We start from the raw sequence: 72089 nt of genomic DNA on the forward strand, positions 1-72089 counted from the left end.
GCATTGAGAACCGCCTACAAGACACCCCTTGGCACCACCCCCTATAAGCTTGTGTACGGGAAGGCTTGTCATTTGCCGGTAGGGATGTCAATTTCACCTGCATCAATCAAAACCCGATCCACCCGATCCTAAAAGATGGATGAAAACCCGATTTAAATGGATGACGGATGGATGACGGATGAAACGGATGATGGATGACGGATGGGTTGGATGAATAAATTCCACCCGCCATCCATCCATCACCCGATTTTATTATTTTTTATTTAATTTTTTTTACATATAACACATTATTCTAATATAAAATATTTAAATTTTCATATTTTTCTACTCTCAATATAAATATTTTGTGAACCTAACCACTAGAAAGTTAAACTAAAATAATTATCTAACTTTATTTTTGTAGAGAAAAAAAAATCATCATTTTTTTTAACTTGAAATGTATAAATACACAACACCCGTTTATCACCCGATCCACCCGTTTCATCCATGGATGATGGATGGATAGATGATGGATGATATGTTTCACGGATGACGGACGGGTTGGATGAGATTGTAAAAGGACGGATGAATGACGGATGAGGTTTCACCCGACCCGAACCCGATCCATTGACATCCCTATTTGCCGGTTGAGCTTGAACACAAAGCTTGGTGGGCTCTTAAAGAGATGAATTTTGACTTTGATGCCGCCGGTGAAGTGCGCTTTCTCCAAGTGAATGAGCTTGAGGAATTGAGATTGGAGGCTTATGAGAGCTCCAAAATTTACAAGGACCAAACGAAGAAATGGCATGATGGGAAAATCATGAAGAAAGAGATAAGTGTTGGGGACCTTGTTCTCCTTTTTAACTCCAAGATCAAGGTGTTTCCGGGCAAGCTCAAATCAAGATGGTCGGGACCCTTTAAAGTGATGAAAATATTTCCTTATGGTGCTTTCGAGCTTTGGAGTGAAGAAGGAGGAACTTTCAGGGTCAGTGGTTAAAGAATCAAGCGCTACTATGACGGAGATAACAAAGGTCCGATTGAAATGCTCTATCTCGGGGAACCCCTCCCCGAGGAGAGGGCAAATTGAAACTCTTGAAAGTGATTTGGTTTGGTGGAGTTCCACAAGAACCACCATTTTTATATAGCATGCATATTAGGTAGATAATGAGAGATTTGGAACCATACTTTGTCAAACTTTGGATTGGTGATGGAGGTCACATTTGAAGAAAACAAGAATTATTTTCGTTGACCCGAAATCCCGACATGATGCGTCGGAGTAGATGTGGAAAACACGAATCCCGAGGTCAACGAAAAAGCTCGAATTTCGAGTTAAAGAAAATTTAGCAAGTGGAAGGAAATCAAGTGAAAGAGAGCTGAGTGTAGTGCCCTGCCGGTAGGCCGGCAGCCGGTTCCCTTACCGGCAGCGAGGCCAAATTATTTTGTTGAAAATTGAAGGAGTGTTGTGTTCTGCCGATAGGCCGGCAGCCGGTTCCCTTACCGGCAGGACACACTTGAGTTAGCTGAAATTTGAAGAATTGAAGATTGGGTGTGTGTTCTGCCGGCAGGCCGGCAGCCGGCCCACCGGCTGGACACACGTGAAGACTTGAAGAAAAATTGAAAACTTGGTGAAGAGGAGTACTCTGCCGGTAGGCCGGCAGCCGGCTCATCGGCAGAGCACTCATAGCAAAATGTTGAGGAGTTGATTTTCTGAGTGGAGTGGTGTTCTGCCGGTAGGCCGGCAGCCGGCTCACCGGCAGGACACACCTGGTAAAGGGGAATTCGTTTTAAGAGGAGTGTTCTACCGGTGGACCGGCAGCCGGTCCTGTAACACCCCAAGTTATTGAGAGTAAGGTTGTCCCACATCGGGGAATTGAGGAGGTTGTGATATGTTTATAAGGGATTCCACCCACCACTTAGTAACAAGGCCTTGTGCTTTTGGGCTTAAGTGAGGACAAGTAATGGGCCCAAAGGTACATATCCCATCTTATTGGGTTGTGTTACGACCGTGGTGGGTCGGGTTGTTATAGGTCCGTCCACCGGTAGCGAGGTCAAAATTCTTGAGGAAAATTTTGCAAAAAATGAAAAAATGAAGGGGTGCTCAGCCGGCAGACCGGCTGCCGGTTCACCAACCGGCACAACGCACCCATCAGACCAAATTAAAACCGCACGACACTTTATTTTCCTCATTCTTTCTTCTTTCTTCCTCCTTCATTCCTCCATTATTTTTCCCCCTTTCTAACCCTAACTCCATCAAATCTCCATCAAACTTCAATCAACCTTCACCAATCACCTCCAATCTTCACCATGGTCGGACGAAGGACAAGAGCGGATGTTGCAAGGGCACAAGCCGAGTTGATTGAGCACGCCGCTAATGATACAAACCCCGACCCGGATTTTCCTTCGATGTAATTTGCCACCCCGACTCAAAAGGGTAAGTTTATTCTATTCAAAAATCGTCCCCTAACCCCCACTAAGTTCTTACATCATCCATCCTTGTCGGCCCAAGGGTTAGCTAGGGAAACGGAGGCTCTCTTTACGGGGTGTGGCATGAGGGGAATATTTACAATGCATGAATATACTTACCCCCGTATCACTTGGGAATTTTTGAGTAGTTTGAAGATTACTAAACACCGGAAAACAAATTTGGTGGCTACCCTTAGTTTCCGCCTTATGAACCGGGAGCACAATATTACATTGGGTCGGTTGGCTCATATGTTTGGGTTGGAAAATGCCCCATCACATAACCCACCCGCTGATTTTCATTATTCCCGAGTGTGGAAGGCAATATCCGGTGTAGAGGATAAGGTTGGAGTGAAAAGGCCCGCAATGGCTTGCCACAACCCCGTCATTCGCGTTTGGCATAGATGTATGGGATGCACCATTCTTGCGGTGGATGAGCCGTGGGTTTTTCGGACCAATGAACTTGAAATTTTGGGGTCCTACTTGTTTACAAAACCCACCGCTTTCAAAATTAATGTGGCTCACCACCTTGCCATTCATTTGTCAAAGATTTCATGTTCTCCGGGGCAAAAAGTCCCAATACATGTGGGTGGCATCATCACCCGAATTGCCCGAAATTTAGACCGTCCGGTAGACCTTTCTTCCATGGATTGGATACCCGGGGACACTCATTTAACCAAGCATTACTTGACCACCAAGCTTGAGTGGCTCAAAGTGACCCCCCTTGACGGCCATGAATATTGGCAAATCAATTACAAGAACTCAATCCGGCTTCCGAATGTCACCGCCATCAAGATTGAAAAGGACAAGGATTACTACCTCCTTGATATTGAAGAAGAACCACCCACCGACCAACCTCCTCCTAATATTCCTCGTGTATATACAAGAGACCGTAGAAGCGACACTCCCTCCTCCCTACAATACTCCGCGCCTCAAACCCACCAACCCCCACCTTGGCAATTCCAACAAGGTGAGGGGTCCTCCTCGAGCCAACCTTCTTATCCTCCCTTACCACCTTCTCTCACCGAGTGGATGGAGAGGATGGATATTGCCACGGCCAAGGCCGCTAGCGAGAGGGATATTTTGGGGCGGAAATTGGACCGTATTTACTATGATCAAGCCACCGGTACGTACCCAATCTACGACGACTTTTGTCGACGGGATTACGTGCCCTTTGATGCCCCTCACCCATCCTACTTTGCTTGGCCCGATGGTAACTACCCGAGAGCGGATGGGTCGATGGTCCACGGAGGTCTTAACCTCCAACCGGACTACTTTTCCGCCCCTATCTTTCCACCGGAGGGGCATAACGCCCATTGGGTAGGGGGCATTCGGCCCTACTTTGCTAGTGATGCGGGTGCTTCGAGGTTCGGTGGGGCCTTCATGGAAAATGCTTCTACGGGAGGTGATGGCGGTGTGATGAACATGAGTGGAGACTTCACGGAAGGTCTCATGAGCGGCGGTAGTGGAGGTGTTTTCACCTTCAACCCCGAGGACTTTATTCAAGGCTCCGAGTTTACTACCGGAGAAAATGATGATGATGAGATGGACTCCTAAGTCCCGAGGGCCGAGTCGGTGGCCAATTTCCTCCCTTTTCAATCCAAAATGACAAGTATGACCGCTCCCTTAATCCAAATTCTCTCATTCACGTTTAATTTTTCGCATGCATTTAGTTAGAAATTCACTTAGTTGCATTCATATAGGATTGCATTAGATTTCAAATTTGTAATATATTGTCACATTTAATTATTGCATTCATATAGTATAGCTTACATCGTATTTAAATATTGCATATAGGCTAGATCATGCATTGCATGCTTATTTGAAAAAACCACTAAAAACTTGAAAAATCAAAAATCACCAAAAACACGTATTTCATTTTCGAATCTCCTCCACATATTTATTTCCAACGGAAATATGTAAATAAATAAGTGTGGGGAGGAAATTCCACCCATTTAAAAATACAAAAACATGTTATTTCGTTTCAAATATAAAAAAAAATCCAAAAACAAGTTCTTTTATTTCTCCAACTTGCCCTCCCATGTAAATGAATAAGTGTGGGGAGGTCCTAAAAAAAAACCAAGAACATGCATTTAATTTCCAAAAACAAAAATACCAAAAATGTGTTATTTTTATTTTCTTAAAAACTCAAAAATACAAAAATATGTTCCTTTCTTTTACCTATTCTCTCCCTAGACTTGTTCCCTTGGAGACTTACTCGGGGACGAGTAATGTTTAAGTGTGGGGAGGAAAATATCCACCTTGTGAATATTTGTTTATATTTGTAAATACCGTTAAATTCGATAAAAATTCAAGAAAATGCCTAAAAATCGAAAAAAATTCAAAAATTACAAAAATATTGCATTGTATATATATGTTTGTCTAACAAGTGGCACAGGCACATACGGGACATCTGAGGCATTAGGAGACTAGAAGACCGCTCGGTTAAATCTTTCCTATCTCTTTCTCCTTTACTATTCTTTTCCTTTATATTGTTGGATATATGGAGGAGGATGAGCTATGTTGATGAGGATGTTCTATTTTGGAACTTGGTGTGTGTTGCTTACGTGCTGCTAGGTTTAGATAATTGTTGCATGTTTACCTTATGTTCATTTCAATTTCTTGCATTGATAAGTGCATATTTTATACATATTAACCCCTTATATTAGTTTGATTTTATATATCATTTAGCACTTATCAAAGTGTTTTTAAGCTAATATTGTGTTTCTAGTGCAATTGTGTGTTCAACTGTGTTTTGTAGGAAAATGAGCTAAATGAGCTAAAGTACTATAAAATGTGCTAACACTAGAAGCAAGATTGGACTAAGTGTTGGAAGTACATGGATTTTGCATGAAAAAAGTGTTGGATCAAAATGAAAATGCAAGCAAAGTCAATATCCAAGTCAAGCCCAAATTCAAAGTCCAAATTATGGTGGAAAATATTGGATGCTAAGAAAAGTTTTGGATGCTAATATCACATTTAACCATGTGATTAAAGAGGCATTAAGAATTTGCATGGGATTCCTTTTGGCAATTACTCAAGAATTGAAGGAAAATTAAGAGTGTGTTTAGGATGACATTTTGGGATTCCTCTACAAAGTTTACTCCCTTATTTCCTATATAAGAGATGCTAATCTCACACACTACACACCATCTTTCTACACACTTTTACATAGAAATTCTCTCTAAATTTAGTAGTTAGTCTAGGTTAGCTCTTAGTTTAGATTTAATTTATGTTATTTACATTTCCTATTTACATTACAAGTTATAAAACAATTTACATTTACAAGTTATTTATATTACAAGTATTGTTCTTTATTTCCATTTCCAATAAGCACTACTACAAAAATCATCATAGACATCAGACATTTTCATCAATAGGCATCAGATTTTCTACTGATGCACAGTTGACACATGTATATTCTATATGCTTATACATCAGTCTTAAGTCTGATGTCTATTCGAAAATAGGCATCAGACTTTCATGAAATCCGATGTCTATAGGTTTTATAGACATCAGATGTTTATAAAAATCCGATGTCTATTTGAGACCATAAACATCAGATATCTAAAAAAACCGATGTCTATACTTTTTTTTTCATAAAAAAAATAAATTACGCTATTGTTATACATTAATCCTACACATGATCACAAATGCAAGATAATTCGATAATCAATAACAAATATCTTTATACAATTAACCGATTATTCCAAGTCAATTACCAAAAGATCTTTAACCAACTAACCTATCAACAAAAATACCGCTTCATCAACAACTCATTTTCAAATTCATACTTAAGCCGTAAGAGTATCCATATGCCACTCTCAAACTCATACTTAGCAGTAGGATGTTACAACTCCAACTCCTCTTCCTTTCTGAAGATGGAACATGCTAGGAATAAAATTCAAAAGATCCTAGGATAACCCTGTCACTCAATCTCGGGATACCGTTCCAAACCATTTGGATTAATGGCGGGTTAGGCACGGCCGGGTGATCGTCTTATCTCTCCTACATGCCTGATAAGAAGTGAAATATTTGCAAAATTTAGAGTTTACCCGATTTATCCACTAATCCAGCATACACAGCTTTATCCTTTAACAATACATGGCAATATGGCATAAACAATAAACACAGTCAATCAAATAAGGAGTATTTACAACAACAAAAAAGGAGATTTGTCATGTGCGTAGTGGAATATAAGAATGGGAGTGAAAGAAGTCTTTGAAATTTACAATAAGAGATGTGTGTAAGAAGTCAGTTTCAATACTTATCAGAATATATTTGTAACCTTCTGATATGAACCATCACATTAATGACCTCTATGTTACTCAGACGTCATAAGTGTCATTTCCGAGTCCAAGTAGCACAGGCAAAAGCATAATTGTGTGATAGAGCTATCTCCAGCTAGGTCAAGATAGGTTTTTTTTTAGTTACATGGATAGAATTGTGCTCTTGGTTGTCACCATTGTCGTCAACCATTGAAAAGCTTGGAATGAAAGCATGTTATCAGGTAACCCAGAGAGAACATTCATGTTAATTTAAAAAGACTCTTGCTTCTAGCAATAGACGAGGATGGATGATACAAGAACAACGGCTATTACCTGGCCTGACAAAATCAGAAAGACCAAAATCTATCATCTTCAAGAGAGAATCGTCGTCCTTTGCAGCGAACAAAAAATTCTGCCAATAGATAAGACAGTCTGATGGTTAAAACTTTATAAAGTTTACAGGCCAGGCTGTATTAACTAAGAATAGTGAACTATGCAATAACTAAATACTCAACGATGGCATACCTCTGGTTTTAAATCCCGGTGCACAACACCTTGAAGATGGCAAAATGCCACCGCAGATAAAATCTGCACTATGATTCCTTTAGCATCGTGCTCATCATATCTTCCACCTCTGAACCAAATGAAAAAGTAAACTGAATGACGTTTTATCTAGCATTTGCATAGGGAGAAGACATCCAAAAAATTATATGGAGAACAATCTAAACTGAAATCATTGCAATTTGGAACTAAAAAGTGTAATAAAAAATCGAGAAATTACAGCTAGTGACCATCCAACTCATTCCAAACCACCTTTCTAAAATTTTATTGTCAGGTTACAAGTACGGTGGAACTAAGCATGTTATCAGGTAACGTGACCAATATAACAATAATAATTATTGTAGCTCAGTCAGTTACAAGTACGGTGGAACGCCAGTGAATCAACAATATGACACACTCTAGATAATCAGACAATACTGACATCTAATTCCCTACGGTAGGACGACGATCATAATACGGTCCTAGTCTAAGTTTGGCCAAACTCTCGAGTACCAATTATACCCGATTCAACAACTGGTAACCTAAAAGGTAAACCAATCCCATAGTCTCAAATCAAGTAACCGCAGCTACTCGACGGAGCGACCTCGTGGACCCAGCACCAACAATATGGCACAAGGATCTACCCACTCAGTGGTAAAACCCGTCAACGGGTGGCACATGTTCCAAAACAAGGGGGGTCAAAACACCCGTCTTGCTACCTCTCAACTAGACCCACTATAACTACTATAATTATAAAGACAAGATGAGTGGCAAATTCACCAAAGACCGTCATTCACAATCAGTCCACAACTCTTATGTGAACTCAACATCATTTTCAATTCATAATAACAAATGGTACATGTGATAGAGCAATATGGCAACCAAATTAGTTAATTGACAATAAATTCTATAAACCTATAAACCTACCAATAACCCGACTTTTACGGTTGACTTGTAGCATGTATAAATTCATAAAACATTGTCCATCAGCTATGTTCCGTATAAGTTATAGGTACACGATTAAAATGCAGAAGAAATATATATCCTTGTTAGTCCAAATTTACATCACAAGCATGCGATAGAACTAAGAATTCACCCAACTACACTAACTTAAAGCTATCACATATATGGCCACTGCAACTTCATTCTTTTAGTGTCTAATTATGATTTCAAGCATTAAATCTAATATTATTTGGTAATGCTTAGTAAGCAAATAAAAATCAAAACATGGGTTGATAGAATTCAGTAGTTATCCAACCATCTAGTACCGAATACCACGCACAATCGACCAATATTACGCCAACAATTAACATGAACCAACAGGCAATGAAGTAATAGATTAATCAAGTATTCACCCAAAGTTAAACATTACATATCACAAATTAATGACAAAGCTCATGTATGCTGACAAATGGAAAACTAATCAGCATATTAATTGACGGCATGAATTAGGGTAGTACAGAACATGAGTTCCCAGATCAAAGTCCACATAAATACCAATTTGTAACCAAAAGTGACGCCCAACAGAGATATCAACATAGAATAGCATGTATTATGAAATTAAGCAAACAAGAGGCATCTAGATCACCTTATATGAGTAGCCCTAAATATCGTCGTCGATTATGTAGGAATCAGCCTCCGGATCGTCACCACCTTCACCTATACAATTAAGGTAAAGAACCAAACTTTACTAATCAAATCGAACCCAAACGATTATATTTTGCTACTAAATCGAGTCTCGGAGTTATTTACCTAGAACGATTGAAGAGCAATAGCGGAGTAGAAGATGAAGATTGAACAGGAAGCAATTGAGATGGGAAAAATTTGGAAAAGGAGGGGAAAATAAGGAGGCAGCTAGTTTTGTGTATGTGAATACATCAGTGTTTGGGAAAAATAAGGAATTAGGGTTGGTTAGAAATTTGGGGGAAATATGAAGGAGAGAGAGAGGACTTACTTAAGATAAGGTGAGCAACGTGAATGTGCTGGTGCTTTGAAATCTATTTTTGGGAATTAATAGACATCAGTCTTTAGATGTCTGATGTGCTTTAAATGTGCGTTTAATAGACATCGGTTTTTTAAAACACAGATGTATACTTACATGTATAGGCATCAGTTTTTTTAAAATCTCTGATGTCTATCATTATACATCAGTTTTTTTAAAATATTTGATGTCTATTAAGTGATGTCTATATTACTTTTTGTAGTAGTGAAGGTAATTTCTTATTCATATTTTCATTATGTTTTCCATTTTATTTATCATTAGTTTAATTTATATTTCCCCCATGTTAGAGTAGTTGCATTTGTCTAAGGAGTAAGGGAAACCATGCATGACTAAGTAAATTGTAAATGTTAAAATGAGGCTAAGTTAAATTGATAAATTGTTTCTATCACATGTTTGCATCGTCACGTTTAATCTATGTTTAAAGGCCTTATTTATTGATTAAGTTTGTTCATTCATTCTAAAAGTCGAGAGGCACGGAATTGAATTAGACAAAGCATGTGTAGTAGGACGACCTAGTCATGGACGAGAGTTTCTCTAGGACCCGATCTATGGTTGACACTAATATCGTAAGGTGGGTGTCTTTTAGCCTAAACATTTATCGTAAAATCAACTTCCTAACTTGACATGAGCATTTACATAATTAGCATGTGTGACCCGACCTCCCTAGACATTTCATTTATTATTGTTTTATCACTTCAACCCAAACCAATTCAAACGTTAATCTACCAAGGTAAAATTCAATCCATAACAATTAATTAATAACTCCCGTCTCCTTTGGGTTCGACCCCTAAGTACTACATTCATTTGTTGTCTAGGGTATAAATATTATCTTTGCATAGGTGTGCGATAGCCTATCAAATTTTGGGGCCGTTGCCGGGGAGCACGGTTTTGTTTGTTATTTAGTTGTTGAGTTTTATCTTATCTTGTCCTAGGGAACACTTGTTCCTTAGGATTTATCTCACCGTTTTCTTGTAGTTTTAGTACTTATTTTGTAGGTATTAAAGCTTGGCCTATTTCATAATGACGGATCAATGTATGATGGATCGATTTGTCCCGCAACAAGCGAATGAGCTTATCCATGACTATCTTGATCGATTTTATGCCTACGTTCGTGTTCTCTATTCTCTTAGATACACTTATGACAATCTCTACATGGGTGTTGTTGTACTTCAAGGCATGAACTTCGAGACACGTCACATGGCTCTTCGTTTGAATAATGAGAACTACTACAACTTGCTTGGGAAGGAGGATCTATGGAATTTCTTGAATTATATGGCCTTTGAATGTCGAGAAAGAGAGAGAATCAGAGATAAGATTGAAGTGCTTCAAGCTCAAATAGAACAACTTTCTCAAAAGGGAGTAAGTCCATGTGAGCCTATTCAAGTAAGTGAGTCTATTATCTCTCCTCTTGTCTCTCCACCTCCCCAATTTGAGTCTTCCGTTACTAATGATTTTGAACTTTTGGGTGATGACAATGATGATGGTCCAATTTTATCTTTAAAAGTCTCATCTAGTGTCATTCCAAAAGAAGATGCAGAGACTCATATTGATGACATTGAACCCCTTGTTGTAGATGAGTTATCTCCCACAAATGAATTTGTCGAGCTTCATTGTGATTCTCATGAGGTTTCTCCCAAGTCTTTTGACTCCCTTGACGATTCATTTGTAGAAGATAATGTTGATCCAACCGAGGTAGATAAAGGACTTAGTGATATTAATTTAGAAAATGAATGGGATACGCCTCTCATTATTGATGAGTCCTAGCTCCTAGATTCTTCTTATCACCCATTTGAGACCATTAAGAATGATATTTTGTACACTAACGATTTATTTTATGGTCTTAAACATGATGCTCCACCTCTTGCCGATGAGAGGAGTGACTGGGTGGTATTGTTTGAAGTCTTACATATGAGCATTGATGAGATTTACACCTATGCAAAAATACCCTTTGGTACAACAAATGAATGTAATATTTAAGGGGTCGAATTCCACAGAGAGCTCGGTGGTTATTATTTAGTTGTTATGAAATGAGTTTTATCCTAGTAGAAAAATGGTTGGTAGGATTGAGTTGGTTATAAATAATGATGTAAAAACTGTGAATAAAACAATATATGAAAATATGCAAAAACAATATGATTAAAAGATTGTCTAGGGAAATCGGGTCACACATGCAAATTTATAAATGTTTCATGTTAAACTCGGATTAGGTAACGTTAACTAATTGTTTAGGTCATTAGACACCCACCTCTCGGCATTAGTGTCCCAACCATAGAACGGGCCCTAAAGAAACTCTCGTCCATGACTAGGTCGTCCTACTACACATGCTTAGTCTAATTCAATTCCATGCCTCTCGACTTTTAGAACGAATGAACAAACTTAATCGATGAATAAGGCCTTTAAACATAGATTAAACATTATGGTGCAAACATGTGATAGAAACAACTATACAATATTAACTTATCCTTATTTTAACATTTACATATTACTTAATCATGCATGGCTTCCTTTATTCCCTAGACAAAGGAAATTACTCTAACATGTTGGAGTTGTAAACTAAACTAATGTTAATTAGAATGATAGATAACATAGTGCAAATAAGAAATAGAATTACCTTGAAGTAGGAAATGGAAATGAAGAACAAATGCAAATGGAAATAACTTGAAATGAAGCTTGAATATAACTTGAACTTGATAATAGAAATGTTGTAACAAACTAATATAAACTAAAACTAAACTAAACTAAACTAAACTACCTACTAATATTTAGAGAGAATTTAGGAAGAAAAATATGTGTGAGAGGTGTCCAAGAAGTGTCGACCAAAGCTTCTATTTATAGGAGTGAAGGGAGTAACGGAAATAAGCTACAGGGGACTAACCCCGATCGGGGCCACCCAACCCCGATCGGGGTCGTGGTATTTCTCAAATTTCTCTTAATTCCGTCTTAACTTTGCACTTAATGTTGATGCGGAATCCGATGCTTATGTCTTAATACGCCCGTCTAAGGTATCTTAAGCATCATTTGGCATCCAATGCAAACTCTTATCATGGGCTTTCATTTGGATTTCATTTCTTTACATATCCACCAACTAAGATTGGTTTCCTCTTGCTCGGGTTATCCAATTTCTTCCCAAAATGCCCCTATGCTTCCCGAAACTCCTTTGCATGATCAAGACTTGCTCTCATTAGCCTCGTGAACTCTTGTACTTGCTACTTTGATGGGAAAAAGCTACTAAAAGCTTAATTTCCTACAAAACACAATAGAAAACAAGCAAGCACAACTAGAACACGGAATTAGCTCACAAACACTAACATTAGTGCAAATGACATGTAAAATAGAGGTAAATTAGGGGGTTAAAATGTATATAAAATGGACCTATCATGCATGCATTTGTCTCACATGTTTATATGTGTTGTATTTCCTTCTTGTTGCATTGAGTTTGTATATAAATTTTTGAACAAAATTTGGTCTAGGAAGGGAGTATGATACCCTCTATGATGATATTGTCTAGGTCGTGTCGTTCCCCTCTTAGTGGCTTGCACCTTGTGACCTCCTTGTTAGGGTGTTTGCTTGCAAATACCCGGGAAATGAGGCTAAACCGGAGAGTTTTGACCACCATGTGAGACCAAGACCGTAGACTAGGCCTAGATTTCGACATAGCTACTCAAATGTGAGGATAGATCCTCCTTGGGATTGGTACATCCATACCCGGTCCCCCTTAGGTGTGAGTAGGCTCCTTGCGTGGCATGTTACATCACGACGCATAAGCATGGCGTCCTTTCCTTTTAGACCATGAGATGTTCATTTATATGCATATTTTGAAACAACAAGTTGCATTTCATTTTTTGAGCCTCACATTGCCAAATAAGCCTAATTTTTCGACCCTTTAGACTAGGACCGATTTTGTTCACCCCTTTTGAGCCTTGACCTTTAATTTGATACCTACAATACTAACTACAACCCAAAAACAACCGACCCTGATCAGGAAAGTTGTCTATGAGTTTTGGTAGTATGAAGCAAAAGGGATTTGAATCTTGGTTTAGTGGATGTGCACAATCCACTTGAGTCGGAATGATGGCTTAGTTTGGTTTGCTTTGAATAAAGAGGTTTTGAAAAGAAAAAGAAAACGAAAAAAATAGAAACGAAAAAAAAAATGAAAAAGAAAAAAAAAATGTTGCACTTATATACTTTGTTTGTTGAGAAAAAGCCAAGCAACACTCCTTCATCAATGGCGTAGATACTGGAACGACACTGGAATAGAGTCTTTGAACGTCCGCAATGTTCAATTTTACTCTACCATGCCACGGGTTGTTTATTGACCACAAGAATGGAATGGCAAAAGATTGGATGACGCAAAATTGGCGTGCAACAAGTTGAGGATTATAAACCTCCGCACCAAAATCAGTAGTAAGGAATGGGGAATACGGGAACTCCCTAGGACACAGAAAGCTGTCTCAAATTTCCTGAGTTGGTTCTTAAAGAACCGGGAATTCCATGGTGATCATCCATGGAGGCAGATACAACTTAAAAGAAGAAATTGGAGACTCAGAGAAAAGGTGCTCCTGCATATAGCACTGAGTAACAGTGCAAAAAGAATTCCTTTGACAAAGGAAGGAGTTGACAATGTCGCTAACGGACATCAGTAACGTCGATGAGAAATTCGGCAAGACTATAATGTTTAAGGCTAGCATTGCCTTTCTAGATGTGTTTGGGGTCGATAGCACTATGGTAAGAAAAATAAAGAGTTGGCCAACAGGACAAAATCTAGAGAGGACCACTTACGCCACTACAAGTAGGGATAAGACCTGGTTCTTTGGGTTCTTTACCATCAGTCTCGGGAAAGTTACGAGCAACCTGGTGGCAGCAACGAAGCATCATGTAGACGGAGTCTAACATCAAAGGCCCTAGAGGAATTGGTCTGGTGCATGATTGAATTTCGGCGGCAAGTGGAATGAATCCGTGTAGGCATACACCGCTCTTGGGCATTAAGAGCCTAGAAAATACATAAGCAAGGAAGATGACGTCCTCGAATTCGACTGGGGGGGTCGCTTCTGAACTTTTTATTGATCTCTAAGAAACCTTTTTTGGGTGCTGCAATGCGTTTATCCTATAAAGTATACGCTCCTTTGCAGAGGCGTTTGCCTTCATTTGAGAGATTATTCTTGTCTAAAGAGATAATTTATGGCAGGACCAACTGGTGATAAACCAGTTAGGTAGCTAATATCAGCCAAGGTAATAGTCATGGCGCCATGCGGTAAAAAGAAGCAATTGAGTGCAGGATTCCACAATGACACAAGTACTTAACAGAGGGTACTGTCAAAGGGGAGAATATTATAATGTGCTAGACGGATGAATGGATCGATTCGATTCTATTTTCTATCCATTTATCATGGAACCTGGATAGGCGATTGTACCAAGCGCTGATTCCAAAAGTTTTGTTCTTATCCTTACCATTACACCATCCTTTGGTTGGGTTGGAGACTCCAACCCAATTAATTTAGAAAGGGTCTGGGTGAAAGGCAAGTGGACGGATGTCACAGGTATCCGGGTAGTGAGAGCCAGACCTTTTTGGACCTCGAGTACGATTTTATCACCACCGGCATATCGAAAAGGTTGGATTAAAGGGCCTAGGGTTGCGTCAGGAAATTTGAGATCCAGAACCAACCCTGGAGGGTGGTAAATCGCGTTGTGTGTGTTTACAATCGAATAGATTGTAGGGAGATCTTTTTCGTACAAGGAAGTGTACCGGATGGGTCCAACTATGATGGTAGGCGAAGAAGATGCCATGGTAGTTTTTGAAAAGTGATTTGAGGATTTTCTTGTAGAATAAGATATTCTAGAAGACGTTTTCACTATAAAATAAAGGAGACTTAATAAAAGAATCCAAGAAAATCTAGTGCGTATTACGAAGAGATGTCGCTCATATTACTGTGTTTTTTAAGTGGTGCGATGAAGGACATGTGTTAGGAGACGTGTAACAAGTGGATACGAATAATGCTTAACAATAAGTAGAGTGAGGCGAGGCATTTCCCTAATTTAGCCTATTTATATGTGGTCATTCTTCTCAATCAAAAGATTATCCAAAGTAATTCTTTCAAAAAGGAGGTGTTACACTTTTAGGAAAAGAAAAGAGGTTATTTATTCTCTTTACAAAGGTCTCCTTCTAAAACTTTTTCTTTAACAAAGAAAAGTTTTTTCATCCAAATGGCACCAGTCCCATGGTACGCTAATGATTGTTTCTTAACTAACACTAGCCCATTACTGGCGTTGGTCGGTTTTGAGACTAAGGAAGCAGTTGATCGGTTCTACCAGGACCAGATGGATTTTGCCGTTGGGCATCTCGTGGCTTTTAAGGAGTCATCTTTTTATAGTGAACTATCTAAAAGGGTGATAATGTTGATTTGTTACGGGCGATAATGAGACTGGCTGATCCTCGGACGAAGGGGAATATGATCATGGTGTGCCAAGCATGGGCCATGTGGTTGATAGTGTCTGGGCCAGGAAGATTGGCGTATACCCATTTGGAAACCTTAAGATGGGGGTTATTGCAAACCCTAGAGGGTTTATGGATGACTATTACAAGGATCATATTCCCATTGCATGTTCCAGGATGGGAAAAAGATGTTGCTCCTTCCTTCAATGGTCCCACCTGGTTATGACTGGGATACTGCCAACCCTGCAGATTTTCTGGATGATGGAGATACCGAATACAATGATGAAGAAAAGGAAGAGGGGTATCTTGAGGGTTTGGCAGGTCCGGATGTCGTGCAATTTGATCTTGATGATCAGGAGGCCACAATGCCCTAGGGTTTGTTTAAAACAACTTAGTTGTCTTTTCCTTTTTGGAAGCGTGGTGAGAGTATGTTCTCATTACGTTTTGTAGGCTTTATGTGAAAAGTATATTTTGTCACATTTTATTTTATCTTCATGCTGCAATTATAAGTTGTAGCATTATTTTGTAAATGTTAAAGTATTAACGAATGATAATAATAAGTTATCAGTTTCCTTTAAATCGTTTCACATTATTTAGAATGAAAGTTCAACATATTAGATATAATTCTAGTAAGTCTTCTGTCGAATAGATTTTCCTAAAATTCACAGAATAAATTCATAAATCTATAAAAGGATTGAGAATAGTGAATGAAATAATCAAGCATTGAACAAGTAAGTGAATAATATGGATAAGCGTTGTACGCTTCGGAAGTCCTTAACATAAAAAGGCGAAATTTGGATTTAATCCGTGGAAATTAATGTTGTCCCCTTGCCCACTTGCGTGTCTCTTCGAATATGGTGAGATAGTTGGGGATTGATTTGACCCATTGGTGAACGTGGCAGACTGGACATGTAAACCACCGCCGAAGGATAATCATTACCCTTGAAATGGGGGGAAGAGGGTTAAGTATTTTAACCTCTTTGCAAGGATAATTTGTGGAAACGAAACGTTTCTTATTTTCTTTTAATATTTAATGGGGACTGTTCCTTTTTCTTCCTTATTTCGTATTTCAAACACAAAAATTGTGGGAAATCTTTAAAAAAAAATCTTTTTGCTTATCAAAGATGAGATTTGCGTTCATAAGTGTTGATATTGAATCTCAATGTCAATACAATGATGGAATTGAGGCCTTGAATAGGGCTGGACTTGCCAGAGACCTTTTAAAATAGAGGCTACCGTTTCTCAGTGCTTCGTGCAAAATTGAGAGAACAACACCTGGACCTTGTTTGAATGAGGTTTTAGGGCAGAGAAGATTCATGAAGGGATTCTTTAAAAGGCTCTCGCTTCAATCAAAAGGGGTAGTAATCAAAACATGCCGACGTTAGGCTTGGCTATTTACCTATGACCTTGACAGTCCGGGGATTAAGTGGGCATATGAGTTGAGTTTAACTCATAAACCACATCTTGTACAACCATGGAGGATGGTAACCACGAGGAATGGAGTGGAAGTAACTGTGAATTGCGGTTGTCTGAGTTTTTCAAATTTTGAGGAAGGGAAGCTATTTTACGAAGAATTCCGAGATAAGGCACCAGTAGGAGACAGTGAGTCATCTCCAATTGTAATTGAGAGTTTTGAAGAAGATGATGATGAAGTGCAGCAATCAATTTCAGGAGATTGGTCGACTTCAGAGAGTCAAGAACTATAAAACCCTAGCGCTGAGGGCGCCTATGGGAGTTAATTAATATAGCCTAGACGGAATAAATGTAATACCCTATAATTTCATAAGTATTTATAAGAATAATTTACGTAATTCGAATAACTAATTAATGGCATTTATAATAGTAATTGCAAATAAGACGGAATAATATAATAAAATAAGAAGTGAGTCGGGAAGTGATGTTGGGTCGTGATGCCTTGGGCTGTGTGCTCTTTATTTACAAGTAATGATAATAATAGTAATCGTTTTTTATAATAATAATAGCAATAAGGTAGATTAATATAAATTTATTTAGTTTCCTAGTTATTTCCATAAGACTCCATCTACCATTATAAATAGAGAAGAGAGGACCTTACCCTAGTTTTATTGACTCATAGACACAAGTCGATTCAAAAGAGGGGAGAGAATTGGGGATCGCCATTCGATATTCACAAGACTAACATCGATATTCGCTATGAGGTAAGACCGTCTCATGTATACCCTTTGCTTTGTTATAACTTGTTAATTAGACTACCATGTGACTAGCTAAGGCCGTGAATTGAACGATGACCACTAGGGGACCACCGTTGACCTCCGTGGACCACTTAAGACTGGCTGGAAGGGGGTGTTTGAAGGGGTTGTTGTCGGGTGGTTAAGATATAAGATTTACTTGTTTTACTCGGCTTTTGAACCCTTAAACGGACTCGAATTGACCTGGGTATGGTGGGGTTGAGACCTGGCGGTTGCGTCGACCATGGTGGAGGGATCTTGGTGGCTGTAGGTAGCGTTTTGTGGTGGTGGTGGCCGGAAATTTGCGAAACAGGGGAGGGACTGCTTGTTGTTGTTGCTGTCGGTGTTGGGTTGTTGTTGGGTCGAAGGAGTGAGGGACCACCCCTGGAACCACCGTGGGTTAGTGGTGACAACGGTGGCGGCCAGTGGTGAGGTTTAAGGTGTTGATGTCGGGACAGGTTGAATTTGAACACGGGTTAAAGGGGTGTGCTGCTGAGTTCAGTTAGGGCGTGGCTATGGCAGTGGTGTGGTGTGGTGCTGCCGGTGATAGGTGGCTTGTGGTTGTTGCTGGCTGCGAATGGCGGTGATATTGGTGTTGTAGCATAGTCATGTTGTAGTTGTTGTGCTCGATGTTGTTGTGGTTATTAGGACTCGAGTCGGGTTGTTGATGCGTGGTTAGGGCGAGAGTTAGGGCTATGTATGGGGGCGGTGGTGGTGGCTGGCCAGGTCCATGGTTGGGCTACTGAGGTGGTGTTTCACGGTGGTGATAGGGGATAGAGTGGGTCATGCGTGTGAGTTTCATGGGGAATGTTTTGGAAGTATTAAACGTGTTTAATTGGGGGTGTGGGGAGTGTTTGGCTAATTTTTAACTAATTATTATACATATCGTCTTATAATTTAACTAGTTAGTAATTATAGTTACGTAATTATTTTATAATTAGTTTAATTATTTATATAATTAGTCAAGTTAGTAATCATAATTATTATATTTGCTAGGTGACGGTTTCGTTGAAGGGTTCTTTTAATTGGATTGCGTTATTTGGAGTACTTGCTTATCAGGTAGGAATATCCTACTCAACCTTGTGTTATGTCCTTATATGACGGAGTTATGTCTGAGATATGTTTTATAGAGAATTGTGGTTAATAGTATTATATTAAATGTTGAGATGGATGTCACTGTTATTTATACTGTTATGATTATTATTGATAAGTCATACGAGTATTGCGATGAGTTGTGCATAGCTGGAGAGACGCTACTGCCGATTGTGCATAACAAGAGAGTTGTTACTGCCAGATGTGCATAGTATGGTGGGTACTACTGCCAGTTGAGCATGGTATGAGAGTACCACTGCCAGTTAAGTTGAGCATGGCACGGTGTTAAGGGGGTTATGCTACTGCCAGTGAAATCGTTGAGTTAGTTACGGTATGGTTGGATGAGTTGGCAATGACTGGATATTGGTTGGCTGTGTTTTATATTGAATAATTATTGTTGTTTAGTTTATTCCTACTCAACCTCGTGGTTTACAGTGTATTCGTGAACACATGTGATGAACCGTAACTGGGGATCAGACTTGGCAGGTACTTGAGACTACTTGGCTAGGAGCTTGGGAGGTGTGTGAAGACATGGACTGCATGATTTAGCTTTAGCTCACTATTTAGTTACTTATTTTTATTAGTTGTCATTAAATTCCGCTGCAAAATTGTATTGTATTTTTTATGAGACGAAAATAAAAATATGTATAAGACATTTGAGTTTAATTTATTTAAATTGCCTTGGTTTGCTAAACTCTTTTATTCACTACCTCGAACATTCCGAGATGGCAAACGTCTCACTTATCTAGGCCTAGTTAAGGCTCTTAGATAAATGGGGTGTTACAATAAATGCGTCTATAAGATAGATTCCTTCATTTAATGTAATGATTGGAAGTCGTTTATTGTTCCAAAGGTTCTTTGGAAACCGAATTACTCGAAGAAATCGAAAAGAACGGGATGTGAATAGGTGGAGCAGTTGTTCACATTTCAAACGTTATAAACGGTTGAGTTCCTCAAAATATTATAAATATGATACTTTTTGGGTGAGAAGTTCATCTTTCCTTTTTTTCTCTTTCAGTATTAACTGATAAAAATTATGATAAATCCTTCAAGAAAGCGTGCAAGAGATCTGTTTGAAAAGGATAGTCCGAGGCCTTTCCAGAATGATGAAGGGCCAAATCCTTTGTTCTTGATAGGGTCTGATGAGTCTATGATGATTCTGCAGATTTTTCCTAAACTAGGATGGAAGAATCTGGTGGTTTTCTCTGGGGTTTGTAGAGCATGGTATCAGTGGATAAAGCAATGAGATTTTTGGCATAATAAGCCTAAGGTAAGGAGCATAACCCGAGAAGCTTTCAGCGTCCGAAGGTTTCCTTTTGAATCAAAACCTTTGAACGTTGGGGGGTATTTGTTGGCACCTAATTTAGTTAGGGTACTAAGTTTATTATTTTAAGGGTATGTGAGTCTGAGAACTAAAGAATAAAGTTATTGGGGCTAAGTCAAGTCAGTCCAAGATCAAAGACAAACGGAGTCCAAGAAGTCCAAAAGGAAGAACGCTGGGCTAAGGGGCATGATAGGAGCTCATATGAAGCTTAAAGAAGACTCGGCGGTTTACTAACCGCTGCCCACTAAGGAGTAGTTTCCAAGAAGTCGGATGACGCCTATATAAGGAGGCATATCATCCGGAAAACGACAACTCAAACAACAACAACAACTACAACTTAGTCTATCTTTAGATTAGTCTCTTAGGCGTAGCATAGATTAGCATTAGAAGTAGAAGTAGAAGTAGCATGGCGAGCCCATCCGATCATGGAGGTAATCAACCATATATCCCTTAGTTTGTAATTTAGTATCCACAAGTACTCTTGTGAGGATTCTAGTTGATGTTGTGTTATTGGAATCTTCTTGATATATAAGTATCGTTGGGAATTCCTGTGTTTAAGTTTTAGAATTATATCATTCATTGTTGGACGCTAAATTGTTATAAGTAATTTAGCGCTGTTTATTAGATTACGCATCTACAACCGTGGCTCGAACCCTTTCACTCAAGGGTAGATCACAAAGTGTAGGAGCGTAGTTACGACCTCTAAGGTACCTTAAGGTACTAATCTTGTTTTCACACAAACACATGTGTATCAATTCTACAACATCATCAAAGGCACGTGAATGTAGATATGGTAGAGCATCGTGCAAGTAGTTTGAAGAAGGAAGATAGTTAAAAGGCATAAGACTAAGTGAAAACTAAAGGTTAAAACTGAAGATAGTCAAAAGGCATAAAACTAAAGTGAAAACTAATGGTTAAAACTGATAAATTATTGACGTATCGTTTTATTAATAGATAAAGACAAAAAAATGTATATGTGTCACATGTCAATGGGTTGTAAATTTTGTAGAACATATTTTGGATAACTATTTTGTTCATATTAAGATTTTTTTTCTTCACTTTCTCGTATCTATATATCATATATAATAATAAAAACACAAACTAAGCATTTAACTTTTTACCACATCAACATTTACCACTAATTCACCCATTTACCCTCCACCTCATCAACAATACATTTCCTTTAAAAAAAGAAAAAGAAAAAAAAACCTTCGAGCAACAACGCTTCATCATCCCTCATATTCATTACCCAATTTATAAAGAAAAGGCCACCAAGCAACAACTCTTGACCATTTACTTGTGTACGACGACCTTCAACAAGTCTATTATAAAACGGTCATTTTAATAAACATCTTTATTCATTACCCTTTTTATGTTTCAATCGGTTTTATACTTTTTTTTATGTAAAATCATCTTATACAAGTGACAAGACTATCAAATTTTTTTAGAAGCAATCAAATCAAAACATTTCGCGAAAACTTACCCTTTCATATAGAGTTCTTTTTTCCAACAGCTTTAGTCAATAATTTTTTTTTTATTATAGTGGTTAAATAAGATGTCTTTGAAATAAAATGCATAATGACAAAAATATGAAAATCCCATGCATTTCACAGGTAGCAAAACTAGTTTTTTTTTTTTCGTAAATCAAACTATTTATGTTTCAAACACAATCTGTAATTATTGTTTTGTACTAATATATCTTGATTTGTGCAAGAATTTGTTGTACATCAAGTTTAATTAATCATTATCGTTCACTTTTGACAATTAAAAAGCATGTCTAAATTTTAGTAATAACACTTATATCTGTCATGTGCATTGCACGAGTAACAAAACTAGTATATTATTATTATTATTATTATTATTATTATTATTATTATTATTATTATTATTATTATTATTATTATTATTATTATTATTATTATTATGACCATTATTATTATTATGATCATTATTATTATCATTATCATGATCATGATCATGATCATGATAATTATTATTATTATCATTATTATTATTATTATTATTATTATTATTATTATTATTATTATTATTATTATTATTATTATTATTATTATTATTATTATTATTATTATTATTATTATTATTATGATCATGATAATTATTATTATGATCATGATAATTATTATTATCATTATCATGATAATTGTTCAATTTAAGGTCTTAAGTTTAGTTCAGCTTCATTAAGTTCAGTTATTAATTCACTTTAATTCAGTTCAGAACAGTTCAATTCAAGGTCTTAATTTAGTCCAGCTCCATTAAATTCAGTTCAGTTCAAACAATTTTAGTCCAAAAGAACGGGGCTTATAGGGTTAAAGAGACCAAGTGTATATTCCATGTTTTAGACTTTGGAGTTGTATCATTTTAGAAGCAGAAGCAGCAGCAGCAGCAGCTAAAGTTAAGAGAAAAATGGCGCAGCATCTGCTATCCTCTTCACCTCTAAATATTTGGATGGGCATGAACAATAAAGTTGGAAGGCACATAGAAGCTACTTCCCATATTTCTTGTTTCAACAATTTCTCTTTCAAAAATCTTATCTCAAACTGTTCTTCTCTTCATAAACCCAATTTCTCTGTAAAATGTCGCCAGTCCTCAGATTACTTTGACCAAACTACACCCCGCTTTTCTCCAACTAATTCTACTCCTTCTTCAGGTTATTTCCCATTGGATTTTGCTTTATTTCTTCAATGGGTATTGCTCACAATTTAATCTCTTTGTGTCTTTTGTTGTAATGTCATTCATTTATTTATTTGTCATTTGTTCTTTGTTATGTTGCTATTTTTTTGTTGGGATTTGTGCAAAATGTAATATTTTGGAAAGTTTGCTGTCAAATTTAGGTTATTACCTTAAGGCACACCTTAGAAAAACATATTTGCAAAATCATGTTTGGTTATCTTTTTTAAGGTGTTTGTTTTGGGCTAGTAACTGATATGGGTAATGCTTAAGGTGAAATTTTCATATAAGTTGATTGCAGATTCTTTGTTTTTGTTGGATTTATTTATAGTGAGGTCTGCTTATTTCCAGTGTTATGCTACTTTGATTCATAGTTGCTTGAAAATTCACTACCAATAGATTGTATGTAGTTATTGTCGCTTCTAATTCTAACTGTTGGTACTTTTATATTGGATTGAAGGTTCATCGCCCAAGGTTTTTGTGGGTCACTCCATATACAAGGGGAAAGCGGCTCTCACCGTAGACCCTAGAGCGCCCGAGTTTATTTCATTAGATGTATGTTATTTCTATAAGTTTGGAGGCTAATCTTTTTGCTACTTCTTGTTTTTGTCCATTCTTCATAACAAGAGTACTAAGTTATAATACAAAGTTCATGTGTTCTAACTACAGTCAGGTGCATTGAAAATATCTAGGGAGGGTTACGTTTTACTTCAGTTTGCCCCAGCCGCTAGTGTTCGTCAGTATGATTGGAGCAGAAAGCAGGTGATAGTTCTAAAATAGCCTCTCTATTGTGAATCTGTTCCAGTAATCAACTCCTTGATAAAGTTGTTTGGCACTTTGGCTAACCTGGATTGAGAGACACTACTAATACTACCATCTTATGATAGTTCATATGCTTTGAGTATTATATTAATCATTTTGGTCAATGTTACTTCAAACTCACTTTGGTGGTATGTTGTGCCTTGGGACGACATTCCTTCCGACACAACACTCAAACATAAAAGTATAAAACTCTTTAAGCCTTGTCCAATATGCCCTCGTCTGACACTTGCAACGGTCAAGTAACACAAATTTTGGTTATGACTTCGACCTCAATAAATGTGATGGACGATGATAGTAGTTCGATGCTTGGATTATCATCTGCAACATGCGAATCTTTTTCCTCAGTTGATATAAAGGCACAATATTGTAACGTGATAGCAAAATTTAAAAGCAGTTGGGATCTGTTCTTTTATAGTTTATATGACTTGTATTTAGTCGATTACATGTAATTGGAATATATAATATTACTGGGGTCTACTGACTTAGACTATATTTCCAGGTATTTTCCCTTTCAGTGACTGAAATTGGGACTTTGATCAGTCTTGGTGCAAGGAATTCATGTGAATTTTTTCATGATCCAAACAAAGGAAAAAGGTAAGGAGTTTGAGTCCCCTTTCCCTTCTCTACTTGAAGGACTGTGAATTTATCACTACCAACGAAGGAAGAAGATTATTTGGACAAAATAAATATGTGTGTATTTTGTTTTACCTGTTGCCAAGGAGTACTCTAATCAATCAAAATTATCTGATGGAATGCCGCTTAAGTGTGAACCTAATATGTTCCCTTTTTCCTCATTTTATTGCTGCCTCCTATATGTCTCTCATATCTACCCCAATTGAGTAATTAAAAAACCAATAATTCCTGCATATTGACAGCCCTTAGCGGTATAACTTAGGCTAGTTTGGTAGCTGGAAGTGTCAAATGTCGGAGGAGGCAATTTACACCATGTAAGCACTTGCTCTATGTGACTCCAACCCGGCTACAAGTGTTGGACATGACACTATGTCGGAGTGGCGGATATAGTTATTTTCCACGAAGTTTTCAATTTGCTGGTCTAAAATAAAATGTCGGACACATAAAGTATCTGACACGCGACAAGTCACCTACATGAAGAGTCGACTTTACACAGCACTTGTTATGGACTTATGGTATATCGATCTTAAGGGGACCTTGTCTATATTAGACTAGGTTGTACCTGGTTACACTAAATCGGAAAGGAAGAGATGCACATATATTTGTTTTAATATGATTAAGAATGGGCAACATATCATAAATGGTTACCTCTCCGGACATATTTTTTTTGCTGTTTGAACTAAGAGTTGGGTGGAGCACTTGATGAGTGGAAGGGCCCTAGCTGACTCGATATAGTTTACCTTTGCTCATTGGAAAATTATGAGACTGTGTGGAAGATCCTTACTTACCTTAGCCCCTGCAGTGTTTAATTCATTAATTAAATTGTGTTAAATGTTGACGGCCACAGTTTATTGCCTAATAAGTACGGAGTAATAACTAGGTGAACTCAAACTAAGTACTGCTGTCACTTTTAGTTAAGAGGTTCTTGCTGATATTCCTTCATTATTTCAATTGATATTAGTTATCACTCTAAAATAGCAGAATCCAACTGGACCTTCCTTGAATTTTAGAGGGGAGGTGGGTGGGTTGTTGAATCAAATATACAGACTAATTTGGGTTAGATGACCTACGCCTTTTTACTAGGGTATGAAATTGTAGAAACTATTAGGATCTGAAAGAATCGTGAAGCGGATCAAGCGATAGACATTGTCTATATCCTTTGCCTATTCTTTTTTTCGCCATAGCCTTTGTATTGAATCTTGTTCCATTTCCAATGGTGACAAATACTTGCTATTACCGGGCTTTGGAATATGATTAAATAAAGCAAAATGACTAACTAAATTGTGCAAACTTTCTTTGTGAATTAGTAGTCGATTCAAATCACAACACCAATTTTCATCATCCAAATCCGACCTCTATATTTTGTAATGTAGGGATAAGACTCCATGCATCTAACCCCTCACCTCGCCACAAACAGGACTGGGGGAGCCTTTGAAGCACTAGGGGCTTTCCCTTTGATAAACCAAAACATTTATTTTGAAATCAGAGTTAAATCAAGCACACTTAGCCCAAGAGCTTACTTTATTGTCTGTTTTGTCGCTCTCTGATCACTTCATCTTACTAAATAAATATATATGGTGAAATCTTGCATTATACTGCAAGTGCAAGGGTCAGTATGTTCACCTGTAAAATTTATTATTGTGGTCATGCATTGTTTACACTATGTCCGTCAAGGTGATTTACTACGTTCTTTGCGTAGTGATGAAGGCAAAGTGAGAAAAGTATTAAAAGTGGAGCCCCTGCCAGATGGTTCCGGTCACTTCTTCAATCTCAGTAATCCTTCTTCCAAAACTTCATATCATTTGTGTAATTTATGTGTTTGTATCGTGTTATTTAGCACAGGTAAGCTGCATACTCTACATAAAGGGTGTTATATATCTATTGGCAAAAATAAAATAAAAAAAGTGATTATCTTAAATTCTGTCATTGGAAACCTAGTCGAACTGTAGAACCACTCATCTTTTCCTCTCCTTTTTTCATCGTCTTGTTCCTAATTTCTCCTAAGTATTGAATGTGCTTATATTGCCATGACTTTCTTGATACTCTGATAGTTGTGTCCTACCATGCTCCCACCCAAATGGGCATTGTTTTAATTCTTGCTTTTAAATTTGGACGACACTTTCCGGCAATTGGAAATTAGGATTTTTTGAGCTTTCGTTTCTAATCATAATAATGACAAGTGTAAATGTGATAACTTTTACTATGAGGCCTGTTAGGCTCTATTCTAATCCTCAAGTATGGGACATGTTCATTTTATCTTTTTTTTTGTTTTAAACAAATTCAAACATTATTGGATTCAGATGGTCATAATTTACCATTGTGAAAATAATCTAAAATGTTCCTGAAAATAAATGAGACATCAGGCACTAACAACTTTTAAATACGTATGCCACTCAGTTTTCCGTCTTTTACAGACTGTGTCAAAACAGTCGACACTGAATATTGTCTATCTGCGTTCTGCCATTACGTGGATAACGTAGATTCATAAATTCATTTCCCCTACATTTGGATGTCTCATTGCCCATTGCCCATTGCCCATCTATGTTACTCAGACACGTGTCGGCGTGTCTGACACGAAATTTCTGAAATTTGTGGACACGCCGACACGGTCAACGGCGTGTCTTGACCAACATAATGGACACGACACGTCAAAACAGCCCTAAACAGCCCTGCAAATCTTTTTAGAAAGAAATGTTATACACGTACTGCAAAAAGAGTAAGAAAGATCTTATCTGGAGAAACGGATGGTTGTGACGTGACGAGGAGCCACTGTCCTAAAGTCAAAAATGCCCCGTACTACACACGGCCTCAGTAGCACTTGATCCCAGGATTAACACAACCGCTGCAACTTTGGTGTAGACAAAGAGGCAGATGAGAGCAGCCAAGAACGTTGCCAATGCCAATAATAACCTCAAGGAAATATTTTAAGAAGATTGAACAGTATAAGAAAGAGAGAAGAGGGAAAATTTCTAATCTCAAACTGAGAATGAAAGGCTGTTTATATAGGGGAGAAAAGGCATAAGATTTTCCGAAATTATAAAAACTTAAGAATTAACGACAATCAGTTTGGTAGACCGTGTAGACTGTTCCAATCAGTCTTGGGTATCGAGCCTTTGAAAATAGAGAAATAATGTTCCAAAAAATTAAAAGGAGCTGATAGCTCGCACCCAGGTGCTCTACCCAGAGCCCGTGCCCGTGCCCAGAGCCCGTGCCCGACCCGGCCTGGCGTGGCGCGCGCGTGTGTGGCACAGCCCAAACTTGTCAACCTCCACAAAAGGTCTAATCACAAGTTCAAACAAGAAGGTAGAGAAGAACATTATAAACCCATCAAACTTGTTTCATTTTTCCAATGTGGGACAAGAGAAAAAAATCTTAGCTAGTTTTTTCAAAGTAAGGCAAAAGACTTTTTGAGCCATTATTCCAACAATCCCCCACAATGGCGATAAAAAGAAAGAAGGAGAAAAAGAAGATTGAGGTAATACAGGCAACGGGGATTTAACGTTTAGATGTTAGTGTCTTGTGGACTTTAACCAACATCCAGTGTCATACAAATTTTCTCAAACCGCCATTTTGGTGGACTAAGCCTTTAACCAGTACATGAAGTTGGTAAGAGAATTTTTGCGCACTTGCTAATCCCAAATCAGGGCTAGAACTCGCATAATCCATGAACTCATCATGAACTTTTAAGATTTAAGAACAAATGTTACTTGAGCTTGTCAAGTGCCCCTCACATAGTTCCTGGTTATTTTGATGAATGCCTCAAAAAAGTTCAAAACCTGAAGAACCTTTTAGGGTTAGGGCGAGAACCCCCACATTCACATAGGTGAGTTCATCAGGTTTGTCGCAAACCATCCATAAGGACTATGAACTCATTAAGAGCTAATGCTCAACCTTCCACAATGATAATATATCCGTGAGTACAATAAATGTACATATAAAATAATACCACATCACTTTATTAAATAGGAATGGTAGTAGTATTACATCTCGAGTTCCTTGTGACTTAGTTTGACCCGTTGAACTTAGATGAACTAAGACGGGTATCCATCACAATTCACCCCTTTACAAGTTTTAAACCCATTCCTAGTGCCGACTCCAGCACTAATTTTTTACAAAGGCCTTTGGTGAGAGGATCCGCAATATTCCTCTCTGAACGTACGTATTCAATGAAATCACATTGTCTCGATCGGGTTTCTCACAATTCCATGTCTTAGACGAATATGCCTTTTCTTTCCATTGTAGGCTTGATTGTTGGCTACTCCTATAGCAGCTTGTGAATCGCGGTGCATGGATCGTGAGTCGGTTTCCCTCACAACGGAATATCCGCCAAAAGACTTCTCACCATTGACTTCCTCTCCGCCAAAGCTAAAGCAATAAATTCAGATTCCATGGTGGATTTAGCAAGACATGTTTGTTTACATGACTTCCATGATATGGCTCCAGAGGCTAGAGTAAAAATATAACCGCTAATAGAGTGAATCTCATCATTTCCCGACACCCAATTAGCATCACAATACCCTTCTAGGACACTAGGTGTCCTAGAATAGTGTAGACCCCAATCCATGGTACCTTTCAAATATCTCAATAAACGAATCAAGGCATTCCAGTGGTCCTTACCAGGATTATGAGTATATCGACTCAATCTACTAACGGTATATGCGATGTCAGGTCTAGTGCAATTCATCAAAAACATAACACTACCAATGATTTTAGCATATTCCTCTTGAGATACACTATTACCTGGATTTTTGCACAAATAGATACCTGAATCGTAAGGAGTATGAAGAGGCGTGCTATCAAATTGATTGAACCTTCTTAGAATCTTCTCAACGTAATGAGACTGACTCAAACACATACCTGTAGGAGTCCTTGTGACCTTGATCCCAAGAATTATATCAGCCTCTCCCAAATCTTTCATGTCAAACCGAGAATGTAAGAAATTTTTGGTAATGTTGACAACATCCATATTTGTACCAAAAATAAGCATGTCGTCCACATACAAACATATAATTACGCAATCATTCCCGTTATGCTTAGAATATACACAAGCATCAGAATTGTTAACCATAAATCCATCAGATGTTATTGTTTTATGAAATTTGTCATACCATTGTTTCGGTGCTTGTTTTAAACCATATAAAGATCGAATTAGTTTACACACTTTGTCTTCCTGTCCGGGAACCACACATCCCTTAGGTTGACTCATGTAAATTTCTTCATGTAAGTCACCATTTAAAAAGGCAGTTTTAACATCCATTTGATGGACAAAAAGATTATGGATAGATGCAAGTGCAATCAAAGCCCTAATGGTAGCCACTTTTGTAACAGGTGAGTAAGTATCAAAAAAATCAATACCTTTTGTTTGACGATTTCCACAAACTACCAACCTGGCTTTATATTTATCGATCGAACAGTCAGATTTCATTTTCTTTTTGAACACCCATTTGTTGCTCAAAGGTTTGCAACCTCTCGGCAAATCAGTCAGAATCCAGGTATTGTTAGTCATGATAGAGTCAATCTCGCTATTAATGGCCTCTAGCCAGAAGGTAGAATCGATAGATTTCATGGCTTCCTTGTAATTTCTGGGGTCTTCTTCGAGTACATAAGCACATACCTCGTGTTCACTCAAAGGTCCATGTTATACGAGCCATGTAGTAGCGAAATTCGGTCCAAAACTCGTCGGAGTTCTCACGCGTTTACCTCTTCTAGGCTCAGCAATTTTATCTGCAACATCAGAATTACCCAAAGATACAAGAGAGGGAGATGCGATAGACACATGTGATAAATTCACTTTCATAGGAAAAATATGCTAAAAAAATTCAACATCCCTAGACTCTTTAATTGGACCAAAACCAGATGAGTCTTTTAAGACAAAACGATAAGCAGCGTTGTTTGCAGCACGACCAATAAAAATTCCATCCGTGGTCTTAGGTCCGATTTTAGTCCTTTGAATATTTGGAATCCCAATTTTCCCTAAACACCCCCACACTTTGAGATAATTCAGATTAGGTACATAGCCTTTCCATAATTCATAAGGGGTCTTACCAGTTTTCTTGTGAGGCACGCGATTTAGGACATGACACGCATATAAAATAGCTTCACCCCAAAAATTATTAGGCATACCTGAACTGATCAGCATGGCGTTCATCATATTTTTAAGTGATCGGTTTTTCCTTTCGGCGACGCCATTTTGTTGGGGTGAAAAAGGAGCGGTATACTCATGGATAATGCCGTTAAGCTCACAATATTTTTTCAGAGGATTACCTTCATATTCTCCGCCTCTATTCTGACTCTTTTAATTTGCCGGTCTAACTGATTTTCAACTTCAGTTTTAAATATCACAAATTTATCCTCGGCTTCATCTTTAGAGCTTAGCAAATAAACTCTAGTATATCTAGAAAAATCATCGACAAAGGTAATATAGTAATGCTTACCTCCTCTACTCATGATGGACTTGAAATCACCCAAGTCAGAGTGAATTAGCTCAAGAAGAGAGCTAGAGCGGTCAACACATTTGTTGAAGGTTGTTTTTGCATGTTTTGCCTCAAGACATACCTCACACTTGTCAAACTGGTGCTCTTCGGGCGAGGAATTATATTTTCTTTGTTTTGATCTTTTAATCGATGCGATATTCAAATGTCCAAGTCTAGCATACCACAAAGAAACAGACTCAGCAATATAAACAGAAGAAGAATTATTATTAATAGTTTCAAGATCTAATACAAACAAACCGCTATTACAAAAGCCTTTTCCAATAAAATTTCCATTTTTTGTAAGCACAAGTTTATCAGATTCGAAAGTCAGCTTGATCCCAGCTTTGTTGAGTAAGGCACCGAGATCGATTCCTCGAATATCGGGAACATGTAAAACATTGTTTAATTCAATGGTTTTGCCTGAAGTTAATTTAAGAAAGATCTTACCCTTTCCTAGGACTTTCACGGTGCTAGAATTTCCCATAAAAACACATTCACCTGTGGATACGGCAAGGTAGTCTTTGAACATCTCTTTACTGGAGCATATGTGTCGTGTTGCTCCAGTATCAACAACCCATTCAGATATGTTACTTACCAGATTAATCTCAGATACGACAGCGGCAATGATATCGTCAGATTCAACCAGCTTGAGATTTAACAAATTTACGCTTACCATTTGGTGAAAAACCTTGTGGACAATATTTTGATGAGTGACCTGGCTTCCCACAAGTATAACAATTGCCTTTGAATTCCCTTTTGGATTCTCTTTTAAAATTTGCATTATTTCTTGTCCCGTGAACTTGATTAGAACCCTTTGAGAAATGCTTTGAATTTTTAGAAAAATTCTTTTTGGTTTCAACCAAGTTTGCATTTGAAGAGGAGGGTTCGAAAACATATTTTCCTTTTGTTTGAATACGGTTTTGCTCCTCAACTTTGATATGAGAAATAAGTTCCAAAAGAGTAAAATCTTTTTGCTTATGTTTCATGCTAGAGACATAGTTTTGCCAAGAAGGAGGTAACTTGTCAAGTAAACAGTTTGCTTGAAAAATTTCACAGATATTCATACCTTCAGAAGTGATTTCCGCGCATAAGTTTTCGTACTCATAAACTTGATCCAGAACAGGTGAATTGTCAGCCATTTTGAAACTCAACCAACGGCTACAAACATATTTTTTTGGTTCCAAAATCATCCGATCCATACTTAGTTTGCAAAACTTCCCATATTTCTTTTGCTGTTTTATACTTACCATAAATCGTATATAAAGCAGGACTCATGTAATGCAGAAGCATTCCTCTACAGGTTTTGTTGTCTTCTACATAATCCCTCCCGGAATTTTCAGGTGGGACATTACCAGTAAGTGTATAGTCTACTTTAATTTGACCAAGGAAGAATTTGATTCTATCAGACCACATTCTATAGTTTTTTCCGTTGAAAAGCTCGAATTTAGACATGTCAGGAATGATAGGTGAAGGAGCAGAAAAGGACTCAACAGAGATTGGAATTCCTCCCGTCATATTGTAGTGCGAGAATTTTTTTTTTTTTTTTTTAATATTTTTGACTTTAGATTGTTATACACGTACTGCAAAAAGAGTAAGAAAGATCTTATCTGGAGAAACGGATGGTTGTGACGTGACGAGGAGCCACTGTCCTAAAGTCAAAAATGCCCCGTACTACACACGGCCTCAGTAGCACTTGACCCCCAGGATTAACACACAACCGCTGCAACTTTGGTGTAGACAAAGAGGCAGATGAGAGCAGCCAAGAACGTTGCCAATAATAACCTCAAGAAAATATTTTAAGAAGATTGAACAGTATAAGAAAGAGAGAAGCGGGAAAATTTCTGATCTCAAACTGAGAATGAAAGGCTGTTTATATAGGGGAGAAAAGGCATAAGATTTTCCGAAATTTGTTCAGAAATTATAAAAACTTAAGAATTAACGACAATCAGTTTGGTAGACCGTAGCAGTCACAATTCTGTAGACTGTTCCAATCAGTCTTGGTAATCGAGCCTTTGAAAACAGAGAAATAATGTTTCAAAAAATTAAAAGGAGCTGATAACTCGCACCGCAGGTGCTCTACCCAGTGCCAGTGCCCGTGCCCGTGCCCGAGCCCGAGCCCGGCCCGGCGAGGCGAGGCGAGGCGCGCGCGTGTGTGGCCCAGCCCAAACTTGTCAACCTCCACAAAAGGTCTAATCACAAGTTCAAACAAGAAGGTAGAGAAGAACATTATAAACCCATCAAAGTTGTTTCATTTTTCCAATGTGGGACAAGAGAAAAAAATCTTAGCTAGTTTTTTCAAAGTAAGGCAAAAGACTTTTTGAGCCATTATTCCAACAAGAAAAATAAAATGGAAACAGTAAAAAAAATGCAATTTATTTTCGCAGTACATTTTTTACTCATCATAGTACTTTTTACCTATTACTTTCCATTCGATACCCTTGGATGAAAACTAGTGTGTACTACATTCCAAAAAAAAAAAAAAAAACAATTGGTCGACGTAGTACAGTACTCTAAGTCCAAACCCACCACCACGTTCAAGTGTTCAACCACCACGTCACCACCATACACTCCCTTGTCGTTAGGTCGCCATCACATCCCCTCGTTGTAGCAACTGTTTCATCCCCGTTTGCGTTCAACCCTCCGTCCCTCCAACCCCTCCAACAAACCTACCCTCGTCGCACCATACCGACCCTCCGCCTGCCACCCGCCACGCACTATACTTTCATCCCCTTCAGCGGTAAGCCCGAAAACTATTTCGTCCTTCCCCACACATACATGAAAAAATCCGTCATTTTGACGTCAATGGACCCATGTATGGTGATAAACTGATAATAGTTGTCGACGGTGGAATAGGACGGTCGTTTACCGCAGTGGTTAACGTGGTGGGTCGGAGAGTAAATGGAAAAATAACCCAATTAGATGCCTTCTTGTTTTATAGGAACACGGCTTTTATAATTGATTGTCTACCTCAAATTGCATCTGTGTGTTTGTTTGCTTTATAAGAAAAGGGATATTCTACGTGGTACCCCTCAACTTTTTGACTTTCTACGTGGTACCCTTACACTTTTTTTTTTTTTTTTTTTTTTGGACGAAAGGAACAAGATTAAATAAAAAGTCAGAAAAAGAGTTAAAGTTTACATCACGGGGGCGGGTCGGGGGAAAGAGGCACGCAGGCCAAGACAGAGTCTAAAGTAAAAAGATGAAATACAAGAGGAGGTGGGTAATCCCACTCAAAACATCCTAAAGAAGAACTAGTGTCACGAATGGCAATGTGGGCAATGGCATCCGCAACACGGTTGGCCGATCTCTTCTCAAAAACCAGCTTCAAATGGGGAGAGTCCTGCAAGAGGTCCCTATACTCAAGAATAACGTTAGAACACGGACCACAAGGGGCAGAGGGCCGCAAAATAGAGATAACCGCATCAAGACAGTCAGAGGCAATCAAAACGTTATTCACATGGACTCTAGAACGGCGAATCCCATCACGAATGGCGAGGACCTCACAAAGGAAAGGGTTAGGGCCAAGGAAGCGGGTGGACCAACCAAGAACCCAGGAACCAGTACAGTCTCTAGTAACACACCCCAAACTAGCAAGGCTAGAAGAGGGAGAAAAGGCCGCGTCAACGTTGGTTTTAAACCAACCAAGCGGCGGAGGGGCCCAGCTCAAAGGGTAGCTAAAGGCATCAAGGGGGGTGGTAATCGCGGGTGGGACAGAACGGGGGCGGTCAGAGGCACGGACCCAGGCAAAGGTCTGAGAGGAAACAGAAGCACAAAAGGAGGGAGGGGAGAGGGCCGAAGGGGTGGAGAAGGTAAGGTCACAACGTCTAAGCCAAAGACGCCATAACTGAAAAGTACAAAGAGTACTCCAGGTGGAGGAAGGGGAGGTGCAATTATCAAAGATCCATTGTTGGAGGTCGGAGGTAAAAAAAGAGTCCGGGACGTTAAGAAGGGACCAACAGTGAGAGGCAAAGCAGCAATCGCGAAGGGCATGGAGGGTGGTTTCGGGAATAGAGGGGTTAGGGCACAAGGAGCAGGACGGACTGGGCAAAATGCTCCGCCCAAAGAGAGAAGCTTTATGTGGGAGTTTGTTCCACCACGCAAGCCAAAGGAAAACTTTAATCCTAGGTTGGGTCGGGAGGTCCTAGAGCCAGCAAAGATCGGTGGAAAGAGAGGGAGGGAAGAGGGAAGGGGGAGGGCGACAGAGGGAAAGATAGGCCTCACTAATAGAGAACTTGCCTTTGGGGGCAAGGGAAGTGGTAAGGATGTCCGGTCTTGGAGTAGACGGGATGGGAATGGAAAGGATGTTGGAGATGATATGGCCGGGGAGGACGAAGTCAAGGGAGTCTAGGTCCCAAGCTCCGTTGGAGATGATGGTGTTCAATCTAGCACAGGAGGAGGGGAGGCTTAAGGGTCCAAGGATGACATTTCTGAGGGGGCCCAGGCATAACCAAGGGTCATCCCAAAGACTAATGGTAGATCCATCACCAATGGACCAGGAAAGATGGTCTTTGAGGATGTTCCATCCTCTCCCAACATTTCTCCAAATATGGGAGCCACAGGAAAAGGAGCGGCGAGAGGGTGAGTAATATTTACTGCGAAGGGCCGAGGCAGCAATGGAAGAAGTATTGAGGAGGATGTTAGAACTGAGCTTAGCAGAGAGGGCATCATTAAGGGGGATAGCAGCCTTAATTCCAAGGCCGCCAAGGGTGAGGGGGAGAGTGACAAGGTCCCAGTTGGCAAGGTGGAGTTTGTTCGCAGACTGACTTGACCAAAGGAAGTTCCTCGCGATCTTGTCGATGTCACGAAGGATGGAGGATGGGAGGTGAATGCATTGCATTGCATGACTAGGAATGACATTGATGGTAGACTTAATAAGGCATATCCTACCGGCTCTAGAAAGGAAACGGGATTTCCAAGAGGCGAGTTTGGAAGAGATGTTATCAAGGACGAAATGGAGATCGGCCCTCTTCGGTTTTTTTCCCAGGAGGGGGAAGCCCAAGTAGGTACCAAGGTTGTTAGTCCTCTTGATGCCCAGGGCATCCTCGAAGAGAGTGGCATCAAGAGGGGGAGTGTGTTTGGAGAAAGTGATTTTACTCTTGGAGCAATTGATCTTTTGTCCAGAGTTAGAGCAAAAGGAGAGGATGGTGTCTTGGAGAGAGCACAAATTCTTTTCGGAGGTTCTCCGAAGACCAGGATGTCGTCGTGAAAAGGAGGTGGGAGAAGGAAACGCCGCCTTTTCCAAGGGGAAAGGGGTCCACTCGAGTCGTGGCGGGCTTGGTGGATGAGACGAGAGAGGGCTTCCATGCAGATAATGAAGAGATAAGGAGAGAGGGGGTCACCTTGTCTAATTCCTCTGGAGGGGAGGAAGGTGTCGAGAGGGGTGCCATTAAGGGTCACATGGGCAGAGGTTGAGGAAATGCAGCTCATAATGAGAGAAATGGTATCTGGGTCAATGTTGACGGTGATAAGACAGTTCGATAAAATCCCATTCAAGTCTATCAAAGGCCTTCTCAAGGTCAAGTTTAAGGGCGAACCAACCAAGTTTACTCTTGGTGGTGTGCATAGAGTGGAGGATTTTGAAGCAATGATGAAGTTAGTATCGGTACCCCTTCCAGGGATGGAGCTCCCTTGGTTGGGAGAGATCATAGAATGCATAAAGGGCTTGAGGCGATTAACTATGATCTTAGTGATCATCTTATAGGTGGTGTTGCAAAGACTAATGGGACGGAAGTTGGTGATGGATTGGGGGGAAGGGATTTTAGGGATGAGGGAGATAGAAGTCCTGTTGATGGTCTCGGGGACGGATTTCGAGAGGAAAATGTTCTGAACAAAGGGGATAAAGTCGGATTTGATAATATCCCAGCATCTCTTGAAAAAACCAGCGTGGAAACCATCCGGCCCCGGGGCCTTATTCGAGCCAAGGGAGAAGATGGCAGCACGGATTTCTTCATCGGTGGGAATCGAGTAAGTAGTGATGAAGGTAAGCTCGAGAATGGGGGAAGATAGGGGGGGCAATGTAGGCTACCTCTTTGCCGAGAGGTGAAGAGATTAGTGAAATAATGGGTAATGTGGTACATTCAAAGCATCATGACCGGTGATCACAAGGCCAACATTATCGGTGAGGGAGAGGATGCGATTGAAACTTCTACGAAGAGTGACGGATTTATGGAAGAAAGAAGTGTTGCGGTCACCATCAGTGAGCCAACTGATGTGGGAACGGTCTTTCCAATAAAAATGTTCAAAGTCGAGGATGCAGTTGAGTTCATGGGTGAGGGAATCATTAAGGTTAAGAAGGAAGTTGGAGTTGGGGTTAAGGCACGGCTCGCTACCGGACACCAAGGAGACGGGAGGAGAGGCGTTTTCTCCTCACGGGGAGATTACCAAAGATAGCGTTCGCCCGATCGATGGTCGACCGAGGTTAGAAAGTCTAGTCGGAATAGGGTCGATCGGGGAAGGCGGTATGGGCGACCGGGGGTAAAGGAAGGTTCACGGAGTCCGAGAAAGTTTCAAACTTAAAGGACTTGAGGCGGGTTGGTGGGGGAGGAAGTCTTGAGAATAATCGGGCAATGGTCGGAGGAGAGACGGGTTAGGTGATAGTTGTGGGAGTTAGGGTAATGGTCAAGCCAAGATTGGTTAACCCAGACACGGTCAAGTCTCTCAAGGATGGGATTAATACGACGCCTATTAGTGCAAGTGAATTTCGGTCCCGAAAAACCAATGTCAATAAGGTTGCAAGAGTCAAGAGTAGTCTTGAAAAGGTTCACTCTATTCGGTTTTATGCCCCTTCCCCGATTTTTTTAAGACGCAAGAATAACCGTTAAAATCGCCTAAGCAAACCCAAGGAAGGTCGTGATTGTCAGAAACATTAATGATGTCATTCCACAAATTTTTGAAACACGAACTTAGGACTCGCATAAACCGCAGAAAGTAAGAAAGTGAAGGAGGTAATGGGTACACGAACCACCACATTAATCGGTTGGTCGATTTGTTAAGAAGAGTGATATCGGCCTTTCCCGAATTCCACGGGACAATGATGCGCTTGATGAACCCCACGGGTCCAAGATCTCGAAGGAGTCAAAAGGGAGCTTGCGCACGATGGTCAGGGAGTTAGGAGTTCGGACTCTAGTCTCGGACGAGAATCACAATGGCGGGGTTGTGGGCGTTAATGAGGTAAGAGAGGTGGGTACGGAAGGAGGGTCTAGCAATGCCACGCGGTTCCAATAGAGGATATTCATATTCACGGGTAGGAGAAAAGGGTTCGAGGTGGCGCGGGGTTAACCCCGTCCCTCCGCCTCGCCTCGTCGCACGCGGTTTGAGCGGCCGTTGAGATGGAGACAGTTCGGGCCGCACGGGGTCGAAAGAGTTCCCTGTGTTCCAACCCCGAACTTGTTCCCAACTGATCCACACATCCAGGGCCTTCAATGGGAGAGCAGTTCGAAAAATCACAATTGAGTTTGAAAAACTCGCAGTTCTCAGATCCTTGGATGTCGAACTCAATAGATAAACCCTCCTCAATCGAGGCAAGATGGGCATAGGGTCCAGCAAGAACTGGAGTTCCGGTGGTACGATTAGTGAGGGATGGAGAGTGTGCCACTCCCGGAGAAACCACCTCAGGAAGCACTTGAGGACACACTTTTTAAAACATACATGGTGCCCCTAATTGTTGTCATTATCACTAAGGGCACCCCTAAACTTTATTTTCCGTCAATTAAACTCAGTTTTAGGCGTTAAGTAATGACTTGGACGCGTAACCAATCTTGTCATTTATTATCCCATGACATATGTACTATATAAGGCTCAATATCCATCTCGATCCTAATATTTATTGATATATATGGGCTAAAAAATTTTTGATGGAAAATTTATTGATTCCATGCTAAATTATCACGTCCAAAGATGGATATTGAGCCTAATAGAGTCATTATGTCATGGGATGATAAATGACAAGCTTGGTTACGCGTCCAAGTAATCACTTAACGCCTAAACTGAGTTTAATTGACGGAAAATAAAGTTTAGGGGTACACTTAGTAATAATGACAACAATTAGGGGTACCATGTATGTTTTTAAAAGTGTAGGGGTATCATGTAGAAAGCCAAAAAATTGAGGGGCACCATGTAGAATATCCCATAAGAAAATTATTTTTTTGATCTAAGATGCTATCGTTTGCAACTTCCAAATCGATTGAAATCAGAGAAGAATGATGGTAATTGGTGTGAATTAGAGAGAGGAGTTTAGAGATAAGTTAGAGAGGGTAAGTGGATGGTAAAATGAAAGGGGTATAATTGTCAACAAATACTCCGATGAGTAAAATACGTACTGCGAAAATCAGCACCCAAAAAAAACCTATCGAAAATAAAAAAATAAATAAATAAGAAAAAGATGTGTAGTTGAAAACAATACTTGTGTTAGACAGTACCCCACTATTGAATTAAAAAAAGAAATAAATATGACACTTTGACAACTTGACATTGCCCCACTATTAAATAAAAAAAAGAATCCTACTCCCTCCCAGTCAAAATAAACTTCCCTATTTTCTTTTCCGTCTATTAACAATAACCTCCCTATTTCCTTTTTTGGTAAGTGTTTGTGTGCTCCAAATTTAATTATATGGTGGGGTAGTGTATTTGTGTGGTTGAAATTTAATTATATGGTGGGGTAGTGTGTTTCTTTAATATTTGTGCCAAAATGAAATGGGAGGTTTATTGTGAATGAGTGGGAGTATTTGATAGAAGCCCAAATCCATTAATTTCGAAACCCAAAAAAAATCAAAGCCAAACCCTAATAATTGAAACAACAGCGCCATCGCACGAGACACCAATGAAGAAGCTGTATCAACTTGCCGACATTGTTCATCAGAAACGAACTCATTCATAGAGAATAGTGCCATGTAAGTTGTCGTCTTATCGAAGCCTCCACCGCGTCAGTGTCGTGTCCGGCGAGGCTGTGTCAGACACGTGTCACGTGTCGTGTCGACCACCGTGTCGTGTCCGACACGCGACACGCCACCTGACTGCGTGTCGGAGTAACACAGTTGCCCATTGCCCATTGGACGTAATTTTATTTTGCTACGTAGCTTTATGACGTTTCCATCGCATAATTTGGATGTGTTACCACCCTAATGCTTATTTACCACTACTTAGGTGTTCAAAACAAGCTCGTAAATGTGGACGAGAGTATATACATGCCCATCACTAAAGGAGAGTTTGCGGTTCTCATATCAGGGTTCAACGTAAGTTGGAATCTTTGTCTGAATACGACTTGCCCAGATTTTCGATGCCTTTGATTCTTTGGTGTTCACCAACCTCTATATATGAGTCGTGCTCTTGAACTTGCAGTTTATTCTGCCTTATCTTATTGGTTGGCATGCCTATGCTGAATCAATAAAACCTGAGGACATGTTTCGCGCTAACAATACAAAAGGCACAGGCACCGTGGAGTGTGAATGGAATAGATAGGTAACCTTGATGTTTCTATGCATCTGCTGAAAAACCCTCTATATCCCTTTTGATTGAGAATCATCCGAAGCGTTCCTCAAGGACACCAATGCCTCTTTCTTCCAGTTGTGTTTAATGCGAAATATCCTAATTGATGTTCTATGGAAAGCTTTTTATTTTTTATTTTTTTTTAATTAATCAGTATTTGTAGTATTAGGGCAGTAGCAATAGAGGTTTGTCAACGGGTTTGTGCGATGACATGTCCTCTATTTTTCAGGTTTGTCAACAAACCTCCTATTGCTAGGCATGGGTGTTGAGGTTTGTTGTTGGGAATGGTTACTAGGTAGTATACGGGTTTGTAGAAAGAGAGTGTGAGAGAAGGAATAATATGTGTGGGCCACCTTATAAACCTTGAAAAGGTTTATCTATTGTTGACAAGAGGTTTGTTGTAGAAAGGTTTGTATTTTTGATGATTTGGCAATTGACAAACCTCAAAATGGGTTCATCTATTGCTAATGCCCTTATTTAGGGACCTAGGATGTTTTGTGGGGACGCTAAGAATGATTAGCTGAAAACATCTGTAGCTTATTGATTTAGTTGGATTTATGTGGTCATTTGGTTGACGCTCAAAAGAGTTAAGCCTAAGGCAAGGACTTGAATTTTACATTTTTTTCCGTTAAGGACCTAAACTATTAAACTTTACGGTTAAGGACTTGTCATAAATATTCCGTTAAGTTTGCCGTCAATATACAAATCTTGACACTTGATTACCAAAATGTACAGCAAATTTGAATATTTTCTACTCTAATAATGATCTTCCTGAGCTGGTGATATATGTAAGAACATCATATATGAAGAAAAATTTGAGAAAGGTCTAGGTGTGGGATTTCTTGGTGGATCTGAAAGAGCTTAGAAGTGCTCAAAATTTGATAATGTATGATGTTCATATATGGAGTAAAAACTCAATAGTTCGATCTTAAAGAAACTTAGAATTGACTCAAAATTAGAGCTCGAGCTTAAAATCGCCAAAAATCTTCTCGTCTCTTGGATAATATACGGACTACTAAAGAAAAACGACTCCAAACACAGTCGAGTCTTACTTGTCTTTGGGCTTGGTTTGGATGGTAAAACATAGGTCAAGCGCGAGATCGGAGTCATTGGACCTAGCCAGAGCAGGTATGGTTAAAGTTAAACAGGAAGGGAGTACATTTTTTTTTATTTTAAATATGGGTTTATCTTGATGCCTTTTAAGTAGGTTGAGCGACGACATTTATGTCTCTAGACAAACAAAGTACTGGAGTTGACGAATGACAAGTTAGCTCAAGTAGAAATACGAAAAGATGAAGAAGAGTTAAAACCATTTGTAGCTATTGTACGTTTGATAAGGAATAATTGAAAGAAAGAGGCAAATGCAACTTCACATATTCTGTTGCATAATTAGGAGTTTTCATTACAAGTAAGGGACAAAGCATGTGGTGTAGATAAAGCCTAGGTATAGCAGTCGGTGGTATGATGCTTTTATTTATATTTTTTAAGCTAAAATCAAATAAGTAAGTAGTAGCTTCCTTCATGTGTTAACGGAATGCTAACAGAGTTGAGATTCAAGTCCTTAACTGGATTGTGGGAAAGTTGAGTCCCTTCACTGGAAAAAAAAAGTAAAGTTTGAGTCCTTGTCTTACCCTTAACTCACGCTCAAAATACAGAAATGACGTGATGTAGAGTTAACGTCAATTGAGTAGCCGTGCATGGCGAGTGCCATGGTGCATGGTACACGTGTGTGTCCACTCATATCCGAAGATAATTACCTCCTTTCATGGAACAAAATCCTGTAACTGCACTGCATATTTGTTAGTGTAAAAGGAGCCAAGTCTCCATCTTTCCTGCCTGCTTGGTTTCTTGGGGTAAAGCGAGCCATAAGAGCGGTGATGTAAGTCTGTAACAGATTTCGAACTTAAAATACAAGTATGAGCGCTCACTGACTTACTAGCTAAGTTGACTTACAAGTTACATCTTCCGTATAATGCCTTGGTGGTTGTTGAGCTTTCAAGGTCGAACTGCGGCCTCCGCTTCAATAAATGAGAGTTTTCGGTGGAACCGGTGAACCATTCACAAAAAGTAAATCCTCCGCCCAAAGCACCATTCAATTCTCTATGGACGACTCAAGGCAGAGTCAATGATGTGTGAAGATCGTCAGAAGAATCTGACCCAGTTTCGCTCTTTTACTATATCGGCCGAGATTGAGGTGGAATCCTTCGGCGATAAAATTCTTTGATTCAATTCCACGTGAAAAAAGAGATAAAAGCCATGATTTTTGATCATTTTAGCTTGGTTAGTTGTGTAATAGTGATCTACTTGATGAGTTTCTGCTTAGAAGGAAGTGTTACCCTAGAGAAGAATGCCTGCCTTATCACTCATTTGATAGTCTTTACTGTTGGGGTAGCTGTAGGCACGTAAATTTTATTAAGTGCCGAAAATAAAAGAAATAAATTATTTTAAGTTAATATCAAATTTTAGCTTAATTTAATTATATTTGTCTCGTTTAATAGAACTCGGATCGATCCATATTGCAAATTGGGTCATTTGGGCTCTAAAGCAAAGCAAATGGTCAATTGGGCCCAAAAGAGAAGTCAAGCTCACAAAAAAAGCCCAAACTTCAAGTTCGTTTATCAAGAGAGAAATATCTATAAATAATAGACTTCTCCACCATTTCAAGGGAGAAAGAATCACTTGAGACAAGCCACTTGTGAAAGTTAGAGAAAGAAAGGCATCAAAAGCTCTCAACTTCTCTCTACAAATCTCCTTGCCAAGTAGACAACAAGCACCATAAAATCGTGCCGTCTACACAAGGAAACTCAAACCAAATTCAAGCATCGAAGAGAGATTCAAGTCAACGTGACCCTCTCAAGAAGCTCAAATCAAACTCAAATCAAATTCAAGCATCGAAGAGAGATTTAAGTCAACGCGACCCTCTCATGAAGCTAAAGTCAAGCAAGTGAGCCTCGAAGATTGTAGACTCGTACCTTTAATATTGTTGTAGAATCAGTGGATAAAATAGAGGTTGTATACATAACTTTCTGATATTATATAAACTCATTTGTCTATCTGTTTTGTGTTATAGTTTTATTGCAATACAAAATTTATTGTTACAAATTTTTGGTGAACCCGACGTGAAACCCGAGACCTCTCATCTCTACAACAAGTTAACTTCAAGAACAAGGATGTCTTCCAACACATCAAGCACACCTTCAAGAACTTATGCATCAATCCTCAAAGGGTCTTCCAGTGTTGCACCTTCATCAAGCATTCAACCATTTGGTGTTTCTACAAGAGGAATGGCAAGGAAGGCTGCTATCAATGCCGCTGCTGAAAGCTTGTGCACCGCCCATGTCCCTAAGAAGCCTCGTAAGTACTCAATTCCATCTATTGCTGCTGCTGCAACTGCTATAATCAAGAAGGCTTCATCTCCACAGAAGGAGAGCAAGGAGTTCAAAGCTAGTGGTGATTCATCCCCTCACAAGGTGAAGAAAGCAATGCCAAAGAAGAAGGAGGAAGCTTCAACCCCTATTTTCGAATCAGTCATGGTTGTTGGTGGTACTAGTCTCGAAGAACAAATGGAGAATGTGAACAAGCTCCTTGAGAAGATGATGCAAGAAAATGAAGAGAAGAATAAGAGGATTGAAGAACTTCAAAGGGAAATGGAAGAGCTTCGTAACAAGGACAATTCAAGCCATCATGACACTGAAGAGGAGGAAGAAGAAGAAGATGACAATAAGGATGGTGAGAAGCCCCCGAAAAATGATCTTAGTGCCTACACCGAAAAGAAACTGCAAGACTTTATAGCCAGCACGATCAAAAGCCAGTTAGGTGAAGGTTCCTCTAGCAGTCTTCGATACGTGAAGCCCTACACAAAGAGGATCGTTGTCTTTCGCATGCCTGCCGGATAACAACCCCCAAATTTCCAACAGTTTGATGGAAACAGCGACCCCAAACAACACATTGCTCACTTTGTGGAGACATGCAATAATGTCGGGACAGATGGAGACTTGTTAGTGAAGCAGTTTGTTCGTTCCCTCAAAGGCAAAGCTTTCGATTGGTATACGGATTTAGGTTCTGAGTCGATCGATAGCTGGGACCAAATGGAGAACGAGTTCATGAATAGGTTCTATAGTACAAGGCGCATAGTAAGCATGAGTGAACTAACGAAAACAACTCAATGGGAAGATGAAGCTGTTGTGGAATACATCAACCGTTGGCGCGCACTAAGTCTGGAATGCAAGGATCGTTTAAGCGAGACTTCAGCAGTTGAAATGTGCATCAATGGAATGAAGTGGGACCTCTTATACATCTTGAATGGGAACAAGCCGAAAAGCTTTCAAGAGTTGGCGACTCGTGCTCATGATATGGAGATAACAATCAATGCTCGAAACAAGACAAACTCATCTTCCTCTAAGCCCGTTGGTGAGAAGAAAGAGTTCAAGAAAACCGACAAGGGTTCTAAGGGCTCGTCCAAGGAAGCTATGACAGTTACCACCAGTGACGCGCCTGTCAAAATATCTGCGAAGCCTAAGTATGACAAAAAGACTGAAGCATACAACAAAGATTTTAAGCGAGATAAACCAACGCTAAAGGACTTGCAGAATAAGAAGTATCCATTCCTTGACACGGATCTTTCAGGCATGCTCGATGATTTGTTAGACAAGTAAGTCATTCAATTGCCAGAATCAAAGCGCCCAGATCAAGCAAGTAGGACGACCGATCCCAATTACTGTCGTTATCACCGTTTAGTTAGTCATCCCCTTGAGAAGTACATAACCCTCAAAGAAACGATTATGCAATTATCAAAAGATGGAAAAATCATCTTGGATCTAGATGACATAGTGACAACAAATCACACCAGCGTGATGGTTGAAGGACTTGATTTGCCAGACATGGAAGTTTCGAATGAGATGGTCCTTGATAGTAACGTTTTGTGTCGGTCTAAGAGGGTGATTTTATCGCCCTCGTGTCTTTTAATATGGGTCTTTTAGTATGTTTTTCCTAGCACTTGGCATAGGGGTTGATGTGGTTGAACTTGTGTAATTCACCTCGGTTGGACGATTGATCTTCATGAACGGAACCCGAGAGGCATAGAGCACCCTTCAAAGGTTAAGACAAAGAAGGAGCTCCCATGTAGCCTAGAAACCAGTTGAAGGAAGTAGGAGTGAAGCTTGGAAAGTAAAGAAGGAAGCAAAATTTGAGAAGTTTGAAGCGACTCAGTGGGCGCACTGCGCAAGAATTGCGCACTGCGCAGATCGCTGCGACTGCGCCGACTTCAGAGAGGCCTGCGCAAATCTGTTTTTAAACACGGGCTTAAGTAAACATTCCGTGTTTTTGGGCTTGTTTTGAGGTTTTTAACCTAGAAGGGAGTGCACCCATATATATACCCCTCATGTTTGAAGACCTAGTAATCACCTAAGTATTGAATAATCTCTAGAAATTTGTAGTAGCAAGAACAATTTATTTGGCATTAAAGTTGTAATCTTTCTTTGTTTTTGGGTTTTATGAAGACTATGGAAGGCTAGTTCTTCCCTACTTGGTGTAATCCATTGCAAGTTTCCATCTTTATCATTGTATTGACTCCTTAATCTCTACTCTTTCATTTATTTCAATTTCTAAGTTTTAATGACATGATGAATGTGTTGTTGTGAGAAGTAATTACCCTTGCCTCTTTTACATACATCTCTTGCTTGTTGTTGCAAAGTTGCTTGCTTTTGTAATAACTTGTTGAAGCATCTCATAATTGTTGTTATCTTGGTTTAAAGTATCAACCTTTGTGAGTAGAAATTGATTGTATCATAGGATTTGTTGGTTTAAACATATCTTTGTGATATCCCATTTACTTCCCTCTTGGTTTTGTTCTTCATGCTCTTGGTTACAATTCTTACATGGTTTAATGTTAGAATTTGTAGTTTAAGTAGGATTATCATTGTTGGCTTAGATAGTGGTAATCACTTACTTGAGGAATGTTGTTGGGTAAATGAAAATTAGAGAGAAAAGAGTCTTGCTTTGAGAAAAGTTGGAACTTGTAGGATTGCACCAAGTTCTCTTAATTATTGAATCATCTTACTCACCAAGTGTTTGTTATATTGCTTGTTAGACTAAGATTGCAAATTTCACCTTGTTTCATGTCACCAATCAACTCAAAACCCCCCCTTTTTATGTCCCTCTATTGTTTGTCATTGTGAATAACCATTGTTTGTTTATAATCTTGTCTTTAGTAATCAATAGTTTACAATTCAAGTACTTAGCTTAAAAGACCTTCTCTTGGGTTCGACCCTTACTTGCACTATATTACTTTATCATTTAGAGTAGTTTAGAGTATAGTTTGGCTTATAAATTGTTAATTTGGTACGCTAATTCTAGCTTTTTACGACACCTAGTTTTGTGCTTATCAAATTTTGGCGCCGTTGCCGGGGAAGAGCAACATAGCTAGAACTTGAGTTTGTGAATTTATGCTTAGTTGTTTTATTACTCCTCTTGTTGTTAGAAGTAATTGGAAGTTCTAACTTGTGTGTGTAGTGCGAAGGTTTATGTTTAGTTCTCCACAACACGGTGAATCAACCCTTGTGGAAGAGGACGCTTTTGGAGCATATTCGTGGTTATTTACTAACCCTTGGTACCAAAGAGCACAAAGAGAACATAGAGTAGAAGAAGCACCTTTTGAAGAACCTATTGAAGTAAATCCAATTGAAGTAGAGTATCCCATATGGCGAATGACACAAGAACCATCCGGGAGATACGAGCACGGAATTATGATGAGCAACCCTTGTGTATCACCTATCCCCCTCTTGGAGCCAATGCAAATTTCGAACTCAAAGGCTTCTTTATCCATAACTTGCCTAAGTTCCATGGCCATGCGGGGAATGACCCAAATCGTCACCTTTCGGAATTTCACATGATGTGTGAAGGTGCTATTCCGAATGGGGTGACGGAAGATCAATTCAAGCTACGGGCCTTCCCATTTTCTTTGTTGGATTCGGCCAAAGAATGGCTCTTTTATCTTGAACCGGGATCTATAACAACTTGGAAGGCAATGAAGGCGGCTTTTCTTGATAAGTACTACCCCGATGCCCGTCACAACCGTGCCAAGAAGGCCATTACTACCATAGAACAAGACCTCAATGGTGAAACCATGTATGAGTATTGGGAGAGGTTCAAAAAGTTGGTAGCTCAATGCCCTTACCACGGGTTGAGCGATGATGATCTTCTTGTGAACTTCTATGAAGGGCTAAGCCAAGATGATCAAAGAATGGTAAATTCCGCTACCGGAGGAGGGTTGGAAAATTTTTCCATAGTGGATGCCAAGGAAATCATTGAGAGACTTGCTTCTACTACGAGGAATTATGGAAGAACTCAAAGGGGAACAAAGAATACTTCTTCAATGGGAACCTCCTCTTCTTCTTCATCAAATCAAAACCTTGAGCAAAGTGTGAATGATTTGACTCAGTTGGTGAAGAATATGATAGTGAACAATCCAAACAAGGATGGGGGAAGGGGGAACAAAGTGGAATGAAACTATTGTCAAGGTCCTCATTTGGAGGAAAATTGCCCCATCATGATTGAAGAAGGAATTGGAGTGGAGAATGTAAGTGCAATGGGGTATGGAAATTACAATGCTAGGAATCCTTCCGGAGGAGGATACTACAATTATGATCCTAGTGGCAACAATTACAATGTTGGGAGTAGAGACAACCCTAGACTTGGTTGGGGTGGTGACACCTCAAAGAGTTTTGTGAATGGTCAATTCAACCATTTGAGGGACCAAAATTCCCGACAAGGTCAAGGTTCAAACTCTCAAGGGAATAGGAATGGGAATTTCAATCAAGAAGGGAATAGGAATGGGAATTTCAACAACCAAGGTAGAAACCAAAACCAAGGTCAATCATCCCAATTTGGCAATCAAGGTAACAACAAAAATTCTCAAAAGGAACCAAGTGTTCAAGACTTGCTTAAGACCATTTTGCAAGAGCAAGTCAAAACGAACAAGAGGCTTGACAAAATTGATGTCGACAAGAATGTTAGTGATGCCAAGGTTGCCAACCTTGAAGTCCAACTTGGCCAAATTGCTCAAGAACTTGCCAAGAAGAATCAAAGGACCTCAACTTCTATTCCCTCCACTACATTTCCTCCAAGAGAGAATGCTAGTGCCATGACATTGAGGAAGGGGAGAACCTTAGAATCCCCTCCCAAGAAGAAGAGAAGGGGCAAGTCACAAGAAAGGGTTATTGACATTGAAGAGCAAATTGAAGAAGAGCTTGTGGTTGAACAAGAGAAAGGATCATCTTCAAAAGCTAATGAGGAAAAAGAAAAGAGTCCTTGGAGCATTGACAAGGGAAAGGAGGGAAGCACCAACACAAAGGATCAACTCAAAGAGATTGAACAAGAGTATGAACCGGAGGTACCATTTCCTAGTGCCCTCACAAGTCCCAAGAAGTTTGATAAAGACACCGATCTTTATGAGACTTTTAAGAAATGTGAGGTCAACATCCCTCTTTTTACTATCATTAACACCGTTCCTAGGTATGCAAAGTTCCTCAAAGAACTTTGCACCCCTAAACGGAAGCCAAGGAAAGGAGTTGAAAGAGTCCCGGTTAGTAGGCATGTCTCGGCAATTTTCAAACAAAATCTTCCCAAAAAGTGCGATGATTCGGGCATGCTAACTATACCGTGCTCCATTGGAGGCAAAGCCTTTGCTAGAGCTATGCTAGACTCGGGGTCCTCTATTAATGTCATGCCTTATTCCATTTATGAGACCTTAGAATTGCCTCCCTTGTCTCGGACCAATGTTGTGATCCAATTGGCGGATCGTTCCACAATTCACCCTAAGGGTCTTGTAGAAGATGTGTTGGTCGAGGTTGATAAATTCATATTCCCGGCCGATTTTTATGTTTTGGATATGGAACCGGACTCTAAGGCTACACCCCTCTTGTTAGGGAGGCCTTTCATGAGAACATCCAAAACCAAGCTTGACATGTATGATGGAACTTTGACCATGGAATTTGAAGGGAAAGTTTTGAAATACAATGTGTATGAGACGATGAAAAAGACCGATGATTTGAGTTGTTGTTACTTTCTTGATAAAATTGAACAATTGGCAAATCGAGTTTACCAAATTAGTCAAAGGGACCCACTCGAGGTAGCCCTCACTAACAATGTCGAGAAGGAAGGATTGCGGTTTTTGTTGTCTCATGATGTGCAGGAAAATATAGAAGCATTGGAAAAAGAAGAGCCACTAGAAGAATCAAAGGAAGAAAACGAAATGAGGGAAATTGAGGAGGAAATCCCGAGCCAGGGCGCAGCCTGCGCACCACAGCGCAGCCTGCGCAGTTCGGCGCAGTCTGCGCAGCTCACCAGCGCAGCCTGCGCAGTTCCCAGCTCCACCAAAGATTGTTTTTCTTCCTCCTCTTATGATTATCAAGCTAAATTTCTTCCTCTAGAGGCTTCCCTTGAAAGACCACTTCCATCCATCATTAAGCCACCCACCCCCGATCTAAAACCACTCCCCGACCATTTGAAATATGTCTTTCTTGGGGCAAATAACACTCTACCCCTCATAATTTCAAATCAACTTGAGGGTGATCAAGAAAGGAGATTGGTGGATGTTTTGCATAAGTACAAAGAAGCATTTGGATGGAGCATCGCGGATATCAAGGGGTTAAGCCCAAGCACTTGCATGCACAAAATTCGATTGGAAAAGGATGCAAAACCCGTTCGGCAACCACAACGGAGGCTTAATCCACCTATGATGGAAGTTGTCAAGGAAGAAGTTATCAAACTTCTCCAAATGGGTATTATCTTTCCAATTAGTGACTCCCAATGGGTAAGTCCTACTCAAGTTGTGCCAAAGAAGGGAGGGGTGACGGTAGTCAAAAACACTCAAGGGGCATTGATCCCCACCTGTTTGCAAACGGGATGGAGGGTGTGTATTGATTATCGCCGCCTCAACCAAGTCACTTGGAAGGACCATTTTCCCCTACCCTTTCTAGATCAAATGCTAGAGAGGTTAGGTGGGAAAGAGTACTATTGTTTTTTGGATGGATATTCCGGGTATTTTCAAATCCCCATTTACCCGGAGGATCAATCCAAAACAACCTTCACTTGCCCATTTGGTACTTATGCTTACCGCCGCATGCCCTTTGGATTGTGCAATGCCCCCGGCACTTTCCAACGATGCATGATGAGCATTTTCTCGGACTATGTGGAGCGTATTTTGGAAGTCTTCATGGATGACTTCACCATTCATGGAGACTCATTTGACTCGTGTCTAGACCATCTCGCTATGGTCCTATCACGATGCATAGACTCTCACCTCGTTTTAAATTCTGAAAAGTGTCACTTAATGGTGAGTAGTGGAATCGTGTTAGGACACATAGTGTCGAAAAGAGGGATTGAGGTGGATATGGCAAAGGTGGATGTGATTAAAACCTTACCGTATCCATCTAATACTCGAGACGTGAGGTCGTTCTTGGGACACGCGGGTTTTTATCGAAGGTTTATTAAGGATTTCTCCAAAATAGCTAACCCCTTATGCAAACTTTTGCACAAGGATGTAGAGTTCGTGTTTGATGATCATTGTAGGGAAGCATTTGACTTGTTGAAGGAAAGACTTGTATCGGCCCCAATCATTCAAGCACCCAAGTGGGATCGGCCTTTTGAGATCATGACCGATGCAAGCGATTTTGCCATTGGAGCCGTGTTGGGACAAAAAGATGACAAAGCTTCATATGTGATCCAATATGCTTCTTCACTCTTGAATGATGCTCAACGGAACTACACCGTCACGGAAAAGGAATTTTTAGCGGTGGTGTATGCCATTGAAAAATTCCGGGCTTATCTCTTGGGTGCAAAGGTCATCATCTATACCGATCACAAGTCTATAAGGCAACTTGTAGACAAGAAAGACACCAAGGTAAGGCTCATGAGATGGGTGCTTTTGTTGAGCGAGTTTGATATAGAGATCAAGGACAAGCAAGGGAGTGCTAATGTGGTGGCCGACCATTTGAGTAGGCTTCACATCAATGAAGATCTCGTGAAGACTATGGGGGTAGTTGACGGTAGCTTACCACATGAATCCCTTTATTCCATAAAGGCCGTTGAGCCTTGGTATGCCAACCTTGTCAATTACATCGTCACCAAGAAGTTTCCCACCTCACTTTCATCTAGTCAAAGGAACAAGATCAAGTCCGATTCTAGATTCTATATATGGGATGAGCCGTATCTATGGAAAATGTGTCAAGACCAAGTCATCCGACGTTGTGTTCCGGATGTAGAAATCCCATCCATCCTAAAACATTGTCATGAGTACGCTTGTGGGGGTCACTTTGGGCCTCATAGAACGGCACGTAAAATCCTTGAGTGCGGGTTCTATTGGCCCAAATTGTTTAAAGATGCTCACGTTTTCGTCAACAGTTGTGACAAATGCCAACGGGTTGGCAACATATCGCGACGAAACGAAATGCCCCAACAACCAATGCTCTATTTGGAGATTTTCGATGTGTGGGGGATAGACTTCATGGGTCCATTCCCCAAGTCGGATGGGTATCTTTACATCCTTTTAGCGGTGGACTACGTCTCAAAATGGATCGAGGCTATACCCACTCGGAATGATGACGCAAGGACGGTTTCTAGCTTTGTTCACAATAACATTTTCTCAAGGTTCGGCTATCCTAGGGCGTTGATAAGTGACCGGGGGACTCATTTTTGCAATAGGATTTTGGAGGGATTGCTAAACAAGTACGGGGTCGTGCACAAAGTCTCCACCGCCTATCACCCACAAACCAATGGGCAAGCGGAAGTTTCCAATCGGGAGATCAAGAGCATCTTACAAAAAACAGTGAACCCCGATAGGAAAGATTGGAGTCAAAGGTTGAATGATGCTCTTTGGGCATACCGCACCGCCTATAAGACACCCATTGATATGTCCCCATACCGACTCATTTATGGGAAGGCATGTCACCTTCCTTTGGAAGTGGAGCATAGGGCCTATTGGGCCATCAAATCCTTCAACCAAAGCATTGATGATGCGGGACTCCATCGGAAGCTTCAACTTCAAGAAATTGAAGAAATCCGTCTTGACTCTTATGATAATGCCGCCATATACAAAGAGAAAGCTAGAATATGGCATGATCGAATGATAAGTCGACGGGTTTTCAAAGAAGGCACCAAAGTTCTTGTGTTCCAAAATCGGTTAAAGTTGTTCTCCGGGAAGCTAAGATCAAGATGGGTTGGACCGTTCATTGTGAGCAAGGTCCATCCTCATGGAGCGGTCGAAGTTGAGAACCCGAGCACGGGAAAGACAATCAAGGTGAATGGTCAACGGCTTAAAGAGTATCATGAAGGCATGGAAGCACAAATTGTTGAACAAGTCACCTTGGAAGACCCCGTTTACCAAGATTAAGCGTGAGAAGCACTTTGTCGAGCCATCGACGTTAAACATACGGCAACTTTTGTAAATATTCCCTCTTTGTAGCATAGAATTTACCGCTTTCATGTCAATTTATTTACTCTTAACGCGTTTTAGAAGCATGCATTATGAATTCTTTTGAAAGTTTGTTGAAGTGTTTGAAGGACGTAGGATGAAGCTCCTTGGGAAGCGTGCCCAAGTCGTATTGGGAAGTGAAATGACTCGGGACACCATCTAGACGAGTCAAATGAAGGAAAAGCACGAAAGGAAGGCCAAGAATCCCCACAAAGAAAAAGTTGATGGCAAGTTTTTTATTCGACAACCCGCCAGGAAGCGCAGCCTGCACCAAAAAGCACAGCCTGCGCAATTTGGCGCAGCCTGCGCAGTTAAAATGCGCAGCCTGCGCAGGTAGCAGCCACGAGATTTAGAAGGAGCTTTTTACAAACCAAAAATTCACTTTCATTCATTCATTTCGACACATTATACCTTCCACTCCCAAATTTCCCAACTCAAACTTCATCAACCTTCATCAAAATCCACCATCAAACCTTCAACAAACTCCTTCCTTTCATCACAATCACCTCTCAACCCAACCCAACAACTCAAATACTCATTTTACCTTTCAAATTTCTGATTTTCCCCAATTTTATCCCAAACCCTAACCTTGCAAATTGTGGATTCAAGTTCGTTTCAAGAGATTTCTGGGTCATTGGAGCATTCTTGGAAGGATTTTTAGCATTATACTTCAATCAACTAGCATTTTAAGTGGATTCGGGGAGGTATAACAACTTTTCCAATCTTTTTCTTTACTTACTTTGCTTTAATCCGGGATTTGGTGTTTTTACATTGAATTTTTGGATAATTTTGATTGATTGTTGTCTTTAATTGCTGGGATAAACTTGTTTTCTGAGAAAGGGGAGAGGTATTCAACAAACATCACTTAATCCCACCTTCTTGAATTTGTGCCTTGAAGGTGTTTGTTGAATTGCCTCAACGAGAGCACAACTGTTTTGAGTGTTTTTGTTGGTCTTTTTGGTACTCTTGCTTGCTAGGAACCATGGTTTTCGGTAAGAGGAAAGCTCAACAAGGGGAGGGAAGTAACCCCAAGGTGTTTAACGGGAATGAGGGTCTTAATGCGGAACAAAAGAAAATCTTTGCAAAACTTGAGAAAGAAAACCCCGTCCCCATCACCAAATTCCTCCACCGTGACACTCTTCAAGAACTAGGACTAGAGGAAATCACTTTTCAACTCTTGAGTCGGGTAGGATTAGAGCAATACATGGACCTTCATGATGACACCTACCGCTCTTTTACTTATGAATTCTTGTCCACCATCTCCAAAACGGGGGAGGGGGCGAAAGAGAGAGTGAATTTCCGTCTTCATAAAGTGTGGCATTCGATTTCTTTTGATGAGGTAAGAGAGATTTTGAGAATCACAAAACCGCCCTCCCCGGTCAACCCACCCAAGGGCAAGCTTAATGAGGTGTGGTGTCACCTCACGGGAAGGGACGCTCAAGATCACAATGACAAACTTTCCGCCATAACCAACCCCGCAATCCGTATTTTCACAAGATGTTTGGCTTGTTGGTTCTTCTCCATGGGGGAGCCAACGAAAGTGAGTGATGCGGTGAGGGAGTGCATTTGGGCTATGCTCCCGGAAGGGAGTGGTGTGCCGGATTGGGCACGACTTTTTGTTGATTCTTGTTTAAAACATAAGAAGAGGAGGGGAGGTAATATCAATGGTGGGGGTATCATCACCCTTTTTGTGGAGAAATATGTGGGCTCGACGTCGGATGACCAACTCCCCGTTTGGGGAAATCATTTTTATAATGCACATGGACTTGAGGAAACACATATGATCCAGGTCCTTGATAAACAAAATTTTCAATGCAATTGGTTGGGAGTGGGGAAAACTCCCTACATGGTTCTACCAAAGAACGGCCCGATTCCTCATGGCACCCATGCCATTCATTTCTTTTGCCCACCCGACACGCCGGAACAAAGGGAGGCACAAAGGGGGGCACAAAGGAGAAGGGTCGAACCACCCCCGGTTGTCCACATTGATAGTGAAGAGGAGAGGGAGATTAGGAATATAGAGCGTGACCCGCCCATCCATGACACACCAATGTTTGAGGCGGGGACAAGCTCTACTCCACCAATCGCCCCATGGCAACAACAAATGTTTAATTACTTCACGGAGACCCGGGGGACTTTGGAGGCAATTAGTGGGAGAGTTGATAGCTCTCATGCTTGGCAACAACAACAAACGCCAAGGCTTGAGAGTTTGGATCAATGGAGGGTTGCCAGTATGGAGCATCAAAAGTTGAGTGCGGAGGCCGAAAGAGCCCAAATGAAGATGCTTCAAGAGATGGCTAAGAGGCAAGATGAGGCCTATGCTTAGCAACAACAACAAGCCAAGTACATGGAAGAGCAACAAGCCATGTGGAAGGCCCAAAATGAATGGAGAGAGCAAGCGACTCAACAATTCGGGGTGCAAAATGAGAGGCACCACCAATATGTTGAAGACTCCTATGAAGATGCTCAAGCTCAGGAGGATTCTTTTGGGCTTATCCGTGGCCTTTTCGGCATGACCCTCCATCAAAATGACCCCACCTACAAACCAACCATTGCCGAGCCACAAGTTGAGGAGGCCTATGAGAGGGCCAAGAGAGTGAGGCAATCAAGAGGAAGGAGAAGAAGAGATCAAGGGACATATGAGCAAGGGGAAGGCTCGGGTCCCTCCAACTACCAACCTTGAGAGGATGAAGAGTACTCCTCCACATTGAGGACAATGTGGAATCTAAGTGTGGGGGAGTAAGATGATTGAAGTTGTAATATATGTACATTTCTTTATGTTTCCATTGAATGCATGTAAAAAAAAAAATGAAAAAATGAAAATCCCGGCTAGGTGAAAACCCACAAGGGTGGGCTCCTAGGCAAGATTGGGAAAGGTGGCCGAGGACGGAATGAAAACCCGAAAGGGCATTCCGGGCAAAATGAAGAATCGAGTTGCGAGCCACCGATGAGAGGAAAGGAAAAGCTAAGGTGAAAACCCGAAAGGGCACCTTAGGCAAAATGAGGGATTTTCAAACAAAAAAAAAAAAAATCGAAAAATTGAAAAATGCAACACCAAAAAGATGGAGGGACAAGAAGGGAGTGATAAGGAGGGTCAAGGAAGGAGGCTAGTTCTAGGACTTAATTTTCTTTTGTGTCACAAAATTTGTTTCAAATTGGTGGATTTTCCGATTGGCTACTTGAGTTGTTGATTCTTAAGGGTGTTTGGCCAACCAAGTAGCATGATCTCACTTTTATGTGGAGTGATAAGGGGGTGTTATAAGTAGTGATGATTTGTGATCAATAGGAGGATGTGTGGCTCACTTTGCTATTGCCTTGGGATAAGGCAAAAGTGACCATTTCTATTTGGGAGATATAAGAAGGGTGGAGTTGCGTGATGAGTCGGAGAAGGAGGTGTGTTGTGTCTTGTTAAGAGGGATGACATAAGGAGGGCGTGTGAGAGAAGAGAGAGCATGTGTCAACTTTGAGTCTTTATTTTTTCTTTCATAGGTGGTTGTCAAAGAGGGAGATATAAGAAGGTCGTGGTAAGGGAAGAGTGGTCATTCACTCCTACACTCTCTTGTAGACTTCGTGATTGCTTGTTTCGGGTTTTGCTCGGGACTAGCAAAAGTCTAAGTGTGGGGGAGTTTGATACTAACGTTTTGTGTCGGTCTAAGAGGGTGATTTTATCGCCCTCGTGTTTTTTAATATGGGTCTTTTAGTATGTTTTTCCTAGCACTTGGCATAGGGGTTGATGTGGTTGAACTTGTGTAATTCACCTCGGTTGGACGATTGATCTTCATGAACGGAACCCGAGAGGCATAGAGCACCCTTCAAAGGTTAAGACAAGCAGCAAGGAGCTCCCATGTAGCCTAGAAACCAGTTGAAGGAAGTAGGAGTGAAGCTTGGAAAGTAAAGAAGGAAGCAAAATTTGAGAAGTTTGAAGCTGACTCCCGAGCTGGGGCGCAGCCTGCGCCAAGAATTGCGCAGCCTGCGCAGACTGCGCAGCCTGCGCCGACTTCAGAGAGGTCTGCGCAAATCTGTTTTTAAACATGGGCTTAAGTAAACATTCCGTGTTTTTGGGCTTGTTTTGAGGTTTTTAACCTAGAAGGGAGTGCACCCATATATATACCCCTCATGTTTGAAGACCTAGTAATCACCTAAGTATTGAATAATCTCTAGAAATTTGTAGTAGCAAGAACAATTTATTTGGCATTAAAGTTGTAATCTTTCTTTGTTTTTGGGTTTTATGAAGACTATGGAAGGCTAGTTCTTCCCTACTTGGTGTAATCCATTGCAAGTTTCCATCTTTATCATTGTATTGACTCCTTAATCTCTACTCTTTCATTAATTTCAATTTCTAAGTTTTAATGACATGATGAATGTTTTGTTGTGAGAAGTAATTACCCTTGCCTCTTTTACATACATCTCTTGCTTGTTGTTGCAAAGTTGCTTGCTTTTGTAATAACTTGTTGAAGCATCTCATAATTGTTGTTATCTTGGTTTAAAGTATCAACCTTTGTGAGTAGAAATTGATTGTATCATAGGATTTGTTGGTTTAAACATATCTTTGTGATATCCCATTTACTTCCCTCTTGGTTTTGTTCTTCATGCTCTTGGTTACAATTCTTACATGGTTTAATGTTAGAATTTGTAGTTTAAGTAGGATTATCATTGTTGGCTTAGATAGTGGTAATCACTTACTTGAGGAATGTTGTTGGTTAAATGAAAATTAGAGAGAAAAGAGTCTTGCTTTGAGAAAAGTTGGAACTTGTAGGATTGCACCAAGTTCTCTTAATTATTGAATCATCTTACTCACCAAGTGTTTGTTATATTGCTTGTTAGACTAAGATTGCAAATTTCACCTTGTTTCATGTCACCAATCAACTCAAAACCCCCCCCCCCCTTTTTATGTCCCTCTATTGTTTGTCATTGTGAATAACCATTGTTTGTTTATAATCTTGTCTTTAGTAATCAATAGTTTACAATTCAAGTACTTAGCTTAAAAGACCTTCTCTTGGGTTCGACCCTTACTTGCACTATATTACTTTATCATTTAGAGTAGTCTAGAGTATAGTTTGGCTTATAAATTGTTAATTTGGTACGCTAATTCTAGCTTTTTACGACACATAGTTTTGTGCTTATCAGTCCTTCTTAAGCAAGAAGAAATATGTGTGATGCAGTTTGGAAGTCTTGAGCCTATAGCTTTCCAAGTGCAAAGGTCGATATCACCGCCGCAAAAGACAATTGAAGGTGCGACTGCAACCATAGAGGCCATTAACGATGATGATAATAAAGATTGGACATTCGTGACGCGTAAGAAGCCAAAGAAGCAAGTAAAGCCACAAAATAAACAACCTGCACCACGAAAGAGAAAACCAACTAAGAGGAGGGGTCACGTCATTCCAAAGGTAAAAAGAAATTGAAGAAGGTGATCAAATCACATGTCCTTCCAATTGATTTGCTAGAACAACAAGCTTCAACTCCTGTCATTCTGGAAGAGTTTTCCCCTAAAGGTTGTCCCAACGAAGTTACTATCAATACTGCCACGGCGACTGATGAAAATGAAGGAGATAAACAAAAAGATGGTGCTTCAGATCCCACGTCGTTCGAACACTCAAGTCAATCCAAAGACACAACAGTTTTAGACACTCTTGATGCTCTTCCGAAGCGTATGGGATGGAAGCAAAATTTTCACTTTCCTGAGGAGATGCATCAACAAGTTGTCCAGGCTCTTCAGAATCCAGAGTTATATGAAGAAAAGGTAAAAGACGCAGGGGAGCCTGCAGAGCGAGAAAATAAATGTGTATCTTGCAACACCACCTTATCATTCTCTGATGAAGATTTGCTGCTTGGATCAAAGCTTCACAATAGGCCTTTGTATGTATCAGGCTATATAAGAGGCAAGAGAGTGAAGCGTAGCTTAATCGATGGAGGGTCCGGTGTAAATCTCATGCCGAAGGCAACCATGATTGAGTTAGGCATTACAATGGATGAATTATCCAGTAGCCGAACAATAATTCATGGCTTCAACTTGAATGGCGAGCGTGCTGTTGGCATAATTCGTGTGAATCTTAGCATGGAGGATTTATCTTCTGACACTTTATTTCATGTTATTGATGCAAAGACCCCGTTCAAGTTGTTGTTGGGTCGGCCTTGGAATCATGAGAATAGCGTGGTTGCTTCAACTCTCCATCAATGTCTAAAATATTATCTTGGAGGTGAAAGAAAGATCAATGGTGATGTCAAACCTTTTTCTAAGTTTGATTCATTCTTCGCCGATGCAAAGTTCTTCGAGGAAAATGACACTTCAAGTGAATTCTTACCATCCACTATTTCATCAACTGGGAAGAGTGCCAAAGAAAAAGAAGTTCTGAATGTAATACTACGGTTTTACGAGTCTTTGGGTACTCTATCAAGTGGGGCTTACTCTGTCGAGTAAGTATGTTTTTATACGAAACAGTAGTCTGTCTGATGGGTACTCGATCGAGTATGTATGGCACTCGATCGAGTAAGGGGCACTCGATCGAGTAAGTTACTTACTCGATCGAGTAAGTTACTTTTACGGGTTGTTTTAGTCGGGTTTTGTTAGTAACGCGTGATAGATATATTAAGCTTTCCGTCACTTTCTTCATCATTTGTACTTTTTATAAAAACCTTTCAAAAGAGAAAAGAAGTTACGTTGTCTACGTCTTCGCGTTACCATCAAATCCCAAGGGCTAAGGTTGTCGGATCGTCACGTTCTTTACACCGTTGAGTTCATCGTGTCGAGGGTAAGATCCTTGTATAGTTTTTATGTTGTTTCTTTGAGTTTGGTTAAAACCTTAATTGGGTAAATTAGGGGTTTTATAATTATATTGTTGTGGTAGTGATTGTATGAATATGTGTATAGGAGGAGGGTTCGTAGAAGAAAGGTTTTGAGACAGCTGCTAGATCGTCTGAATAGTGATTGCATTCCAGGTAGGGTTTCCCTACTCAGTATTAGTCACATGATGTGTTGGTTGTGATTTGTGATTGTTGAATATTATCGTACGAGTATTGTGACGGTTGTTGGGTTTGCTTGCTGATTAGTAGTTGTGATTGATTGTATCTGTCTGTGTTCTTCGGGGTGCGTCCCTGGCTGAGTGGAGTCACTTGCGGGAGTGGCTTCACGCCCATTATTCGCCTTCTGTGGAACCCGCCACAGAAGGTATGTGCACATTAATGGATTTGGGTTTATCGTTCGACGGAGATGAGCGGGGCTTAGGTGGGAACGGCTGCGGTCCCCCACTGGCGGCGAGGAGTAAGCTGTTGCGATGGGTACTCTGGCAAGGCTACACACTTTAGTGTGTAGTCAGTGTTGAGGAGTTGGTGATGGAGTTCGGGATGATGTGACAATTGAGCTGTGTTGATTTCTGTCTGATTGTGATTATAATTGTGTGATTAGTAATGACCCCGTTTAAATGTTTTAAAAACTGTGGTGATCCATTTGGGGGTGGTGAGCAGTTGTTTGACAGGTATATCTTGGATACGCGAGGGATCTAGCTGGGGATGGAGTCATCACATATCAGAGTCTTTAGTCTTCCTCTGTGTTTGTTAAGACAGTTTCATTCAGTTGGTTTATAGTTTGAGAACAGTTGTATTTTACTTTACAGTTGGTTTTGTTATGTAATCACTTAAACTTATTTAATAAAGTACGTTTCGTTATTGTCATTTGATTATCATTGCCTCGGGAAACCGAGATGGTGACATTTCTATACCTGAGTGGTCCTGGTAAGGCACTTGGAGTATGGGGGTGTCACAAAGTGGTATCAGAGCGACGGTCTTGAAACCTGTAACCAATGAACCTAATGAACATAGGGAGTCAAATTAAAATGAACTCGGGGTAGAAGTTGTAGGAGCTAATGCAAAGGCTTGGGATACGTCCTAAAGTCGCGAACTCGCCCTACAATTTTGAACCGGTCACATGGGATATGAGTCGGGATCGCTATGTGTTTACCTTGTGTGTTGTGTATCTATATAGTAAGGTATTGTATGAATCGATGGATGCATGCATGTGGAGGATGTGAGATGTGTACTAAAGGATAATGATGATATGATTATGTATGTTGTTGGTTGAATATATGAATGGCATGATGGATGATTTATGATCTGGCATAATAAGGAACATGTGATTAGGAATGTTGTGTCGTATACGTATATTGTGGTTGCGTAAAGTCATATAATGAAGCTATATAATTGTTTTCTGCTGTTTCATATGCACATGTTGGAAGAATTAATTGGAAAAGATAGAGTGATAATTGCATGAGAATATGAATTTCGTAATTAAGAATATGTTTATGTGACGAAGTGGGTTTGTAATGTATTAACATGGAAATAGGATTTGTAATGTATGAGTATGTTTTATTTTACGAAAAGTTATAAAGTTAAAGTATGTGGTAGTACATGATTGATAAGTTGAATGTTATATGAGCATGATAGATGTCAATGTTTGGCTTTTGGTAGGTAGTAACATGTGGTTGGGGATAGTGGTTTTACAAGTATCGAGTCGCTTTTGTTCACCTTGTTGATGTTTAAGTTGTTTGAAAGAAAAAAATCAAATAGTTATGTCGTCTGATTACAACAAAGTTGTCTTTAAACTGTTATAAATTGAGATGCCTAAATGATTTTAATGTGATTCCAATTGGAGGTGATATATTGTTCTTTTAAGATTCTAACGATAGGTCACACGCCCAAAACGACCAAGAAACGAGTGAGTTATGACCGTTCTACGAAAATTGGACAGTGCTGAGAAATGCGTAGGGTACTCGATCGAGTGGCCCTCACTCGATCGAGCACCTCTTGGTACTCGATCGAGTAACCCTTACTCGATCGAGTAGCCCCGGTAAGTTGTTTTACGTACTTCTGACCTTCACCTACTCGATCGAGTAAGTCACTTACTCGATCAGGTGGCCTGTACTCGATCTAGTGACCCCTGTTTTGGGTCATATGCTTATCCTTTGACTTCGTTGCATATTATCTTTAATTCAAAGGCGTTATTTTGCTTCTTTATGCATTGTTTTCCATGTATGTTGGTCTTGATGCGTAAGTTACCCAATCTTATGGTGTAGTGAGTGGCACCTGTGGTGAGTAGGAGTTCGGTGGGAGGACATGAGTTATATGTGTTGTGATAGATAGTGGAAAAAAGAAAAGGAAGATTGGTATGGTTTTTTGTGGCATGAAGCATATTTTGTGAGATGAGATGAGTGATATGATTGTGTGTTGAGTAATGTAAAAGTAAATGAATGTGGGCAAGGGATGATGTGAGTTTATGGAACGTGAGAATGAAAAGATTGAAATGAGGGACGCAAATGGTGGTAACTTGAGATTCGCAAGGGATTATGGAGGGAGATGGTTAGGAATTGTGTTAGTTAAGAATATATGTAATGAAAGATCATTTTAGAGGGATTGAGAAAAGTGGTATATAGTGAACTTAATGGAGATATGGCGCGACGTGGATTTGCAGATAATGAGTGAGTTTGGGAATTTGTGTTATCAAGAGGTGAAACTAAAGTGTGATTTCCTTGGGCAATTAACGGTATAAAATGAATTTTGATTTCTAGAGATGTAAAAAGGGAGATGCAATTGTTTTAACATTAAACATTGATTCTATGGGCAGATTAGTGGCAAGGGTGAGTGATAACATAATAAGAGAATATCTATGGTAAGAAAGTGGGAGATGTTATCGATATAAAATAATGAGATGTGAGTTTTGGAGCAATGAGAAGGTAACCGGAACACTAGAGAGTTAGATAGAAATAATGAAGAGTTGAATTATTAAGGATTTTGTCGAGGGTAAAAGAAAAGAATGAGGGGAGTAAAACTAGGAACATGTTCACCGAGGTTATGTGATATAAAAGTAAGGAATCGTCGAGATGTATGATACTATCATGAGGATTTGAGTTTACAGTTATATAGAAGTTCCAGGACAACATGATAATCATGAGTTTCGAGGAATTAAAGAAAGTAAAAGTTGGGTAAAGAATTTGCACGATATGAGATTTTGGTGGTGAGTCGGGTGACGATACAATTAAGGATGGAATTGTAAATAGTGTTGAGGTGAATTTTGTTGATGTATTTGATGTTCGTTATTTGGGATGATAACCAAAGATAGGAAAGAAACTGTGATGTTTAGAGATGAGTGTAAGAGGCTTGATGTCCGAACGATGGTAGGGTTGAGAGGTTGTCACTAATGGTTAAGAGTGATGATAAATAGGAAAAATGGCCATTCTAAAGGGTTTGTTTTTATAGAGACCCGATTGATGAGTACGGCTGTGAGGAAGTATGAGGTGTGGTCTTAGGAGGCGGTTGCTAGTAGTTGAGTATTAGTTGAATGGTTATTCTTGGCAGGAGGTGATGGTTATGCGAATGGGGAAATATGTTATGAGGGGCATATGAGTTAAGCTCGGGTGACAGGTAACCTTTGTTGAGTGGTAACTTACGTGATCAGGATTGACTAGTTGGATGTGATTATGGGTCTAAGATGTATATAAATGTTTGTGTGAGGTTGTGACCTCACGAGAAGCGGTATGGTGTGATAGTTATAATGTTGTTATCTGAATGTTCTGTAATATATGTTGGATACGGTAACTTAATGGAGTGATGATCAAAAGTGATAGTTTCGGTGGTCTGACATGACTGGTTATACTTGCATGTGTATTCATGATATATGTTTATTCCGTGAAAAGGTATGGATGGTGTGCATGAGATTCTTGTCTGTTTATTCCGTATGATATATGGTGTTGTGATCTAGTAAAGCAGTCTTGAGTAAGTTTTTCTTGTCCGAGATGTTATATTGAGTCAGTGTTTATGGGATTGTGTATGTTGTGATGTCTATCGGTGTGGTTGTGGTGCCTCGGGTGGTGATCCGGGCACGGTACTTAGTGTTGTGATGCGGGTATTTTCGCACTGCGGTGTGGCTGTTGGTGGCGGTGTTGCGATGCCGTCACCGGTTGTGGTGGAGTAGGCGAGATGATTATGATACGAGTTTTCGAAAGCACATACCAGTTAAACATAGATTGTTGTTTTGTTTGCTGCTGTTACTTGTGAGTTTTGGTTGAACATGTAGACTGTTGTTTTGTTTGTTGATGTTTCTTACCAGTTTCAGTTTGGGAATGAGGGTAGAGTATGATATAAAAGAGAGTTGTATATGTTTTCGTTGTTGTCATGGTATAGTGATATTCTATTGATGGGACACAGTTGTGAGAAGTTGTTACAGTAATTTTGATCTTGTTTTAAGATGAGGCATCGGTAGTCATAGTCATGGCAAGTGATTCGCGAAACATGTGTTGTAATGATCTGAAAGCAGCAGGTGGTTCATAATCTTTTGTTGAGATAGTGAGTGCAGGGTATTGGGAATTGGTGTCATGTTAAGTTATGTATGAGTTTTGCGGTAATGAAAGAAAAGAACTTGAGGATCTAGTGTGAGTGTACGTAACAAGTGTGGATGATGAGTTATGCTTTTGGCGATAGGAGTTTTATATAGTTTATATAGAGAGGTATGTCATGTTGCGGTAATGTGGAAGAGTTGAAGTTTTGGGTTAAGCTAAAGATTTTGAGGTATAAGTTAGGTGGTGTGACGAGTGAATTGAAGTATGAGAATTGTTTAAGTAAGAGAGCCTTAGATATATGCATGATGAGTGTTTAGATTATAGGTGGTTATCTTCGACACGCGTTGGTGATGAGGATAATGAGAAGATATAGCTAGGATTTAGTATTAGTGAGTTACGAGGACGTAACATTTATCTTAAGAGCAGAAGGATGCGGCAAAGAGAGTTTGATGGTTGTAGATGTTGTAGTATATTTGGAAGTTTGAGTCTTAATGGAGAATAAAGGATGGTTTTCTGTTGTGGTTGATTTTGTTAAAGGTCATGAACGTGCTTATAGTAGTGTGATGTCTAGGAGTGCGAGAATATTTCAATAGTGTTGACAGTTAAATGATGATGATTATGAGTTCGATAGTTTTGACAGTTGGAAGATGATGTTATGAGTGTGAGTAAACTTCGAGGACGAAGTTCCTTTCAAGGGTGGTAGAATGTAACATTCCTTTTGATGTCTATGAGTGTCTTGATATTAGATTTGCTAGTGGATGATATATTACGGAGCTAGCAACGTTTGTGGACGGTAGTTGGTAGTGTATGGAGTTAGTGTTGAGAGTGATATAATGAAGTTGATACGATATCGTGAGCCATGTTGTGGAGGTAGGAATAGTTAGTGGAGTTGGTGTTACGACTTCATGTTTGGTTGGAGTTTTGTTTTGAGTTCTTAGTTACGTTGTTGTGTCTTGATCGAGTTAGTATGTTTGTTTTTGAGTATGGGTTGAACTTCGGGGACGAAGTTCTTTTTAAGGAGGGAAGACTGTAATACTACGGTTTTACGAGTCTTTGGGTACTCTATCGAGTGGGGCTTACTCTGTCGAGTAAGTATGTTTTTATACGAAACAGTAGTCTGTCTGATGGGTACTCGATCGAGTATGTATGGCACTTGATCGAGTAAGGGGCACTCGATCGAGTAAGATACTTACTCGATCGAGTAAGTTAATTTTACGGGTTGTTTTAGTCGGGTTTTTTTAGTAACGCGTGATAGATATATTAAGCTTTCCGTCACTTTCTTCATCATTTGTACTTTTTATAAAAACCTTTCAAAAGAGAAAAGAAGTTACTTTTTATAAAAACCTTTCCCAAGGGCTAAGGTTGTCGGATCGTCACGTTTTGTACACCGTTGAGTTCGTCAGGTCGAGGGTAAGATCCTTCTATAGTTTTTATGTTGTTTCTTTGAGTTTGGTTAAAACATTAATTGGGTAAATTAGGGGTTTTATAATTATATTGTTGTGGTAGTGATTGTATGAATATGTGTATAGGAGGAGGGTTCGTAGAAGAAAGGTTTTGAGCAAGCTGCTAGATCGTCTGAATAGTGATTGCATTCCAGGTAGGGTTTCCCTACTCAATATTAGTTACATGATGTGTTGGTTGTGATTTGTGATTGTTGAATATTATCGTACGAGTATTGTGACGGTTGTTGGGTTTGTTTGCTGATTAGTAGTTGTGATTGATTGTATCTGTCTGTGTTCTTCAGGGTGCGTCCCTGGCTGAGTGGAGTCACTTGCGGGAGTGGCTTAACGCCCATTATTCGCCTTCTGTGGAACCCGCCACAGAAGGGATGTGCACATTAATGGATTTGGGTTTATCGCTCGACGGAGATGAGCGGGGCTTAGGTGGGAACGGCTGCGGTCCCCCACTGGCGGCGAGGAGTAAGCTGTTGCGATGGGTACTCTGGCAAGGCTACACACTTTAGTGTGTAGTCAGTGTTGAGGAGTTGGTGATGGAGTTCGGGATGATGTGACAATTGAGCTGTGTTGATTTCTGTCTGATTGTGATTATAATTGTGTGATTAGTACTGACCCCGTTTAAATGTTTTAAAAACTGTGGTGATCCATTCGAGGGTGGTGAGCAGTTGTTTGACAGGTATATCTTGGATACGCGAGGGATCTAGCTGGGGATGGAGTCATCACATATCAGAGTCTTTAGTCTTCCTCTGTGTTTGCTAAGACAGTTTCATTCAGTTGGTTTATAGTTTGAGAACAGTTGTATTTTACTTTACAGTTGGTTTTGTTATGTAATCACTTAAACTTATTTAATAAAGTACGTTTCGTTATTGTCATTTGATTATCATTGCCTCGGAAAACCGAGATGGTGACATTTCTATACCTGAGTGGTCCTGGTAAGGCACTTGGAGTATGAGGGTGTCACAGTGAACTCTCCAAATACTTCTTGTAGTGATGTTAAAATGGAAGTGGGTCAAAATAGCCAATCGAAGAGCAACGAAAAAGTCAGACATGTCGAGGAAGCTAAGGAAGAAGATCCACAAAAAAATGCAACTCCGGTGCTTCGGTACATTCCAAAGTCACGACGGAAGGAAGGTAAAAGTCCTTTTGCAGAATATCATAGCTCGAAGACAATTTCCAAAGAGAAAGTTAAGTCCAACAATGTAGTCAAGCAAGAGTGGATGGTGAAGCTTGCCACTCCTCTACCTAGCACGGTTGAAAAACAAGGGAAAGAAAATGGCGTGTTCAACTCCAATGCATTTAAGTTGTTGGCTAAAGCTGGATATGACTTTGAAAATCCCACTCCATTGGGCAAAGTTATTAATGTTGAGCCTTATGGCTCGAACGAAACTCAAAAGAAACTTTTTAAGGAAGAGGGGAGCTTTAGTGCTTCCAAGGTTGGTCTAGGCTATTGATGCGTGCATTTTATATAGGCTTTTTGTACCGTATTTGCATGCATTTCTATGCATATTTCGTAGTATTAAGCTACAAATGTCCCCCGAATTGTCTACTTTGGTTTCTTTTGTCCTATTTGCAGGAATGAACCAGAGATAAGCATAATCAAGCTTAATACATGTCCCTATGCATGCATTTAGGATATTAGTTGAGTCGGAGCTTGGAGACTACTAATTTGCGATGCACATAGAAGTAAGGTAGCTAGGCGAGCAAAGAAAGAGCTTCAAATTACTAGTGGCTACTTGGAAGAGCCATATCTCGAGTTCTACAAATGATATCCAGGTTATTATAATTGGAGATAAAATGTTATCCTCTTAGCTTTCCAACGCCACCGAAAACGCTCTATTTTCCGAAGTAACGAAGAAATGGCGGCCGTTTGAAGTTCAGTGCGCGAAGCAGGAATTGTGCACTGGAAATCACTCGATCGAGTACTATAGTGTTCGATCGAGTACCTAATGTCCTAGATCTAATGGTGACTTTTTGATGGTGTTCGATCGAGTACCTAATGTCCTCGATCGAGAGGTTTTTGCTAGGAGTTACTCAATCGAGGAGTTCTAAAGTCCTCGATCGAGTACTTTTCTATCTGACGCAAGATTTTAATATATTGTCATTGTATCTTAGGAAAATAAATCTCTCTCCTATAAATAGGAGAGACTTAATCAGGTTTTTTTCATCTTATTGGCCGGACTATATGTTTTCGGTAACTTGTCGTTAGGAGCACCTAGACCAAAACACAATTTATAGCTTCACAAACAACTCTACAATTAGTAAAGAGGCAAGTAAAGGTCGGATCCCAAGGGACGGGAATTGAGATGAGATTTCTATTGCAACTAGTGGTGTCTTAGGGGTGTCACAATTGGGGTTGATGTAGAAGGTCACTAAACTAAATAACAATGAAAGTAAATAAGCAAGATGAATTAAAAAGGGTTGTAAACAATTGATAAAAAGCACTCGGGTGTCATGGGGTCATAGGGGATTCATTGGAATTGATCATACAAACATGTTCTCAAATTATAAGCAAGCAATTATTGTTGTGATGGATTAAGTTGGGTTATATCTTACAATCCCAGGAAAGTTTGGGTCCCGGAGCCGAATCGATTAGATTGTACAACACCTACAAGTCGACTTACTCTTCCCTACTCAACAACATGCATAGTCTAATGAGACTCGAGTTGGTTTATGTCTTACAAGTCTCATTGAAAAATAGGTGATGGGTAAAAAATGCAAGGATTCATAGGCTCACATTTCATCAAACATAACATGTGCATGAGTTGAGATCAAAACAAGCAAGCAAATAAACCATGAAAGCATATTAATTTAAGCATGAATCATTCCCCATGTTGGTTTCCCCTAATTACCCATTAACCCTAGCTATGGAACTACTCACTCATTATCATGTTGAACATGCTAGCAAGGTTGTCAATCATACCAACAAAGTTAAACATGATGAACAAATAAAAGTAATTAGCAATAATTAAAAAGGGATTAAGAGAATTATACCTACTAATGATTCCAATAATAAAGCAAAGAATAAAAGAAGTACTTGATGCTTGATTGAGAGGTTGTCAATCTCCCAATAATAACCCAAATAATCATCAATTACCCAAAATAAAGGATGAACAAAAGAGAGATTAAGGAAATAAAACTTGTATTAAAACTTGATTAATTGTTGATTACAAAACTAAAGAGAGATTTGATTGATATTAACTACTCTAAGAATTGATAAGAAGAACATGCCCTTCTAATTAGACTAATGGGGTATTTATATTGGGGATTAGGTGTAGGAATTAGGGTTAACTAAGGGCTTAAATGACGATTAAGTCCCTACTTAGGGAAACGCCGGTATTTTTGGAAGGATGGGCATCTTTCTTTGAAGCTTGAAAAACGAAGTTGTGCTGCCTTGGAATCCGTGCGTCTTAGGCACGGGATGGCCGGATTCGTGAGTTGCTGCCCGGGCGTCTTTGGGAGAAGACGGGCGTCTTCTGGTTGCTGCTGCCCGGGCGTCTTTGGGAGAAGACGCACGGATTGTGGCTTGGTGGACGGGCGTCTTCTTGGGAAGACGCACGGATTGTCATGCAACGTGCTTTCTTCTTCTTTTCTTCCCTTTTCTTCATAAAATCCTTGGGAATTTCCTCGGGGATGCAAGGATCTTTTCTCATCATTGCCCATCTACTATAGTATGTACAAAGGCCTTCTAATCTTGTCTCTCCTTGATGCTTGGTCATTGAATTCAATCAATTTAGTCTCGTTTTGCCATGAAAATGCAAGGTTTGCACTCTTTTCCTACCAAGGACACAAAACCTCAAAGAATATGCAAAACAAAGAACTAAAGACAATAAATGACCCAAATATGCACTAAAAAGCATGGGAACAAGGATAATTGGGGGACTAAATATGCTCTAATTATGGTCACATCAAATATCCCCAAACCGAACCTTTGCTCGTCCCGAGTAAAGAGGTGACAAAGACTAGGACCATTATTTAAACTAACCTAATAACATAGCCGATATGAGACAATTAGCGGGTCTCACTCCGCCCCTTCAACTCACAACAAGACAACCATGAGGTAGGATGCCTTCTTGCAAGGCAAGGTGGATCTTGCCAAAATGGCGACACATCCAAACATTAAGCACACAAAATCAATTAATGGATGCATCTACTAAAGAATAGCCACTTTCCTCATCTAAGTGGCGGAAATTATCTACAAGGGAAGCAATTCAAGAGTACACACTCCTTCATAGATGCAATTTGTTCAAACTACTAAGCCTAGAAGGATACAAATAAATTACCTCCAAGTTGTGTCAAGCTAGGGTACCTTTGTCCTCAATCGTTAAATGCTTTTGTGAAGAGTAGACTCCCTATGGTGTTAGAAATACTGGAGGATCGCGGAATTCCCCTCTTGCCTAGACAAGAAGAAGGGTCGTCCCCTCTCTACCATGCACAAAAATGGATACGATGGATAAAGGGATCGATAGATATTTGAGTTTCACTTTTGGAGTTTGCTTTCATTTTTGTTTTCCCCCCAATTTCATGTGGCATATAACATTTGAGAACACTTTCTTGCCATTTCTTTTTGATTTTTGGCAATTCAACACTTGACAACTTTCAACTTTTCTTTGCATTTCTTTTGAAAATTTTCAAAGTCACCCCATATGTAGTGAGGGTGGCTTATATTTGAAGCATAGGAGTTCTATTTTTGCTCCTCTTTTCATTTGATGCATTTTTTTTTTTTTTTGCAAACTTTCTTTCACTTTTCGTTTCATTGAACTCAAATTGATTTCTTTTTGTGCCCATTCCCTTTGATGACAAAAATGTGGTAGAACATGGATGATGGATGGATGCATGGTTTCAAGGGTCACCTTGGAATAAACGGTAGCCAAGGAGTTATCACACCACAAGGTACTCTTGACTAGGCCTTAATCCATGGGTTAAAGGATACTAGCATGACACGTCCTAGGGTGTTTTACAAGTATTCTAACAAGCATAGTCTTAAGAAGAAAAAGTATCTACTAGGGCCTATATACACTTGTCAAGCTTCCCAAGTAGACGGTTTCGCAAAATTTTTCTAACATGCAAACTACATGCCATGATGCAACTAACATATAAACATCCTAATGCAAATGATTCTACCAACTATTATGACATATACACTAAATGCAAGTCCTAAGTTCACATTGTTGTACCGCATCAATCAAAATAAAGCCACATAGTCATTAACATAAAGAGGAAAAAGGAGATTGGAAAGATCATACCATGCGGTCTTCAATATCCTCATGTCTCGGATGTGGCGTAGTCGATCAATGTGAACAAGGGTAAAACAAACACAATATATATAACAATATATACATGACTACACTACAAAGGAAATGAACTTGTTTTTGGTTTTTCAATTTTTCACATTTTTATGGTTTTTTGAAATTTTCAATTTTTTTTGGATTTTTGAATAGAAGTTAAGTTAGAATTCCCCATCCCCGCACTAATATGGGCATTGTCCTCAATGGCCAAAATGATGGGAAATCATGCAAGCATGATGCATGAATTATACACTAAATGCAAGCTACACTAATCTACACTACATGATGCATGGGTTTTTGTTTATGACGGGGAGGATAATTTAGATTACCTCCCGTTGTGTATGTATGTACTTCCCCAAACCGAGTTAGACATTATTTCTAATGTCCTAAGGTTGGGTGTAGTTCATGCACACACAATGCAATGCATGAAACTAAATTTGTCATTTTGGATTTTCAAAAGTGGGAACAATGAAATAAGAACACCTCAATGGGGCCGAGGTGTTAGTCCTCTATGTTGCTAGGACTACTCCAATCATGATCAAGATTAAATAAATAAAACAAAGAGAGAGATAGACAAACCTCAAGAGGGTAGGAGCCTCCAAAGCTTGCTAATCCTCCATCATATCATCACTATAATCATCTTCCTCAATAGAAGTGGACTCATCACCACTTCCTTCTTCACTTTGTTCATCATCCTCTTCTTCTTCTTCTTCACTAGCCTCTTCATCAATGATATCATCAACCGTATCACCGACAACCTCATCGTCACCCGGACTCTCATCCCTAGATGCACTCGGAAAGAAGACTTCCCTATCCGCCCAACTAGGCAAAGGACATGAAGGATCAAGTAGTCCTTGCCTAGCTAAATGAAGGAGGGGTGGATATTGGGCTAAGTAAGCATCTTCCCGATCCTTGAAGGCTTGCTTGTGCATCTCTTGCATAAGAAGAGTCATATAATCTTTGCTTGCTTCAACACCTTCCGGTTTGAACTCTTGGTACTTGAAAGGATAGGGTGGTGTGACAATGGAAGAGGAGGGCATTTCAATTTCACCCTTTTGTTGTTTGATGATGTACTCGGCCTCTTTTGAAAGGGGAAGGAGATAGTTGGTCCGGTGGACACTTAAAAGACAAATCTTCGAAGGCAAAG

The 72089-nt window shown here is 39.8% G+C and overlaps 1 protein-coding gene across 1 annotated transcript; it reads left to right on the forward strand.

Moving 5' to 3' along the window:
- The first annotated feature begins 22711 nt into the window (after window positions 1-22711).
- LOC141621785 (single-stranded DNA-binding protein WHY1, chloroplastic-like) lies at window positions 22712-40566 on the forward strand. The gene is made up of 7 exons (XM_074438013.1): window positions 22712-22973; window positions 23454-23548; window positions 23663-23755; window positions 24315-24409; window positions 26148-26221; window positions 40063-40151; window positions 40258-40566. The coding sequence occupies exons 1-7, from the start codon at window positions 22730-22732 to the stop codon at window positions 40375-40377; spliced, it is 810 nt and encodes a 269-aa protein (XP_074294114.1). The 5' UTR covers window positions 22712-22729; the 3' UTR covers window positions 40378-40566.
- The last annotated feature ends 31523 nt before the right edge of the window (window positions 40567-72089 follow it).

Source organism: Silene latifolia, chromosome X (assembly GCF_048544455.1).
Source record: "Silene latifolia isolate original U9 population chromosome X, ASM4854445v1, whole genome shotgun sequence".
NCBI classification, from domain to species: Eukaryota; Viridiplantae; Streptophyta; class Magnoliopsida; order Caryophyllales; family Caryophyllaceae; genus Silene; species Silene latifolia.

Coding starts and splice junctions, on each gene's coding strand:
- LOC141621785 (XM_074438013.1), top strand. CDS start 22,730: ATGGCGCAGCATCTGCTATCCTCTTCACCTCTAAATATTTGGATGGGC. Junction 22,974..23,453: donor TAATTCTACTCCTTCTTCAG/GTTATTTCCCAT, acceptor ATTGGATTGAAG/GTTCATCGCCCAAGGTTTTT. Junction 23,756..24,314: donor ATGATTGGAGCAGAAAGCAG/GTGATAGTTCTA, acceptor CTATATTTCCAG/GTATTTTCCCTTTCAGTGAC.